The sequence below is a fragment of the Pleurodeles waltl genome, chromosome 3_1, assembly GCF_031143425.1.
Source record: "Pleurodeles waltl isolate 20211129_DDA chromosome 3_1, aPleWal1.hap1.20221129, whole genome shotgun sequence".
Classification (NCBI taxonomy): domain Eukaryota; kingdom Metazoa; phylum Chordata; class Amphibia; order Caudata; family Salamandridae; genus Pleurodeles; species Pleurodeles waltl.
Window position 1 is genome coordinate 1,043,652,672 of NC_090440.1, and position 72,089 is coordinate 1,043,724,760.

Here is a 72,089-nt window from a genome sequence, read left to right on the forward strand (position 1 = left end):
ATTGAAGCAAATCTTGACCACAGGAGCCACCTAATGAAGGAAGTCAGATCTATGAGACAAGAGGTGATCCCTTCCAGGCCTGCATTGAAAATGTGGATTTAAGACTGGCCCAAGTAGAATTCCACTACAGTGTGCTGTCAGTCTGAGGCAGGGACACAGGCTGTGGGGAAGATCACTGACTCAGAGGACAGATGGGGCCACAATCATTTTCATATCTATTGGGTATCAGAAGAAGCGGAGTAGAGCAAAAATTTGGGCTTCCTAAAGCATTTTGTTGCTAGCTGCTAGATCTCCATTTCCAAAAGCCACTATACTTTCAGAGGGTGCACCAAATTTGAGCTCATTCTCCCACCTCTTCAGACTCTTTTCACCTGATCATCACCTACATCCTCTGCCAGTAACATACAAGTCTTATCCTGCAGACAGAGAGACCCCGCTGATCTTCGAGTGCCACCATATTTCCTTCACGGCCAACTATTCTTTGACTACTAGTATCAAGCTCAAGAAATTTCTCACTCTCCTCCCCAGGCTCTGAAAATGTGACCTCAAAAATGGCTTGTTAAACCTTGAACGCATGGCTGTCACCATTAATGGCAAATCTGAACATTTCTTTGTTTCAGATGCCCAAGAAGCCCTTCTGGACTTCATGGATGACTCGCCTATGGGCATGCTGTCCATAACGGAGGTGCCTTATTCCTCCTTGCCCATCATGGAACATACCAATCGGTCTTCGCCACTCCCACAACTGAGACACCACCTGCTGCAACTATCGCATCAGAGGGAATCTGACAGAGCAGGTCTCAATCAGTTGGTGGAGAGTAGTGAATGAGACAAGTCTAGATCACTGCTCAAGTCGGCAACGGAGACCACTCTGACCAAGAAGACTGACCACTGATGGTGCCTTGCTTACTGGATCAGGCATTGTACAGTATTAATTTTGTTCTTTTTTGATTACTTGCCTGCACCTTCTTGAGTGCCCTGGGCTCAATGGCCTCTGGGTGCGATCAGGGCAGGGCCACTGGGGCACGACTGCATTGTGTGTGCCCAGGTCTCCTGAGACTCCACACACCTACTGCAACATCTGATGACCCCGTGGTTCATCTCTCCCCTGCATTCTGCACAGATATGCCCCTGGCTCTTGGCTCTAGCTGCCTCACAGCCGGGTCAGAGCCTGAGACCCCTGCCCTGGCACCTAGCAGTGTCTCTCTCCCTGACTGCTGTGCTTTGCCCCGTTGCCGGTTATTGATAGGGGTAGTCATCTCAGATCCTCATACCTGCATGGATGCCCCCCTCTTCTCCCATTCCCTTGGCTTAGGGGGGCCTGTCAGCACCACTGGGCTCAGGAGGTTGCTCACAGACTCAAAAGTTCTCCTTCTTCCCCTGTTGCCTTAGATAGTGGGGTCAACTTATTTCTCACTTTCCCTCCCACATCTGAGGCCTCTTCTCCCTCCTGCATGGTTATGAGCTATGTCCTCTCCCCTTAACCTGCTGTGGAACCAAGAAGGATACATTCCTGCTTTATTCACTATAAGCTAGCACTTCCAACTGTATGACATCTAGACCCCTTTAATGGCAACAGCCTCTCACACTGCATTAAGCAAAAAACTATTTATGCACAAGACATGCACACATCACAGTCCTCCAGGAAACACATCTGTCCCCAGAAAACCCCCAAAAGCTTGTGTGTGAATGAATTGGCACCATAATTAGCAGTAGTAGGCAAGCAGCCAGAGAGAGCACATATCCCTTTCCTGTAGCTCCTTCAAGTAATTTGGAGCAGCAGTTCTCCTCTGCCATGGCCTTCCCTGTGGGGTGCTTAAAACATGGACAGACCCTGACAGTTAATGGGTTTTTGATAAACTCTGTTTTTTAAAAACAGCACCATAGTGTTGGATTCTGTTTATTCTCCCAACTCTGATAAGATGCACTTTTTAGTCCATTTCTCCTGGATCCTTACTGAAGCCTGCCGCACCCCCTTGTTGGTGGGTGGGATTGGAACCTGGCCCAGGACCCACCCATCAGACAGATAGGCCTGACTCACGTAACAGGCCAGACAGACAGAGCCTGTGGGATGTCACATCACACACAAATGTTCATACTACAAGGGTCATTGCTCAACTCCAAAGCCTACTGTGGAACTCTTGAAGTGGGTGTTACTGTCCACAGCCTGGTCAGCTTGTAATTGGATTTGGGCTTATCTGCACCACCCCTGGGCAGGTTCACAGGAATGTCTATAAACTCCCCAAACGGAAAGAACACCTTCAGCAGCATATCCAAACATTTCTAAATGACAATAAGGTCTCCCCCTGCAGTCCCAATAAGTCTTAACTGTGAGCCTTGGGTGGGGTCAGGGCACCCATGAACATGTGGCTGGGCCCCAGGGGGTGAGGTCTCCGGGGCTAAAATCAGCCTAGGGAGGGGGGTCACGTGGCCCCCTCCTTTACACAGTATTTATTTGGTCCCGAGGAGGTGGTGGTCCCCTGGGGGTCCGCATGGTCCATTCACTTTATTTTATTGTTGTAGCCCAAGGGAGGAGGTGAGCCATGGGAATTAGGGGGGTTGTGCATGGCCCCTGCTTATATGAATATAATGTAGCCCTGTGGAGGTGGTGGTCCCTGGAGCCCTGGGGGGGTCAGAGCACCCCTTGCATTTTTTGTAAATATAACCCCACCGGAATCGGCATGGCCTCCACACTTCATTTGGATATTACAGCAGCCTCTGTGGCCACCACATCCCTGAGGCAATTGATTGTATTTAAGGGGGACGTGCACCCCCACAGCCTCGGGGACTGCCACCTCCCTGGGGCTGAAATAACATGATGAAGGGGGTCTGTTGTGGACCACTGACTCCAGGGACCACCACCTCCCCAGGGCTAAAGAAAAGGTTGGAGTGCGGCTGCATGGCCCCTGTCATGGAGCCAATAATTGCCTGGGGGCCGGTCACTCCCAGGACCAGCTCCTTCTATGTACTGGGTGCCGACCCCTGGGACATATAGGGTTTTGTGTGACTTGGCAGGAGCTTTGACAGCTTCCATCAAGTCAGAGTAAACACTTCGCTTCCAGTGGGCTAGAGCTGCCAAAGTGGTGTCGCCCGTTGAAGCAGAGGGTCCATCTCTTTCCCTGCCCACCGAGATGTGGGCAGGGAAAGAGATGCAATGATTGCTCTTGCACACAGGGAAGTGCATGTTTAGCAGCTCCCTGCGTGCAAAGCAATGCCGGCTCCCATTGTAGACTTGGAGCCAGCTGGGACGGTGGGGGCCTTGAGGCTCCCCCTGAGTCCCATTGCACACTGGGTACCCTGGAGAGCACACAGGACAGATGGCCGGGCCCCAGGACCTAGGGTCCCTGGGGCTGAGATTGGCCCCAGGGAGGGGGCTGCATGGCCCCCCTCGTCCATTTATCTATGGCTGGGCCTCAGGGGATGAGTGTTCACTGGGGCAGAATTTGGCCCAGGGAGGGGTGCCACCTGGCCCTCCACCACTATAACTGTAGGGCAGGCCCTGGGGGATGGGGTCCCTAGGTCCAAAATTATCCCAGGGAGGGGGGTATTATCCCCCATCCCCTAGAGTCCTTGGACCTTCCTTTAAATTACTACAAATATGCAAATGTGCAAATCACCTGAAAGCTCCACACGCTTGGCCCCACACTGTCCACCTTAGTAGTATGCAAAGGTCTTGCTGCCTTTTACCAGGATGATGTACAGCTTACTAAAAGCCCCCCCAATGCATGTCCCACCAATTTCCGTGGTGCATTATTGATGCTGAGGAATATGAGGATTCCTCCACACAAGAAAGAAGCACTTTCTTAATTTAGCCAAGAGGCAGTACCCTGGTTTGGTGTAGTTTTATAGTTTTATGTCTTTGCAGTCTCTTGGCCTCTTTATAGCAGGATTCATGTTATCACAATTCTGGAGAAAGACACATAAGAAACAATCACATTACTAAACACACATAAGGTCACCTGGAGACATTTCCTTGTGGTCCATTATGCAGCTGCAGCGTAGAATATACACTGGACATTTACCCAACAAGGTAGCACTTACTAATGAACCAGTCGAAAGTACTTCAGTTGGATAGACATTTTGTGCAAAACTGTGGATAAACAGGCAGGTGCAGTTTCTTTGTGGCGAGTCAATCACGCAGCGACTGAACACCGACACAGACACTCACAGACCCACTCAGGCTCACGTATCCACTAACAGACCCACTCAGAGACTCTGAACTGAAAAAAACAACGTTTACAGGGACATTATAGTTAGGTTCAGAATTTGCCCAAACAAAACTTTTAACATTTAGCAGTTATAGTTAGAGGTATTTCAAGTAACTATAACTTGTGCCCTAAGGTAGTTATAACTCATGCCCTCCCCAAGCACTTCTAATTACCCTACATATTACAGCACTCGTGACAACTTCTATAACATTATTTAAAATATAAATGAAGCATTACCAGTCAAATTAATGAGGGGGGAAAACTGTGCATGGCGGAGGCACGAGTTATAGTTATTTGAAATAACTCTAACTATAACTGCTGAATGTCTAAGGTTTTGTATGAGTACTTTTTGAACTAATTATAACATCCCTATAACCTTTGTTTTTTTCAGTGAATATATATATATATATATATACATATATGTATGTATATATATATATATGTATATATATATATATATGTATATTTATATATATATATATATATATATATATATATATACAGAGGAAGAGGAAAAGGAAAAGGAACAGACAAGCTAAAAAGAGGGGATGTAGGAGACGATACAAGGTCCTTGGGAGTGGTAACTCGCGTACCCAAGTAGAAACTATGAATGTTGTCATCTCTCCAGTAGAGTGCTGTCTGTTGTTGAGGAGGACCTCTTATCTCTGGGCCTTTCGTTTTGCCCGACGGGACGTTTCAATTATGCTCAAACTAGGATAGATACCTTCAAGTTTATCAGGAAACTAAAATTGAAGAAATGGTATCATACGAAGGTTAAATGTGATGAGAAATCGGTGATGAGGAAAGATGTTAGTAATCTATGTATTTCTGATATTGAGGTGTTGCATACACTAACTGATTTATGTGATGGCTTGGTTGCCCATGAAGATCCAATTTTGAACATGGCAGGATTAGGTATTTCTTTGGATGGTACATGTCCAAGTAATTTTAAACCTAAATCCACTTTCTTACCAGCTATTCAATGTGATGCCCTTGATGTTTTTGAACGGGAAATCACTAACAGTTGAAAAGGATGAGATATGGTATGAGAGAAGTGAAAGATAGGAATCTATCAGGTGAACAATGGAAAGCCCTCCAAGATTTGAAAAGGGATCATACTATTGTCATTAGACAATCTGACAAGGGGGGCAATGTGGTAATTCACGATACTACTAAATATGTGGCGGAAGGAGTAAGACAGCTCAGCAATATTGAATGTTATAAAAAAGTGAGCTGGGAAGATGTGAAATCAATGAATGAGAACTATCATGGTATGTTGATTGATTGGAAAGATCAGGGAATGATAGAATGGGATGAATTCCTAATTCTTAAATGTGATCATCCGAAGATTCCAATATTATATCTTCTACCTAAGATTCACAAAGATACAGTTAGTCCACCATTTAGACCCATAGTTTCGGCTATGGATTCTCTTTTGGAAAATACTTCAAAGTATATTGACTATTTCTTATGTCCCTTTGTGGAGTCAATACCATCGTATGTGAGGGACACCACACACTTTTTGAAAATCATAGAGGGCATTCAATGGGAGGACGACTTTTTATTATTAACCCTAGATGTTACTAGCCTATATACAAGTATAGATCATGACTTGGGGGTTAAAGCTATTAGACACTTCCTCAGATCGAGATCATTATCATTGTTTTGCCATTCAGAAATGTTGTGTACCATGACTGAGTTCTGTCTCAAGAATAATTTGTTTATTTTTGATAATCATTTGCACAAGTAAATGCAAGGGACAGCTATGGGCACTTGTTTTGCCCCCAGCCATGCAAATTAGTTCATGGGTTGAGGGAAGGAACAAGTGTCAGCGAGGATTACTCAGTTTGATACCAATGTGGTTCTATGGTGTCGCTTTTTTGAAGATATCTTTGTAATTTGGAGGGGAGACAAGAGATCAGCTGTGAAATTTGTGTGGGATTTGAATGACAATGAATATAACTTGAGATTCACTGAACATCTGGACCTAAGTCGTATTGAGTTCCTAGATGTAGAAATTTCTGTAATGAACAAAAGATTACTGTCTAAATTGTACAGGAAGGAAACAGCTCGGAATAGTCTGTTATATGCTCGCCGTGCACACCCAATGACTCTGATACACAGTATCCCTTTTGGTGAGCTATTGAGAGCTCGGAGAAACTGCAGTGAGACAGTAGATTTTCATCAAGAGTGTGAAGTGATGTGTGAAAGATTTAAAGATAGGGGCCATGGAGTCAGAGTCATAGACCAAGCCAGACAGAAAGTAGAAACTCTGAACAGAGATGATATTCTGTATGGGATGAACAAAATTCAGAAGAAGGACAATGACTTTATTAGATTTATCACAACCTTCAGTGATCAATCTTATAGAGTACAGTCTATTTTGAATAAGAGCTGGCACATCTTGCAGACTGATCCAGTTCTGAGTAATTGGATCAATGATAGTCCTCAAATAACTTTTAGGAGAAGTAGACCTCTGAAGGATGATTTGTGTCGTAATGACATAACACCGAAAGGGAATATTAAAAACAATACAGAAGGAGGTTTTTCCTGTTGTATGAAATGTAAAGCTTGTAAAACCAGCAAGAGCTGTAAGAAACTGAAAATTCCAGAGAGAACACAAGGTTTTGTGATTAGAGAAAGTTTTGACTGCAATACAACATATTGTGTTTATTGCTTGATATGTCCATGTGACAAGCTGTACGTGGGAAGCATGATACACAGTGCTAAGAAGAGAGTTCTTGAACATAGACGAGCTATCAAGAACTATGACAAAAACTATCCGGTAGCTAGACACTTCTTCCATCAACATTTTGGCAATGAGAACCTGTTGAAGTTTGTAGTCATTGACCAGGCTAAGACAAGTGAAAGGGGGCGGTAATAGAGAGCGATTATTGCGCATTATGGAGTCGAAATATATAATAGACTTTGAGACATTAGAACCTGTGGGGTTGAACTCCAGTGAAGAGCTGAGTATCCATTTGGGATAATTGATATTCACTTGTAGTATGTTGGGTGATGTATGGTGGCTTTTTTAGGGGACTAATATTTTAGATTAATGAGGACATTACTGTATTTAATATATTTATTTATTTATTTTTGTATCTGCTAAGGGTGGTAGTCAACTATACGATGTGGGTCTTTTTATAATTAGTCTTTTGAATAGTATAGGAGCTTCTTTGTATCTGCCCACTTGGGCTTTATCAATCTTATATGCAACTATGGTAGATAGATTTGTAAAAAACGTTTGAAAAAAATAATAATTCCTTTTGAAAAAAATAATAATTCTTTTTGATTCATGGGAGCTTTTTTGAATACACATGCCCACTTGGGCATTATCAAGTCTGATGAAAATAGGTCAGATATATCTGATATACATATACATAACTTAATTATATGAAGAGTACTTGTGTATTTTACACTTTATAAGCTTTTATATCTGATGTTTTGCAAGAATTATGATTAATATCAGAGATGAATTTGACTTTAACTCATTGGCAGAAGATTAGTGTATAAATTATTGTTTATTTATGTTAAAATTGAACATCTTAAGATGGCCGCCGTTTTGAAATCTTAATGGTGTGTGAATTGTAGTTTTGTCCATTTTTTATGTCTATGTTGGATTTGGGTTATTTATTTGCATCACTATAGCAACAATCTATCCGTGACAAAGGCTGTTGCCGAAACGCGTTGGATGTTTTGCTGAAATAAATTGTTTTTTGCACATCGGAGGTGTCCTGGTTCTCCTGATATTTCAAGGGAGTGGTGAAGGATATACATATATATATACATATATATAAATATGTATATATATATATATACAGTATATATATATATATATATATATATATATATATATATATATATACATACACACACACACACACACACACACATATACATACATATTTATAAACACATACATATGTTTGTGTGTGTTCATATAAGTATATATATATACTTAGTGATAAGTATTAGTGGAATACATCTAATTACATAATATTAATGGTGTATAATACAATACTTACAATTTACTACTTTAAACCGTATATATAAAAGATAATTTGTATGTTTTCTGTGCAATAATAGTCTAAAAAATATTTATTTTGGGATAGTTTTGTACTTACCAATATTTTGGTAAATTATATTTTTTATACAATATTTATGTCAAATGATATTGTTTATTGACACTGTTGTGATGATTTTAGTGCTATTTTGCATGTTGGGCAATTTTTGATATTATATATATGTTGTCTATGTGGTGTGCATGCCTTTATTGAGTGTTCACTAAAGGATGATACTAGGTGACTGTGGGTGGCGCCTATAGCACAATATGTATCTTTTGATCTTAATTTGAAGTAAACTCAGACTGGTAGCAAGATGACATTTACTGCACCAGAGTTGTACAATATTTTCTTTTCTGTCTCACTTGTTTCTCTTCTTTTACAGGTTGGATTGTAATTTAGATCTTTAGCCCATATATTACAGGAACTACAAGTTGAGTGATTTCCTCATATTGGGTTACTATAACGATCTGTTGGGCCTTGCATACCAAAGTTAGAACTTTGTGGCTATTACACTGTCCTTTTGTACCTTTACATTGGTGACATGGGGATCACTTTCATACACTCCATTTACTTTTGGTCCTGAAGGAACGCCACGGACCCAGTTAAGTTGGGCCACTAGGCGCGAAACATGTTGACCTTACTTCAAACCCTAATATAGCCCTGACCCTTTTTTGTCTGTGGTTTTAACCCTGCCAAGAGTGCCACAACATTAGAAGCCATAGGTGAGCTCTCTTAGATGGTTTTAACCACTTCTCTTTTTTCAATCATTTACATTCAATACACTTGACCCTGCACTGTTAGGACACCCTTATACCCTCTGCCTTCATCAAACGGCAAAAAGAAAAGGTCTCCACTAAAGCGACCCATCAAGGGGCACATAGGACATTGCAGTGCAGGCCCTACGAGGAGCAGCCCAATGATGAAGCATGACATGCCTATGGCATGTGTATGTGTGAGGGCACCACAAGAATATTTATAGGACTCCCTTGTTTTAGGACTCAGCTTACCTTTCCTACCTGGTTTAGTTATTCTGCTTAGGAACAGTGCCCCTTTTTGTAGTACCTCATGGGATCAGTACAGTCTGAACTGCCAGGCCAGGTCCTCCCTGGACCAGAAACAAGCATCTTTGGATCAGTTACAGGGTACCACCTCTCATCAGCCAGGCTAACATGAATTCAGTGACAGAGTGAGCATGGGACCCACGTCTGGGCATACCCTTGCCACTTAAGGCGAACATAGAAACAGAACAAGATGATGGACAGAATGCTGGCTCGGTCCAAACAGGGGTGACGTGGCGAGAAAAGTAATGATGGATTAAACCCAGATCTGTGACTGAGGGTGAGTGTTTGAAAAGTTTCAACATTCCGTCCATTTCATTTTGTGATGTTGCTATATGAGCCCTTAGTGGCTAGGAGTATGCCCAGACGTGGGTCTCTTGCTTGCTGCGCCACTGGAGTCAAGCTAGTATCTGCAAAATTCGGTGGCTTATTTGGATTTTATAGCATAGCCGAGCACGCTTCAGATTTTAATACATTTTGTACGTTTTCTTGAGTTTCTCTGTGGCTCGCTTTGAACATAGTAGAAAGCCTACCTTTATGTCCAAGACATGTCTAAATAGTACACGGTGACCTTTATTCTTTGCTTCTTTCAAAGTAAAATTACCATAGTGTGAGAAAGTAGCCTCTTTCTAGCCTTGTTACCCCCACTTTTGGCCTGTTTGTGAGTGTATGTCAGGGTGTTTTCACTGTCTCACTGGGATCCTGCTAGCCAGGTCCCAGTGCTCATAGTGAAACCCCTATGTTTTCAGTATGTTTGTTATGTGTCACTGGGACCCTGCTAGCCAGGACCCCAGTGCTCATAAGTTTGTGACCTATATGTATGTGTTCCCTGTGTGATGCCAAACTGTCTCACTGAGGCTCTGCTAACCAGAACCTCAGTGGTTATGCTCTCTCTGTACAAATTGTCACTAACAGGCTAGTGACCAATTTCACCAATTTACATTGGCATCCTGGAACACCCTTATAATTCCCTAGTATATGGTACTGAGGTACCCAGGGTATTGGGGTTCCAGGAGATCCCTATGGGCTGCAGCATTTCTTTTGCCACCCATAGGGAGCTCTGACAATTCTTACACAGGCCTGCCACTGCAGCCTGAGTGAAATAACATCCACGTTATTTCACAGCCATTTACCACTGCACTTAAGTAACTTATAAGTCACCTATATGTCTAACCTTTACCTGGTAAAGGTTGGGTGCTAAGTTACTTAGTGTGTGGGCACCCTGGCACTAGCCAAGGTGCCCCCACATTGTTCAGGGCAAATTCCCCGGACTTTGTGAGTGCGGGGACACCATTACACGCGTGCACTATACATAGGTCACAACCTATGTATAGCTTCACAATGGTAACTCCGAACATGGCCATGTAACATGTCTAAGATCATGGAATTCGCCCCCCAATGCCATCCTGGTATTGGGGAGACAATCCCATGATCCCCCGGGTCTCTAGCACAGACCTGGGTACTGCAAAACTGCCTTTCCTGGGGTTTCACTGCAGCTGCTGCTGCTGCCAACCCCTCAGACAGGTTTCTGCCCCTCTGGGATTCAGCCAGGCTTGGCCCAGGAAGGCAGAACAAAGGACTTCCTCAGAGAGAGGGTGTTACACCCTCTCCCTTTGGAAAAAGGTGTCAGGGCTGGGGAGGAGTAGCCTCCCCCAGCCTCTGGAAATGCTTTCATGGGCACAGATGGTGCCCATTTCTGCATAAGCCAGTCTACACCGGTTCAGGGATCCCCCAGCCCTGCTCTGGCGCGAAACTGGACAAAGGAAAGGGGAGTGACCACTCCCCTGACCTGCACCTCCCCTGGGAGGTGCCCAGAGCTCCTCCAGTGTGCTCCAGACCTCTGCCATCTTGGAAACAGAGGTGCTGCTGGCACACTGGACTGCTCTGAGTGGCCAGGGCCAGCAGGTGACGTCAGAGACTCCTTCTGATAGGCTCCTCCAGGTGTTGCTAGCCTATCCTCTCTCCTAAGTAGCCAAACCTCCTTTTCTGGCTATTTAGGGTCTCTGCTTTGGGGAATTCTTTAGATAACGAATGCAAGAGCTCATCAGAGTTCCTCTGCATCTCTCTCTTCACCTTCTGCCAAGGAATCGACTGCTGACCACGCTGGAAGCCTGCAAAACTGCAATAAAGTAGCAAAGACGACTACTGCGACCTTGTAACGCTGATCCTGCTGCCTTCTCGACTGTTTTCCTGGTGGTGCATGCTGTGGGGGTAGTCTGCCTCTCTCTGCACTAGAAGCTCCGAAGAAATCTCCCGTGGGTCGACAGAATCTTCCCCCTGCAACCGAAGGCACCAAAGAACTGCTTCATCGGTCCTCTGGGTCTCCTCTCAGCACGACGAGCGAGGTCCCTTGAACTCAGCAACTCTGTCCAAGTGACTCCCACAGTCCAGTCACTCTTCAGTCCAAGTTTGGTGGAGGTAAGTCCTTGCCTCCCCACGCTAGACTGCATTGCTGGGAACCGCGTTTTTTGCAGCTGCTCCGGCTCCTGTGCACTCTTCCAGGATTTCCTTTGTGCACAGCCAAGCCTGGGTCCCCGGCACTCTAACCTGCAGTGCACAACCTCCTGAGTTGTCCTCCGGCATCGTGGGACCTTCCTTTGTGACTTCGGGTGAGCTCCGGTTCACTCCACTTTGTAGTGCCTGTTCTGGCACTTCTACGGTGCTGCTTGCTTTTGAGAGGGCTCCTTGTCTTGCTGGACGCCCCTTCTGTCTCCTCAAATAATTGGCGACATCCTGGTCCCTCCTGGGCCACAGCAGCATCCAAAAACCCTAACCGCAGCCCTTGCAGCTAGCAAGGCTTGTTTGCGGTCTTTCTGCACGGAAATACCTCTGCACGACTCTTCACAACGTGGGACATCCATCCTCCAAAGGGGAAGTTTCTAGACCTTGTCGTTCTTGCAGAATCCACAGCTTCTACCATCCGGTGGCAGCTTCTTTGCACCCACAGCTGGCATTTCCTGGGCATCTGCCCACTCCCGACTTGATCGTGACTCTTGGACTTGGTCCCCTTGTTCCACAGGTACCCTCGTCTGGAAATCCATCGTTGTTGCATTGCTGGTGTTGGTCTTCCTTGCAGAATTCCCCTATCACGACATCTGTGCTCTTTGGGGAACTTAGGTGCACTTTGCACCCACTTTTCAGGGTCTTGGGGTGGGCTATTTTTCTAACCCTCACTGTTTTCTTACAGTCCCAGTGACCCTCTACGAGCTCACATAGGTTTGGGGTCCATTTGTGGTTCGCATTCCACTTCTAGAGTATATGGTTTGTGTTGCCCCTATCCCTATGTGCTCCCATTGCATTCTATTGTGACTATACATTGTTTGCACTGTTTTCTATTGCTATTACTGCATATTTTGGTATTGTGTACATATATTGTGTGTATATTTGCTATCCTCATACTGAGGGTACTCACTGAGATACTTTGGCATATTGTCATAAAAATAAAGTACCTTTATTTTTAGTATATCTGTGTATTGTGTTTTCTTATGATATTGTGCATATGACACTAGTGGTACTGTAGGAGCTTCACTCGTCTCCTAGTTCAGCCTAAGCTGCTCTGCTAAGCTACCTTTTCTATCAGCCTAAACTGCTAGACACCCCTCTACACTAATAAGGGATACCTGGGCCTGGTGCAAGGTGTAAGTACCCCTTAGTACTCACTACAAGCCAGTCCAGCCTCCTACACATAGTCTACTCATAAAATATGTGGACTTTGAAGAAACTAATCATTCTTCATGTTCACAGTAGGACATTTCATGCATAAAAGCCAACCGCAACAAAAAAGTGTGCCCATAGGTGGGTGGGGAATTCCTCTTTCTTCTGCACATCCTCTGTCCAAAGGAAACACTAAATAAAATGCAGGTTTGCTGAGCTATTACTAGCTTTAATTCAGATGTGTGGTGTGGGCTCTGAAAATGTGAGCACCTTGTTTGGGCTAAGCTTTCTGTCAAACTCATTCTCAATTAGAGACTAAGGGCCAGATGTAGGACCTTTTGTTTGAAGACTTTCAGTTCGCAGCCCATTTGGGAATTGCACATTGTGAGTCGCAAAACAAAATGTTCAAAAGTGTTAAGTACACAGTTAGCGATTCCCAATGGGGATGCAAATGACCTATCTCATCAATATTCATAAGGTAGGCCACCAATTTTAACCCCACTGGGAATTGCCACACTTACAGGGATGGTTTCCTGCTGGGGACAGCAGTACACCATATATGCTTTTTACATAAAGCAGTTTTTTCTTTAAATGCAGCCCATTTTTCTCAAAAGAGAACAGATGCATTTCAAGCAAAAAAATGAAAAGTTTTCTTTTCATTTTTTCGTTGCAGGCAGTGGTCCGTTGCACCACTACCTGCTCTGAAAAAATATTTTTGCTACCATTCACAAAGGGGCAGGGGTCCCTTGGTGATCCCTTCCCATTTGCGAATGGGTTAACACAGTGCTTTAAAGTGGCAGCACTGTCTGGTACTCAGTACCTCCACTTCTTTAATTTGAAAGCGAGAGTGCCTGCACTTCTCAGCACTTCTGCAATACATTTAATGGGAGAGTACCGGCACTTTCAAGGAGCAAACAGGTTCTTAGTGAGTACCATCACTTCTATATTTCCATTTAAATCACTGGGTTAGCACCAATTTCAAATTGGAGTTAACTGTGGTTGTTTTGCAACCGCATTCACAGTCACAAGACAATCATACATGCAACTGCCACTCTCAGTTAGGAAGAGATGCCCTTGGAACGCCCCTTCCTAGTTGCGACTCGCAAACCCGTTTTGTGATTCAGTAAATAGATTACTGAATCACAAAATTGTGTTTGTACATCGGAAAATACTTTTTTCTTGTTGCAAACGGTCCGATTCTGTAAATCGGGCCGTTTGCAACAAGAAACAATTATTGTACATTTGGCCCTATGATTCTTCCATCAGGGAGGACACAAGTAGGCATTTAACGTTAACCACTTTGTAGACTTTTTTTAACTTTGCAAGTTTATGTTTGAATATTGTTGCATTTGATGTCAGATGTCTGGAGCAGCCGCTAAACCATCCAACTTCCTCCGATTCAGCAACAGGAGTAGCTATCCATAGTGCAGCAGGTGTTGTGGAATCGGAACCTTAAGAGGGAGTGGCCATTTTATCATACCTCTTCCTCCATCCATGTATCCTAATTCATCCATTCATTTATCATCTATACATCCATGTATCTTGATAATTTTATTGATAACACATTTTTCATTACGTGAAACGTCTAAATTTGAATGTCTGCAATACATATAGTACACCACAAGATGTCCCTTTGACCTGATAAATGAAAATATTGTACTCGCGATTAGTGAAAATGTAAGGAAAAGTCGAACTGGTCCTTAAAGAAACAATACGCCCATCAAACGTGAAAAACACTTATTAATGTAGATGGTGAAAAACGGATGATTCATGATAAGCGACATTTTGGTGAGGACCTTAAAAAGCAACGTTTGCCAGTGGCTATTAACACAACGCGTTTTTCTAAAGCAGTATAGGGAACACTGTTGATGCACTTCCAGTAATGAGTCACTTAATGCACACGACAATCGAAGCTTTGAGAAAGGTAAACGAAAAACTAAATTTACGTCGCTTTGCATGGATTTTTGCCAAGTCTGGCAATCACCGAGTGAGGGAAACCGAAACTCACCCTCCATCTCTCTCAGCCCAAACCACTTAAAAAGGGGCATTTGAAATGTCGTACACTGTGTTCAGCTTTTAACAGAGGACTGCTGCAAGGTCTCGAACTGTATGGCGAAGGGATTTCTTCTCTGTCAACTCCAGTTGACTAGTTATAGATGGTTTCCACTGGCGTCAGGGAAACAATGGACAGTATGTGTCCAACTGAATAAAATCAAAGGATGACATATCTGTTAAATTACAAAGAATAGAAGTTGGAACCAATATATGCAACTTGACTCCAATAACCAGACCCATTTCTCCACAGGACTGCATTAGATGTACCAGAGCCACGGGTGCCGGCCACAAAATAAAGCTGGAGCCATTTTAACTGGTCCATCAGTGTATTCCAGTTGTGACTAAGAAGTGGGAGTGGAGGCCCTATGGGTTCAAATGGTTAACAAAAGGATTTTACTTCAAGTACATTGAGATTTCATAATGACAGAGTCATAACTTTGTGTCCTTAATAACGTCCAATAGACCGCGTAAATTACATGTATTCTAAAGAAGATCATTTTCAACAATTTGCGCGAAATATGGTAATTACTCATATTTTATCTTTCAAAGAAAACATATATAATTTATATTGCATAATGAATTAAAATAAAACCTCTAGAATCTCTTTTTCTTACGGAAAATCCAAGTTTTATATGTTTTAACCAACTGGAATTCCCCTTGGCTCCTCGGACAGTTCCTTGTCAGCCACGCTTTTCTCTTCCATAATTTAAGCATACTTTCTTGTAAAAGTCAAACTGTAAATTAATTCCCAAAGTGCCAAAATGTGTCGAAATAATTCCCCCCTACAAATTATAGTCCTCGTAGGTTTCAACCGCCCCTCAAACGCGATTTGCTTTGTCAGTAAATCTTTCAGTCGGTGACAGGGAGGCTGGCGAATTCTCTACAGCTGGGCGTATTTTAAGAGATTTCTATTGCAGAGAATTTTTACTCTGTTTATTTTTCCTAAAAAAAGACTGTTATCTGAAAGGTGAGTGATATATGTGCACTTGGAGGTTTTTTCAGGAATAAATCACATTTAAATGTATGTGTGGGACTGCATTTCAGACGTGGTGAAATGCCTGCACGTAATTAAAAAAAAAACCTTATTCAATTTTATTGTATTCAGACTGGTTAATGAATGTTAAAATCCCAGAGAAGACAGAAATGAAATAACTTCAGAACTCTTAGTTTTCTTAGGTTTAAAGTGTTATTTCAAGGGTTAGATGATTGTAAAAAGCGATTAAATATTGCAAAACTTTTTTTAAAGAGAATATTGCTCTTTGCAGTTGCTACTGTAATCCACTTTAGCAAAGGAGATTAATTGTTCCGGGGAAAGAAACCCTTGTTACTTTGAATTATATCAGAGTATCTCAACTGAATATGGAATTTATCAAACAAGAGAGGAGTGTGGAAATCACACCGGATTTTACATGAAGATCGGTAAACTCGATTAGATCATTTGCAATTGTTTTTGGGGCCCAAGGATCCACTTTAATCGTTGTCATTGCAGGATCTCAGCATTTAGTTTAGATCAGAGGTCCCCAATCTTATCCGTAATAGGAGTTCCTTAGGTTCAATGAAAATCACCCTTAGCTACTAATATTATTAATGGCTTATGAGTAACCACATCAGGCAAGATTACAGTAGTAGCCACCATATGCAAGATGACTAGCTGTACATCAGGCAGTATTAATGTAAAATAAAAAAGGCTTTATCAATTTAGAACGCCTCTTTATGGGTAAAACATAACAGCCGTTACTTAATTGCCCCTGCATCTAGGTAACATTATTAGTATTATGTCCCCAAGTAGCAAATTATTTAGCGCTCAAATATCTGCTTTAAATATATTTTGGAATTTGATTTATTTTTCTCCAGGAAACAGTTTATGAGTTCTAAAAAAAAAAAAAGATTTTTGTTTTAAATACAAACTGCCAATATTGTTATTTAAACATTAATTCAAACAAGCAAAACCTTTTAAATAATTGGACTGGTTTGCTCGCATGAGATATACTTACAGGTAAGTGGAGCGCTGCCTTCAGCTCCCCAGCTTCTTGTTGGGCAAGCCAGGTTTTGGTAGACAGGGCCAGGATGGCCACCTTTTTGTGAACTGACATAATTCATAGACACTAGGGACAGGAGCCAGAAAAATTACACACCCACTACACAGTGATGTCATTTAGGGGTCGCGCGGGGTCACAGCTGTGACCCCTGGCTTTCTCCTTGCAACACCTGCCACTGCCTCTGTGACCTATGGCCTCAGAGGGGGCAAAATCACTGCCAGGGACACAATGACAGCTCTACTTTCCTGCCAATGTTTTTATCACACTGAGTGAATAATATTTTATTACTCACTATCAATGTAAAAAAATGAATTGCAATGTGCTGGAATACGAACCTCCTGGCAGCTGTGGTAAGTAAATAATGATTGTATGTGATGTGGTGCTTGAAGTTGAGTGTATGTGTAAGCATGCGAGTGTGAGTGAAAGTAAAGGTTAAATGGCACGTGATGTCACCTCCACTACCCCTGACATTTTGGTGAATTGACGTTCATGCCCATGCACCATATTTAGATGTGTCAGCCTCACTGTCATAGGCAGCGGAGAGATTTACACCATAGGCGGATATCATTTTTAACTGCCAATTGTAAATATACGTTACTACCTTAATCAAGCACTCTCTTGGTAGGTTACACTATTTATTTATGTGCAAATATAGGGAAAACTTGTCAAAAATATTTTTAAAATCTATAAATCATGGACCAGGTGCAGCAGGGCTGGTACTGTACCTTCCAGGAAGTGGTGCACAGATGATCTAAGAGAATCAGAATCCTCACGGCGCAAGATTGCTAATGGATAAAGTGGACTGATAGATTGTCCCGTGCTATGTACTGCGCTGAGCAGGAAGAACATGTGTATGACTTTTGTGCAGACTAGTGGAAGAAGCGGGCTGACCAAAAGCCATTTTGTGTTTTGTATATATTTTTCGGAAAACTTGAGGCTGACAAGATAGTTAAAGCATGCCTAGGCCAGACCTAAAAATGGCTTCCACTATTTCCGGCCCCGCCTTCAAACAAGTAGACTGCTGGAGTCGAACAGATGCAGCTTTGGTTTTCTGCGTTCCAGACAGATATGTGCGAGTTTGCTATTTCTACCTTTTACAACGTTTTTTCCACGTGGGTTTTCACATTAAAATCGGGATTTTTGAGCTCCACTAAAGTTTTTTAATGAGAAAAAAGACCAGTAACAGCAAATCACTTTCAAATTTACGAAGGAAATAATTTTACATAATAACTCATGAAAAAGGGACGTGTTTTTTTTTGCATTAGCACTCACTTGTGAAATTTTTTTGTCAATATGCAGTGGCTAACTACATCAGAACTGAATGTAGAAAAAACACGAATCCTTACAAACTATGCACAGACCTACAAGCTGGATCCATGCAAGACTTTGCTTGCTCAATAAAAACTGTACACCTGCCTCTTTCTAGATTTGGCACAAAATAGGAGGAAAATATTGCTTCATGTTGCTACTGTGTTGTTTCACGTAAGGTTAGAGAGGGGGCACTTAAATTGGCTGCATGGTGGGAGGATGTATTTGCCATTTTACCAAAAATATTAGTCAAATAAGCATAATCTTAAAATACGAAATGTAAAGGACATAGGCAAGAGTTGTTTTTTAATGTGCAAGTTGTATCACATATTTGTTACATAGAAAAGTCCACTTGTGTACAGTAACACGAACTCAGCCAAGAGTTCTGCTTACTATAAACAAGAGTACTTTTCTATATAACAAGGCATGACAATGAAATATATGTGATATAAATTGCATATTAAATAACCAATCCTTGTTTTGGTTGTATATATTTTGTATTTCAATGTTTTTCCTGTTTGACTGATCTTTTTGTTATTGAGTCAAATGCATCCTCACACTATCCAGTAAACTTATCTCTAGGTGCAAGGGCTTTAACTTAGGTGCATTTCTCAGCCACTAGAAGAAAATTATATTTTAAATAGGGTATTATAGGACATAGGGGTGTAGCTAATAGCCCTTCCCCTTTTGCAATTAGCACTTAGAAATGAGTTCAGGGAGACGATCGATGCACACCTCCCAGTATTAGTGTAATGACTGCCAATTGATGTGATCCCAACAAGGTTTATTCACTTATTTATTTCCATGCTGCCATGGGAACAAAGCTGCTGACCTGATGCTGATCAGACTTGTAATGGCAATACATCAAGGTACAGAGTAAAGAACAGCTTTGAACTAAGGGTGTGCAATATTTGTGTAATTCACTTTTGTGTATTTATGCAAACCTCTACAAAAATTCGACACATTGCATAAAATTCAATGGAATTAAAAACGTTAATTTCGGTCTATATTTTAGCATGGATTATGTCCTTGTTTCCATTTTTAATGCAAAGAAATATGTCTTGTAAAAAAAAAAAAAAAACACAAACAGCACACGTGCCATAAACAACAGCCACCCAGTGGTTGGTCTCCTTGTTCCTGTGCTCCATGCTGAAATATTTCCGCCAACGTGGTGGAATTATGCCATGTGGCATAATGGCATGATTTTAGGAATTTTGTGTAAGAAACCTAATGCAAAATTCACAAAGTTATGTGAGACTTCCCTGGCATACTGGAAATTTCGTTTGAGACACCATTGATCCACACATGCTAGAGGCAGCATTATTCTTCCCTCCTCTGATTTCTCCTTAGATAATTGTCTATGAAATCACTGAGGCATCTTTCTGATGTGCAAGTGATTTAGCAGTGAATGACTAACAGAGTTTCTTCTTTGCCCTTCAAGAAAATGTGTGACTTTGTAATATGTAAAACACTAAATCATTGTCTCAACCACCCAGTGTGCTCTTTGCATATGTGTCTCACTAGGAAAAGAGTAGTGCTTGTGAAATGACATATGGACAGCATCTTAGATGTGCCCTTCGACTGAACCCTGCCCTTAAACCACCCTGTGTCCTTGGTTAGCACTGAGTTGCTGCTTCACCAAAGAGTAAGGGGCATATTTATACTCCGTTTGCGCCGAAATTGCGTCGTTTTTTTTTACGCAATTTCGACGCAAAACTAACTCCATATTTATACTTTGGCGTTAGACGCGTCTAGCGCCAAAGTCCATGGAGTTAGCGTAATTTTTTAGCGTGGACACCTACTTTGCGTGAATTATATGCAAGGTAGGCGTTCCCGTCTAAAAAATCGACTCCGAGGCATGTGCGTGGGATTTATACTCCCGGGCAAAAATAAAAAAGTATAAATATGGAGTTAGTTTTGCGTCGAAATTGCGTCAAAAAAACGACGCAATTTCGGCGCAAACGGAGTATAAATATCCCCCCATATCCCCCTACACCGGCGCTGCCTGGTGTACGTCGTTTTTTTTTAACGCACACCAGATGGCGCCACCGGCTAACGCCGGCTAACGTCATTCAATAAATACGGCGCCCGCATGGCGCTTCAGAATGGCGTTAGCCGGCGCTAATTTTTTTGACGCAAAACTGCGTTGGCGCAGTTTTGCGTCAAAAAGTATAAATATGGGCCTAAATCTCCACCCAGGTAAAATGTAAAAATGCTATATTCACTCTACCACGCGTCACCACCAATCGTATATTAAAAAATAAGGCTTCTGGAATCTTGCTATGATGATGTCTGGGCCAGTAATAACTACTCTGCGTATTCTGCAAGGCCTAACCTGGCATGATCGCAGTTTCACTGGGGACTCAGTATGGTTTCAACTCAAAGAAAGGCTTCAGTTCAAAAGCTATCTTTAGCCAGTGCTTAATTTGTAAAAGAATAAAGTGTAGTTCCCTGATATTTTGCTCATAAGCCCATTGAGGGTCATAGTGCCAAGCAACAAGGCTGCCTAGTCTTGACTCTACCCTAAGCCTTTTTATTCCACCACCAGACTCTCTGCCTCTTTAACTCACTCTTACAGGTTCCTTTTCATCCTTGTTTGACCCTCTATCACTGTTTGTCCACCTTTCGCTTCCTCCTTCTTTATTTTTTCTTTTTCTGTCTCTTACTCTAGATCAGAGTCTGTTGAGAAAAATAAGTGCTGGTTGCCAAAAATGAGTTTCTGTGGGTCCCACCTGCAACCTCTGGCTGAAATTAAGCACTGACTTTGGCCCTAAAACTTTTTTTTTTTTTTTTTTACAATCATAGCAGTGTGCTCTGGACCGTGCTGCAAAACTAAGACAAAGTCACCCCAACCCCAGGTTTGGTAGTAAAAAAGCAGCTATGATTCGGGAGCAATGGGCCCCTTCAGACTCGGGGCCACAGTGGCAATGCACTTGCTGCCCTACTGATAGCAATGTCTTGGATGTTTTTGTACACATTGAAGATGCCCATCCCATTTTTTTTTATCACTCCTTGGATTCACTTGCTATTTGCCTTATATGTCTTCTGGCGGGTTTGCTCCATATTTTAGGTAGACGTCTATTAGGTTTGTGGGGGGATATGTTTTATTTTCTTACATTTTGCTGGAATTGTTTTTACAGCCTTGGCATTTGTTCACGTGCACGCCTTCATTTGGAATTTATTGTACTGCATATATTTGTTTTCTTAAATGTCTTGTAATATGCAAGTTTCCCGGTTTAGGGCAATAAAGAATGTAAGCTATCACCTCGAAGTGAGTAGAAAGGCAGGAAAGCACTGCAACAAGCAAAGCGGTCACATCGTTAAATCATAGTGCACTTATTTCAAGCAGTAGGTCTCCCTCGTTGCCTACTAGTGTTTCAACTTCCTGCTATCTCTTGATTTTCAGATTTTTTTTGGGCCATTAGGGTATTGGTGATGTTTTCGTAAAAAAGATTTTCTTTACTTTGTAGATAACATACAGGTCATATACAGTTTTCAAATGTTTGTCTAGGCTGCCTAGTATTATGTCCATTTGCTTTTTATTGTGAGTAAAGTTGGTGAAGCTTTCATCTAGTTCTTTCCTGGATATGCCAGGAATTTTTATTGTTGAGGGTTGTGTCTTTATTTTTCAGATATTTTCATGTTAGTTTTGTTGTATTTTAGTCCTTTATTACTTTGTGCTTTTGAATTGTCGGTGATTGATGACTGTTTTTCGAGACATTTTGTTAATTGTTTTGATCTTTTTGTAGGGGACATGTTTTTGTTTGAAAGCTCCTCGTTCACTTTCATTTTTAGAGCAGGCCATATTCTGTGTTTGTTTTTTTTCACAATATTTTCTGTGAGGCAAATGTAACCTGTCCTTGTCTACAGAGGTCCGTATGCTCATTTTCGCAATCAGTGAGCACACCCTTTATTAATAATTGTTTGTGAGGCCATCGTGGAGGCTTCGCCTGTCCAGAGAAGGGTGTGTTAGGTCTGGTGTGATTCTGATGTAGTGAAGACTTTACAATGACTGTAGATGGCTTCGCACATTTCTTTTGTTATCAGAAAAGAATGCCAAGATAGGTGGGTACGGCATGGTGGAACGTATGGCCCAGTTATATGGCTGTCAAGCATCGTTGTTTGCCTCTATGTAGTTTGCAGGTGGACGGCAGCAGACCAGCCTCAGGAGTCATCCAGGGGCAGCACGTGGGGCTGAAACACTGGAGAAGCTGCGCAACATGTTTCTGGCATCTCCGTGCCTCATCTCTGTGTCGTCTGCCCCCCCGTAGTCGTCCAGGAAGGGAGAGGAATATGGCGCAGGGTTAGACATGTTCTACTTTTAGGAGGGTAGTTGCCAGTCCTGCGACTCTCCTCTCTGCCTCGTGAACCATGCTCTTATTTCTGTAGGCGATTGGACAGTCAGCAGAAGATGGTGCAGGCGTGTCATAAAGAATTAGGGCGTTCCACAAGCAAGGAAAAAGCTGTTGAATTTGGTAAGAGGATTTTGCTTTTTGTTGGGTATTTTGGCATTATAGCAGCGAGCAATCAACTTTATTGTTCACTACACTGTGGTTCAATCAAGAGAGATATAATATCAATCCAGGACACGAGAGTGCTTAATTTCCAGTTCCCAGTTTTGGTCTATCGTTTACTAAACCGGTGAATTCTGGGACTTGTAGTCTTAGTTTAGTCCGCACGAGCCATTGGACCTCCGTACTGATTTCCAAAGGGGACGTCTAGAACTGTGAAAGTTCATACTATCCCCCCAGACATCAGTAAATTACGGAAATCTGCACAGTGAGTTGCAAAGAATACTGTGCGTGGGGATCATGCGTAAGCCAATGTGTATATTTATAGAGAAGTGCATGCCAGAAGGCTTTCACCATACATTCACTGACGCTGTGTTTCCTTTATTGACGGCGCTTCAGTACTTTCCCAGTTGATATAATTGTGTGAGTAGTTTTTTTCATGTGTGAAAATGCCCGCCCTGCCAGAAGCAGAGGCCTATCATGGCACAAAGGATGCTGAACAAGAAAACGCTTATAAGAAATAAACAGCCATGTGCCCAGCAGAAGGTGTGCACAAGGTATGTTTGGGTTCGGGCACAGTTTCACGCCGTGCAGTGCTTTGAAGAAGTTATTTTGTCATAGTTATGTTACCTTTACATGATTGTTTTACACATTTGGGATTTGGGAATATAACTAATCATGGTCACTTTGATAATTGTATTAATGTTAATACCTCCCAATTGGCCTGTCTAAAGCTTACAATTTGAAAGGAAAGTGTTTAAGTCGCATTTAAGTGTTAACATTCTTCACACAAGCAACGGAGACTGATTACTCTTAACGCCCCAAAATACTGGGCATTCAGGATCCCTATAACAGACACATTGGACTGGTACGGAAACCAGAGCAAACATATATATATGCTCCTTGTGCGAAAGGGAATGTAATAAGCAAATGCCATTGTCCACTTTACTGGCAACTAAAGCATTGTAAAGTGATCGCTCAAACTAAATAAGGCGCTATATTGCTGTTAAATTTTCTTTCGTGTGTCAAAGAGCTTTAAAGAAAGGTATCTGAATTTATGAAGTACTTATTTAAATGAAAACAGAGGATAGTGATTTTGCGCCGGTGTCAGTAATTATGCAATGAAAACGACACTGAATGTTCACAGAATACATACTATTAAATGTGTGGCCCGTGTTTTGCTCTGCAGGCTATAACATTTGGCCTACTTAGATTACACAAGCAGCAAAGATGGTGCAAATGGAATTGCCCTGATTTTTTCTGTACAAAGTACAGGAAGAGGTTATGTTTGTGTCGCTGGGGAGCACATGGAAGTCTACACGGGTGTTCAATGTGAATTTTAGGAAAATTGGATATATATTGCTTTGTTTTCCATTGACAGCATCTTCGTTGAGTTCAGTTTTTACAAGTGTGGTTTGCGTTGCAATGTTGTAACATATAAGGGGGTTCAGGCAAGTACCACAAGATTTGTGGGTTACAATCGATTGGATCTGTGCAACTTGTGCACGTGACTCGTTATCCTAATTCAAAGTTAAAACCCCATATGTTGACCAAATCAGGATTTACAAGACACTTTTGAACGCTTGGAAAGTAGGGGATTTTGATGGCACAACACACAGAAGTTGATTTTCTTACAATGATGACCGAGCTATTGTATCAGTCAGCACAAGCACTGGAGAAAACGGAAAAAAAACTGTAATTTAAAGGGATGGAAATGTTCTATCCAATTCCCCAAACGTTACTTATACAAGTACCAGAAAACTGCATAACTTTGTCAACGATTCCAATCTAGCACATATTGAAATGCAATGTCCATCATTTAATGCATTGTTCTTGGTTATGAAGGGAATCAAGGAACATTCAACTGTTTCAGGAGTTGTTCAAGTACAATGCAGCATCATGTGATGATGCAGAGTAACTGTCTGCTTGTTTGGCCATGAACACACAACCACATCAACGGGAGGATTGCACACCTATTCTTTATTGTTTTGTCATATAACAGAAAATATTGACAAGAAATAGTGGACGAGCCCCTTTGTCACAAATAATGCTAAAGTATTCCAACTGTAAACTCTGTGTTTGTTTAGGAGAACTATACGGGGAGGAGGCTGTAGCAAGTGTGCACATGTCATATGAAGGAATGACATTTACACATGTCCAGAAAAACGTGTTTCTCTTTCTAACTAGTTATTAGTTATGTAACTATCCCAATAATGCCATAATTGCAAAGTGGAGACATTTTCTAATGCTGATGGCTTAACTCTGCCGTATCTCCCTTGTTAATCATTAGTAAAAGATTCTGAGAGATCAACAGCACCATCAATGTAAAAATATTTTCTGTCTTGTGTGACACTGTGGTCTTATTTACAAGAGTTTGACGCATCGCCATTGATGCGTCAGATTTCTTGCACTGCCCTTTGCCCCCCCACACCCCAGTGACACCATGGTAGCGCTGTATTTACGATACAGAGCTCCATGGTGCACAATGTCCACAGATGCATCAGAAATTCTGATGCATCTGTGGTGCCAAAGTGATGCATTGCTTGCTAGCGTTAAAAAAATGACGCTACTCAAGCAATGCATGGAAGGCCTCCATTCTAAAGAACCTTGCATCACTTTAACGCATGCTCTGAGCAGTGAAAGTTTTAATGCTGTGAAGGTGCAGAATGACGCAGTGAAATCTTGTAGATTTCACTGTGCCAGTTATGCGTGGCTTCGAATGAGGGAACGCCTACCTGCATACATTGTATGTGGTGCAAGTATAATGTGGCACAAGGCTTCACAAACTGGAGCAATTCTACCATTACACCAGTTTATAAATGTGGCACACTTTAGTGGACTCTTTTGTGCCACTGTTGCACAATAAAATGACTCAAGGGTGGCACAAGGGGCTTGTAAATAAGCCCTAATATTTTCCTGGGTGAAGTCGACCTCCGCAGATTCCTTGGGCTAGATACCCTTATATTTTTCAGTAAACAATGTTATTGATTTTTCTTTCTGGTTTTACACGATACACAAGTGAATCGACGATACAGACATGGTCGTAAAATAATGAACAGTTAACCGAGAATCCCATTTGCAAAAACAACAAAGAGGGCAGCAGAAATCTTGAACATGTTCTCTTTTGTTTCTTGGTTCCAGGTGCCAAATCAGTAATTTACAGGTAATTGTGGTCTCGCATCTCTTTTTTTAACCTCAATGGGGTAATTTCGTCGCCCTTCGGTTACACGAAATGTTAGCATGGCACCTTCTCACACTGTGACCCGGTTGTAACTCACTCTGTACTTTTTCAGCTGCATTTGTTTACAAAAATATGAGATTTTCGTCTAAGAATTTGTTCATGTTTAAGTATATACATGTTAGCAAGTATGAATTTTAATATTTCAAGCCAAATGATTTAAGAAATATTGCGTTTTGTAACACGTCTTATGACGGTTTATTTACCTTTTATGATTTTAATTAATTAAACAATGCATTTCAAAATAACTGACCCATAAAAATGTCATGCAAAAATATGTGTCATTTACAGCTCACATTCATCCACTGATTTATGTAATGAAAAGTGCTTGAGTTTTATTAGATGGTTATTTATGACCAAATAACTAATAGTCATGAACGTTTTGTAATAAATTCTCCATAAAGGGGATGCATTTCAGTTTCATAGATCTTCCCCTCTATACTCGCAGCGCCAGGTCCAATCCAAAAAAAATCTACATCAAGGTTTCAAAAACTGTTCTTTAATGACATGGTGACATAGGCTTGACTCACAAACGTTCTTGCACCCCAGATGTGCCTAAGGGCGCAAAATAGTAATTTATGGCGGTAATATCCACACCCTAACTCACACAATGAGGATTAATGCAAACGTATGTTCGAAAAGTACACTTACCTATGTACACTAATATGGCACATTTGCTATATTTGGAAGACGGAGCATTCTATGGCAGAAAACCCCTGTAAACTGAAGTGAACTTTCACATCCTCATAAGTTCTGAGACATTCATGAACATGTTGAAAGTGATGTGAAATCCTGGCAGTACACACATATTTACTGTCAAAGGCTAGAGCAAAAAGCAAGAGTCCAATACTAAATGGATTTAAGGAAGAAGATTTTATCCGGAAAGAAATAGTTACTGTATTCAGAAAAACAAACTAATATATTCGGAAATACACATCAACTCATCACTTACAATTGAAACATTTTACAACTGGACATTTCCACACAGGTACATTTTCGGCATTTAAAATCTCGAAGAAGAATATGATTGTGATTTTCTGTGCTGATTCGGAAACTCTTTGTAAACTTCTAAAAGTCTAGCCTTTTTCCCAAGGAACTAAGCACCAGTGGTGAGTTCCACAAATAAAATTCTTCCCTGTTATTATTGGAAACTGTCAATATTAAGATTTTCTTTGGTGTATCTTGTCACCTATATATTTTAGTGGTGTCAACTGGTCTGGTGCTACTGAGCCTCACATGAAATTGGCTCCCTTCACATGATACGCTAGTGTCAAGCCAAAATCACATGGTTGCAATGCGGTTACATGGAAATCCCTTCTTTGAAAGGATTTCCAGCATTTCTTTGGAGCTCTAAGTAGCCAATGTCCACTAAAGTGTCAGAAACACCTTAGGATAGTGACCCTCAACCTGTGGTCCAAGGAGCCCTGAGGGACAGACTAGGCCTTCTCAGGAGGGGTCCGTGACTGCTTACAAAGTTAACTAATATTAACAGATAAATCAAATGTATGTAAATAAAGTGTCCAAATGCACAAATGATTTTTTTTTAATTTCCTTTAAAAGTCACAGAATTTGAAATCAGAGGCTGAAAATTAATTTAGTATCCTTAGATTGATTTGTGATAGCACTGCAGGTGCAGCAACCAGAATATAGTATGAACTATGTGTGGCTTCAAGTGAATTTAGAAAAGCTCCAACCTTCCTGTGACAATTAATATTTGTATTTTTTTTATTTTATTTGTTTGCAAATTCAATAAAATGTGTTATCATTAGTGTATGTGTTTAATTGAATGCTTGTTTCTGTATTTTTAGTATATTTTTTTTGTGGCTAAAATCATAGACAATGTTTAGGCCTCGATCCGCGGCTTCCAGAAATTATTCAATGGGGGACCCCAGATTCCTTGGTTTGGGAACGATGGCCTTAGGACATTAATAGCAACCTCAGCGAGCTTTTGTTTGCTATTTTTCTTTTGGCAGAGTGAGAGGTCAGGGGAAGCAGGGCCTCTCTGGCAGTTCTCAGCATATAGCCTCATCCCTCAAAGGCCATGCCCTCCTCATACTCTGAATTTTTTTTAATTGGGTGTTCTGATACTAAGATATATATGTCAGACATTTTCAATTAAATGTTTTCCAAATGAGGCAAACAGGTAATTCTGAAAGTTGTGTTCTTCATTTGTGGAGCACGGCTTGTGTCAAAGCACATCTATTTGTGCTGCTTGGGGAAGAGCACTGTTCACTCACCTATCTGTACAACGAGAAATTGTTCACTCCACAGTAGGAGCTGCTGTGGTTATTACAGCCCCTTCTGTTGACACCAAAATCAGATTATTTTTGTATGTTTGATTAATAATTGGATAGCTGCAATCCTAGCGTCTTGAAAAATAAAAAATAAAGGTCGGAGCGAAATTTTAATTACGTTACATTATTTCAGGAATTTCGTATTACACTTGGTACATGAAATTCCTGAAATTATTCCATTACCGGACTTCACATGAATATGTGCCTTTTGCTGTAAAAATGCAACTCCCTGTAACAGTAGAACATGAGTGGCTGTTGCTCGGGGTGCTTTTGTGTTTGCACTACCCTTACTTCAAATATTGACGGTAGGGTGCACTTTACGCTTCTAATATAGTGCAGTATGATGAATTGCCTTTAGCATAATTATGCATAATTTTGCGAAATTTCAAGTAATTATGCAAATTCTGCATATTTGACACACACCTAACAAAAAATCTTTCACTGTAAAATCCTGCTACGGGTTCTGGGCATAGCTATTGTATATCACACAGTTACAAAGTTCCACACTGTAGCAGACACCTGAAGACGTATTCATCTTTTCACTCTGAGAAACACACATGTTGTTTAGTGATAGTGATTATTCCCCAATTATTTTCACATCACCAGTTCTCTTTCATTTTTGTTCACAATATTATCAACAATATTTGTGAATGGTTCAATTTAATAATGGAGCCAGTTCACGGTTTTCAATGAGTAAACCTCCTTTTGAAGTACTTTAGTTTGATACTTAGGCCCTGATTTATGCCAATGTGGCGCAGTGCAGTGCTGTGCCAAAAAAAGCAGTACTGCACTGCACCACTTTTGAAACGCAGGGATGCACTGTATTCACATGAATATGACGCACCCCTGCGTTTCCCCCTGCGCCAGGCGCTGAATTAAGCTGTCTGCGCCTATACAGGCATCCTTGCACCATAGTGCAAGGGTGTCTGCGTTGAGGGGGTAGATTGTTTAAGTGCAAGAAGGTGTCCCTTCCTGCACATAAACAATCTATAATGGCAATTTTGAACTTCGAATTATGATGAAAAATGCAGCACACATAGAAGCACCAAAGCATCACTTTGGAATGATTGTCAATGTACAGAAAGGAACACCTTCCGGCACAAAAACAATCATCCATGGCATTTTGTTCTTTCTATGTGTGCTGCAGAATGCAGCAAACATTGAAAAAGCAAAAAACGAGGAAGAATAAAAGCATTCCTCATCATATTGCCATGCTAACGCTACCCCTGGAGTTTTGTTAGTTTTTAGCACTGCCACAGATCTATGATTTCTCGTAAATCTGGGACAGCGTCAAAAGCAATGGGTGTTGCGATGGAATGCCCTCTGCAACACCCATTGCACACCCATCTGATCCAGAAAACTGCATTGGAGGGGCCTATGACAATGAGGCATAACCCCACAAAAAGTGGCATTACATCTCCTTGTAAATATGGAGCAGTGGTTAGCGCCACCGGAGTGTCACTAAAAGTGACTCTCCTTGGCACGAGGAGCTCTTAAATCTGCCCCTTACTTTCTAAGTCAGCTTCAGCACTCAGCGTAAACCAAAATATGTCTATTTTGAAGAATTTTGGAAAGTGTTATTAGTCCACACACTTATCTTTACAATGTGCAGATGTTTACTTCACAGCTGAAGCTGCTGTAGTAAACTCAGATGCGGATACTAAAATCAAATTGCTTTTGTGTTTAATCACCCAAGGGTTTGGGTTGTTTGAGGGCTAGTTGTGCAATTGCACAGAAATCCTAACTTCTTGCAAAACAAATACAAACTAACTCATTGTTCAGAGTTCCTATTACATTAACATAGTTACCGCTTTTAGCACTACAGAAAATTCAAAAGACTTTAACAGCCTTACTGCTTATTTGCATTATAAAACAGATACATCGTTTTAACAGTATTTATGAATGGTTTAACTTGAAAATGGAGTCATGGTCTTTGCTTTTGCTTTGTTTTGCCTACCAGGCCACTTCAGATTGGACCCAGACATATGCAAATCAATCTTGATCCTGTTCCTCATGGGAACAGTCTTACCAGAACTGCCAGGCCAACTCCTTCTTTCACCAGAACACAAGCAATCCAGGAGCAGTTTCAACCTTGTTATGGGTTCTTCAGCCAAGTCTAGCTTGGCTCCAGTAGCGCAGTGAGTCTGGGACCTACATCTGGGCACACCCGGTGCACGTAGGGTGTCAAATGCAGAAACGGTGATGGAATGCTTCAATTAATCTCAGCCACTGGCAATCGTTCGTGTCGCATCCCAATCCATCATTTTTTATACCACCATCCCCATCGGTTTGGATCAACCCGTATGCAAATCAGTCTTGACTTTGTCCTCACGGGAACAGTTCATCCCAAACTGTCAGGCCGGGTCCTCCCTGAACCAGAACACAAGCAAGCATGACCGGTTTCACCCTTGTTATGGGCTCTTCAGCTGGGGACCCAGCTTTGCAGTTCAGACTGGACTTTTCAATTGGTGCAGGGTTAAGAATAATTTGAATATAGGTGGGTCCAAATTGAGGTGGCCTGGTGTGCAAAATAACAATCTTTTGGAATACGGCCCTGAGTGATTACCAGTGGTGAGATTAATTTAAGCATTTTATCCATAATTTTTTTATGTGCTTTAGTATGATGCCCTAAGTGGGACGGGCATGCCCAGACAAGGGTCTTCTGCACATTGTGTCAGTGTAACAAAGCTGTATCTGGCTGATGAGCTACTAACTAATGGAAACTATCCCCTTTTCAGCTTCATACACACACCTAGAACAGCAGTGGACATTTGGGCCTTCCTTTTGGTCTGGGGGGAACTGCAGTAGGTCTGTAGGAGTCGCTACCTTAGTCAGAGGGAGGTGCTTCACAGTAGACTCGGTCACCGAACTGGAAGGCGGCAGGGCTCTTGTCGTTGACGGTTCGTGGGCAGGAGAACCAGCTAGACTGATTAATGTGTATGCGCCTTCTGATGTAAGTGAGAGAGGGGAGCTGTTCCAGCGCCTCAGACCACAGCTGGTCACCTCAAGAACAATCATGATGGGTGGGGATTTCAACTGTATCCTAGAAAGTGGTGGTCGATGTGGAACCAGGGCTGGGAAAGGATGGAGGGATGATGCCGCAAAACTCCTGGTGGAGATGGTGGGTGAGGCCTCCCTGATAGATGTCATTGGATCCATGGGACCAGATGCCAGGCTTTACCTAGAGCCTCTCTGATGGATCCTTACGCTGCAGGATAGACTTCATTTTCACCTCTAAACCAGTGAGGATCAGGCAACACTCCATGGTAACAGTGCATTTCTCTGATCACAGGGCTATCAGGTTGCAGGGGGAAATGACAGGCAAGCTCCTGGCAGGTCCAGGCATCTGGAAGCTGAATAGTTCTCTGCTGGGAAGAGAAGATGTACAGGAGGAGCTGAGGAGGACTTACAGTGAGAGGCAAGACATGAAAGACACCTTTCAGTCCATAGGGGAATGGTGGGAGTGGGTGAAAGGCAGGATGCAGGACTTCTTTAAGAATGTGGGCAGGAAAGCAGCAAGGGGGAGAAGGAGGGAGTTCAGTAAACTGCAGCATCAGCTGCAGGAACTGAACGACCTCCAACTCCGGGGATGGGACGTCATGAACCCTCTGGAGGCAGTCAAGAAAGAGCTGAGCGAGCACTTCCATGACGAGTCCAGGAGGATCATCTTCCATTCTAAGGTGGAGAACCTGGAAAAGGGGGAGAAATGCAACTCCTTCTTCTTTAGGAAAATCCACTCCGCGCACACCCCTCTGGTTCAACTGCGCAACAGGGAGGGAACTTTGTGTGACACCAGGGAAGACATTAGGAAGGTTGTGACAAACTTCTATGGGGACCTCTACTCAGAGAAGAGGTCAGATGGGGATCAGGCAGAAAAGTTTTTGTCAGGTATCCTGAGAAGGTTTCCACACCAACAAGGGAAGTCCTGAACGCACCCCTCACTTTGGAGGAGCTGCACCTTGCAATTAAATCCTTCAAGTCAGGAAAGACACCAGGTAGTGACGGTCTACCAATCGAATTCTACACTTCACTGTGGGACCTAGTGGGACCAGACCTTCTGTAGCTGTATGAGGAGATGGAGCAGGAGGGAGTCATGCACCCCACACTAAGGGAAGGAATGATCGTGCTCCTGTATAAACTTAAGGGGGAGAGATGTGACCTCAAGAACTGCATCCTATCTCACTCCTGAATGTGGACTACAAGATCCTGGCAAAGACAATGGTGAATAGACTCAAGGGCGCTATGGGAGAGATAGTTTACCCAGACCAGACCTGTGGAGTGCCAGACGCAGGGTCGCGGACAGCCTAGCACTGATCAGAGACACAATCAAGTACATCACGGACCAGAATATCTGCACTGCTCTGGTCTGTCTCAATTAGAAAAAGGCATTTGACCGTGTCTCCCATGAGTTCATGGAGAGGGTACTGCAGGGCTTTGGGCTGGGAGAGCGGTTCTGCAATTATGTTAAAATAATGTATACAGACATCTTCAGTTCAGTCATGGTAAATGGTTGTAAAACAGACCCCTTTCCTATCAGGTCTGGGGTAAGACAAGGCTGGCCGCTCTCGCTCTCTCTGTTTGTTTTGGTTATATAGCTACTCACGGAGTACATCAGAAAGAACCCAAACATCAGAGGAATCCCGACACCAGGAGATGCAAAGAAAGAATTCAAGTGCACGCTGTACATGGACAACGTCACCCTCTTCTGCACGGATGGGAAATCAGTCCAGGCCCTGCTGGAGACATGCAAGGACTTTGGCAAAGCATCAGGAGCAAAAATCAACATGGACAAATCACAGGCAAAGCTCTTCGGCTGCTGGGACCTATGTAACAAGCCTCTCCCTTTCCTCATTGAGGCAGGACTGGTAAAGATCCTCGGTATCTGGTTTGGGGGACCAGGAGCAGCGGCAAAAAGCTGGAACAAACGCTTGGCCAAAGTCCAGCAGAAACTGGGATTATGGAGCTCGAGTCACCTGAGCATTGAAGGAAAGGATCTGGTGGTCAGGAGCGATGCACTGCCCGTGCTGCAGTATGTGACACAGGCCTGGCCACTCCTGGCCAATGTAGCACAGGCTGTGAACAGCATGGTTTTCCACTTTGTTTGGCACTCAGAGATGGACAGGGTGAAAAGGTCAGTCATGCACAAGGAGCATCCCAAGGGAGGGAAGGCAGTCCCTGACATCCCGACAATCCTCAGAGCCTTCTTTGTGTGTTGCTGCATCCGAATAACCCTGCTAAACGAGAACAAAGACCACTCAGCCTACAGGGTCTTCTACTTCTTCCTGCTCCCAGTATGACGAAGACTGGGGTGGGATAAGTGGGAGAATGCAACAATGTTCAACTGGGACATCCCCTGGTACTACAATAAGATTGAGAAGTTTGTGGTGGAATTTGGGCTGAACTGTGTTACACCAAGCCTGTGGAAGCCCAAGACAATCCACAGACTAATCAGGTCCAGGGACACCACAGAACCAGTGAGCGACCTGCCGCCCGCTACACAACACAGGTGTGGGAAAATGTATTCTCCCCATCCCTGACCAACAGACACAAAGACATTGAATGGATGGCCGTGAAAGGGGTACTGCCAGTTCCGTCATCATGCACAGCAGGGGCCTGTGCCCACACAGAGAATGTCCAAGGGGATGCCCTCAGAGGAAACTGCATATAATCTGTTCTAGGCCTGCCCCTTTGCCCAGAGACTGCAGGCAGCCTTAAGACAAGAAATGGAAGCCCACATCCCATACCCAAACATCACTCACCACTCTGTGCTGTATGGACTGTTTCCAAAGACACATTCAGTGGAGACAATCCAAGGATGCTGGAGAATCCTCTGCTGCATTAAGGACATCGTCCTGTATGCCAGAACCCGATTGGTGACCAACGGGGAGGTGGTGAGCAGGGAAGCGTGCCACAGAATGGTACACAACCTGCTGAGAGATTACACAGACAAGGACAACAAGGAGAGTGAGAAGGAGGAACTGTAAACCCTAACCCCTCTTTCCCACTGAACTCCTCACACTGCCTCAAGAAACAACTCCCCCTTTACTACTACTTTCACATGTAAAACATCTGTATTGTTAAAGTATGTTTGAAACAAAGTTGAAGTGGACTGCCCTTCCTAAGGGAAGAGATACCACTCTTTAAAAACCTATGTACCGCCTACTTTAAGCACTTAATAAAGGTTTTTGAAACTAAAAAAAAAAAAAACTAGGCCCTGTGTTGCTGGTGTTTCAGTTCAGGGAGTACTTGGCTTGGTAGTTCGGTCTGGATTGTTTTGATTGGAGCACGGTCAAGACTGATTTGACATGGTTTTCAAAATAACAATGGATTGGAATGTGGCTCTGAGTACTTACCAGTGGCTGAGATGAATTAAAGAATTGCATCCATCACTTTTTGTATACCTAATTGTGCCACCCTAAGTGGGGCAGGTATGCAAAGGCATGAGTCCCGTGCATGCTGTGTCACTAGAACTAAGCTGTACACAGCGGTTGAGCCCATATCTTAGGCAGAAATGGTCCTGGGTTGCTTGTGTTCCAGTTCAGGGAGGACCAGACTTGGGAGTTAGGGCTGAACTGTTCCAATTAGAGAAGGGTCAATACAGATTTGTATATAGCTGTGTCCAAACTGAAGTGACATAGGCCCTCATTCTGACCTTGGCGGGCGGCGGAGGCCGCCCGCCAAAGTCCCGCCGTCAGGTTACCGTTCCGCGGTCGAAAGACCGCGGCGGTAATTCTGACTTTCCCGCTGGGCTGGCGGGCGGTCTCGTTCAGACCGCCAGCCAGCCCAGCGGGAAAGAGGCTTCCACGATGAAGCCGGCTCGGAATCGAGCCGGCGGAGTGGAAGCTGTGCGACGGGTGCAGTTGCACCCGTCGCGTATTTCACTGTCTGCGCAGCAGACAGTGAAATACATGTAGGGGCCCTCTTACGGGGGCCCCTGCAATGCCCATGCCAGTGGCATGGGCACTGCAGGGGCCCCCAGGGGCCCCGCGACCCCCCCTACCGCCATCCGGATCTCGGCGGTCCGACCGCCGGGATCTGGATGGCGGTAGGGGGGGTCAGAATCCCCGCGGCGGTGCAGCAAGCTGCGCCGCCGCGGAGGATTCAATGGGGCCGCGGTACACTGGCGGGACCCCGCCAGTGGTGCCGGTCCGACCGCGGCTTTACCGCCGCGGTCGGAATCCCCATTGAAGCACCGCCGGCTTGTCGGCGGTGCTCCCGCGGTCCTCCGCCCTGGCGGTCAAAGACCACCAGGGTCAGAATGAGGGCCATAGTGTGCGAAATACTGGTGGATTAGGATGCAGCCCTGAGTAATTACCAGTGGCTCAGATTAATTCAAGCATTTCATCTATCATTTATACTTTAGTTTGTTGCTCCAAGGGCTATAGGTGTTTCCAGATGGGGCACCCATGCACACTGTGTCACTGGAACCAAGCTGTTCCCAGCTGATGAGCCCAAAACTAGAGCGAAACCAGTCATGCATTGCTTGTGTTCTGGTTCAGGGAGGACCTGATTTGGGAATATGAGCTGGACTGTTCCGAGTGGAGCAGGGGAAAGATCTAGAACAGCCTGCTGCACACAGACAGCAGCGATAAGGCTGCTGCTGCTACTCTTCCTCTAGAAGGAGAATACTCAAGTAGCCTTCCGCTCCGTGGTGACAGCCTTAGCTGTGCGCGCACAGCATGGAGCCTATGGGTCCCATTACGAGTCTAGTGGTCAGTAGACCGATAGACTTGTGGATGACGGTCAGATGGCCACCAATGCAGCAGTCCGAGCGCCATATTTTAACATTGGCGGTCGTGCACGGTGTGACCGCCAGCACTGATCAGAGATCGAGCAGTCTGGTGGTTGCACTGGGCCTAATCTGCCAGGGCAGCAATGCAAGCAGCAATGCCCTGGGGATTACGACCTTGTTCTCTGCCAGCCATTTCATGGTGATAGTACCGCCTAGAAAAGGCTGGTGGAGAATGGGTGCAGGTGGCCTGGGTGGGGGGGCTGCACTGCCCAGGCACTTGGCATGGGCAGTGCAGGTGGCCCCCTCACCAGTACCCCCGCAAAGTTCACTGTCTGCTTTGGTGCTGATGCTCTCTGCATCCTAATGCATTGCTGTTTGCTCGATTTTAAGCCAGAAACAATTCTGTAGGCTGTTTCCCACTAGGCCAGCGGGTGGAAACTCTAATGGGACCACAGGGAGGAAGCCAGTATGGCAGCAACCTCACAATTGGAAGTTCAGTGGATGGTCTTAACCTGTTGCGTAGGTTCTCATTATCCTAATGAGACTATTGGATTTGGGTGACAGAATCACCTGAATTGTAGTGTACTGAGTACAATCCCACACCATATGACGCCTGTTGGCTTAATCTGGGTTTTCCGGCCAACTAGCAGTACCTCATCGTTACCCGAGAGCGGGGATGATTGTGGCAACCTGGCGCATGACAGAGAGAACTCCTCAAGGGAATCATGGTCGATTAGATCTCATCCCTTTCTCTCAGTTACATTAGTCTCACACAGGCAAAGACAAACAGAAGCAGAGCATAGTTCAATAAGGTTTATTGAAGTAACTTCATCTTACATAAAATGGCATGTATTGTAATAACTAGGATGATAAAACACACTAGGAGTAAAATTGTGACAAGGAGAGTAAAACATAAAAACAGTTCCACCATACTGTCACTAAAAATATTATATATATATATATATATATATATATATATATATATATATATATATATATATATGTATTTCCTACCTAAGCTATTTTAGAGCACAGCGTGATAAGCACTAATCCGCCCTTCAAGTTTCCCCCCTGGGAAGACATAATCCCCCATACCTGAGCAAGGAAGCCCATTGTCTAGAAAGACCCCGTCCCCATATAGGCCAGGGATTCGGCAGTCTAAGCCAGCAGCTCTAGCGAAGGCATTCAGCAATCAGCATGCAGTCATGGTCATCTGGTTGGAATTTCCACCTAACGTGTATGGGGCAGAGAAGTGTTTTATAATAAAACAACTGATGTTCTAAGAAAATGTTCCCACGAAAGGATATATGTGTTTCAGTGAATGTCAGAGACACAGCATACCACTTTTGCTGGCAACCCTATCTGACTTCAGCCTTGAGGAAAGCACAAAGTGAAATGAATGCTATGCTAAGATTGTAATTCTTTCCTAGGAGAAAGAACAACCAGATAGAGAACATAAAAGAACACCGCAATTGTGGCTAATGCTAGAAAAAGAAAGCAATGCTGAACTGGGTTAAAGTGCATAATGGCAGGCCTAGTTTGCTAAAATAACATGTCTAAAACATGGCTAGAATAGCTACACAACAAACCTTCCGCCGAACTCGTAATGAGGCCGTTTCTCAGACAGCATCCTGCGCCTGGGGGATGTCCACCAGGTGTGCTCCAGTATGAGGCAAGGTGGATCCTAAAAGGAGAAGGTGACCTTGGACACATCCATTCTGCTGGACATGGTGTCTGTTCTGTGGAGGTGCTCTTCAGGCTCAGGAGGTTGAAGGGGGTGGTGCCTTCCAAACCAGACACTGAATGGGTGACAAACAAGGCACCCAATGTGCTAATGGTTACTGCAATGTGTCTATATTAATTGCCTTGTTATATTTTTAATTTGGTGAATGTTTAGAAATATTTTTATCATATATTGTTTATGGTATATATAATTTGCATAAACTCCAATACTTTACAGTATAGTATAGTATTAAACATGATGTAGTGGGTATCTAAAAGAGGTTCTTATTTGTCACACTGCACTTCCTCTTTTTACTGTGAGAAATATATTTGAATAATGTTTTGTTCAACAGGTTTACATCCACAAATTACATACACAATTTATCAACCTGCTACAACCCTTAAAATCCTGCATGAAAAACTGACCTTTCATCACTTATGTTTTTAAAATCTACCTCTGCTTCTTTCTACCTTCTGTTTCCCTCACATGTATACAAGTGTCCCTAAAAATGTCATGCCTATTTGCCCTAACACCCTTTGTACACCATAACAACATTAATTCCAGCAAGTAATTGTGCCTAACATAGCACTCTCTAATAATCACTTCTATGCCAACAATTACCATAAAGAAATTGGGTTGAATGAATGTAATGAGCATTCAAAACGAACCCAATAACCAATTGCTACTCACCATGAAGCTCTTTGACACACCATCAGGGGTAGTAAGGGCTATACAAATACAATTTTAACACTTATTATAACATTATATTCACACATTTGCAAGGTCCTCAGCCTAACATTTTTAGAAAATGAGCTGTGCTATATTTGCTTTATATTACTGTGTTTTAACAAGTTAGGGTCACCAAAGGAATGTTTATGCCAAGAGGTGCTGTCATTGTGATATCAATTATCTGTGTGTTTTATTATCTTCTATCATATCTGATTTTAATCATTTTTATACTATAATGTTTTATGGATGAAATAACTCTGAAATAAACATATTGAATTGGTAAGTAACATAACACCATTTAACATAACCTAATGAAGCATTACTAAATCAGTGTAGAAAACCCAAAACTACAAGCTAGTAAAACCAACTGCTTTAAATAATCTAAATAAGCAGCAAAGCAACAAGCAAGACTACAACTAACTTCTAGAACTCCCCCTAAACAACTCTACCCTCAAAACCCTTGAATATCCTTATAATGACTTACCTGTCCTGATGATCAGCAGCACCTTACTGCAACCTGCTTCTGGGAAAACAGGTTAAAATAACAAAAATAGATTATAAAATAGAAGGTAGCAGTGAAGAAAAATGCCAGGTAAATGAAACTAAAAAAGACAATCTCCCCATGTAAATGAATTGGAAACAATGTTTCACCCAATGTGGAAAATTGTCACACATGTAAAACATGCCAACTGATGTTGTGAACAATGTTAAGGAATTGTAAAGTATACATTAAATAATAATATAAAATATATACAATTATTTAATATATACTAAAAACCTACTAAAAATTATGTTAAAATGATGCAGAAAATATGCATATAAACTAATTTCAGAAATGTTAGAAAAGTGTTAAAAATGTAAATGAAATGTAAAATATGCAACATCCAATATTATTTAAATATAATTTTCATTTTTTTGTACTAATGAAAAATTATAATAAATTATTTATTTATTTGATGATATAAATATTTATTTAAAGGTGAAATGTACTTGTTTAGAAATCTACATTAAATTGTTTTAAAACATAACCAATTTGAGAAAAAGGTATTACATGACTTTGGGCCTGATTTCGATCTTGGCGGAGGGGAATACTGTGTCACAAACATGACAGATTTCCCATCTGCCATTTTACAAACCCATTATATACTATCAGGATCGTGACATGGCAGACAGGGTATTGATAATTTTTGTGATGGAGTATTCCCTCCGTCAGGATCTAAATCAGGCCATTTATTCATTAAAAAAATGTTAATAATGATATTATTGCATATAAAATGCAGATAACTATTTATTATTATATTTCTAAACACCAGCAATACTAATGAAATAACGCAAACTATTTCTACTACATGGAAATAAAATTAAAGCAAAGGATTTTAGACTAAAATAATAAAATGAAATGGCCACACTGCACCATGAACCATTTTTAAGAAAGTGTTGGACAGTAAAGGGATGATATTTACTATTAATACTCCAATCTAATCAATTTTGGGGCCATGTTGGACACCAAAGGGGTGGCATTTACTATTCCTACTTCAATCTAAACTAATTTGTGGAAAGTGTTGCACACTATTAGGGTATAATCTACTATTCCCACTCCAATCTGTACCAATTTGGGGGTTGTGTTGAACAGTAAGGGGCAGATTTAAGAGTCACTAGCGCCTACTTGCGCCACATCAGTGTAATTTTTTTACTATTCCAAATCTAACCTATACCAATTTGGAGAAGGCTTGAGTTTATGAGTTTGAGTATATGTGTTTGTAAAGCGCATAGCTACCCTGAGGCATCACAGCGCTGAAGTACGTGAGGGTCCAAGAGAAAAAAGAGAAAAGAAAAGATTAGGTCAAAGAGTTGACAGCAAAAAGAATCGTTTTTAATTTCTTCCTAAAGAGGAGCTCGGAAGCCTCGCGTCGAAGCTCTGAAGGAAGGGAGTTCCATAGCTGAGCGGCTTTCACAGTAAAGGAGTTCCTTCCCCAGGATTTCTTGGATCGTGCTATAAGTACTTGATGGGAGGTAGATGAGCGGAAAAGTCTAGGAGGGGTGTAGATGGAAAAAGAATGTCTGAGAAAAAAAGGGGCCCCTATCATGTAGGGCTTTATGGACCAGACATAGTGATTTAAATTGGATACGTTGTTTTATAGGGAGCCAATGGAGTTTTACAAGAGCCGGCTTGGCAGATAGCTTCCTAGATAAGTTGGTGAGCAGTCTCGCTGCGGCATTCTGCACCACTTGGAGTTTCCTTATTATGTAGTCTGGTGAACTGAGAAACAGAGCATTGCCGTAGTCGAGGAGGGAGAGAATCAGGGCCTGAACAAGGATCCTTTTAGCCCTGGGTGGAAGAAGATTCAAAATCTTACTAAGGGATCTCAGAAGGCCAAAGCATGTAGATGAGAACTTTTTGGACTGGATTTCCATAGTAAGTCGGGGCTCAAGCCAAAAGCCAAGGCTCTTGATATGGGTCTTTGGAGATGGAAGGTTATTAAAAGCCTCTGAATAAGAAGTTAAAGGAAAAGCAGGAGGGCCATAACCTATAATCATAACTTCGGATTTCCCATCATTAAATTTCAGTTTAGATAAGTTCATCCAGTTAGCAATGTCTGCAAGACAGCCACAGAGACTGGAAGAGGAGGACTGCCTAATGCTGGAGAGGAATACTAGTAACTGAGTATCGTTGGCATAGGTAACCACAGAAAGATTATGTGGGGAGACGACCTTTGCCAGAGAGGATAGGTACACATTAAATAGAGTTGGACTCAGAGGAGAACCCTGAGGGACTCCACATGTTAAAGGATAAATGTCGGACAAAAAAGAACCATTTAAGTCTTGAAAAGATCTTCCTGTGAGAAAAGAGAGGAGCCACGACAAAGCAGTGCCTCTTATCCCCATCTTAGAGAGTCTGTGAGAAAGAAGGTTGTGGTCCACAGTATCAAATGCTGCGCTAAGATCAAGTAATATAATAGCAGCTTGGCCGCCTTGATCCAGAAGTTGCCTGGCAGATTCAGTGACTGCTAAAAGAGCAGACTCAGTGCTATGCTGAGCTCTGAAACCCATCTGAGAAGAATCCAAAAGATTCTGGGTCTCCAGATGACTTGTCAACTGAAGATTAACATGTTTTTCCAGCACTTTTATTAGAATGGGGAGGAGAGCAATTGGCCTATAGTTATCTAACAAAACGGAATCCAAATTAGGTTTTTTGAGGAGGGGTTTAATGATGGCATGTTTAAAAGACAGAGGCAAAAAGCCTGAGGATAAAGAATGGTTTAAAATGTTTGTCAGAGGGGGAAAAATAATATCTGAGGCTAATAGCAAAATAGAAGAAGCGGCCAGATCAAGAGGGGAGCCAGACTTGATGCTGCGAAGAAAGTTAATAACCAGAGTGTCTGTGAGGGGTTGAAAAACATTTAGCGTAGTGCATGGGGCAGCCACGTCAGTTAACTGGAGGTCCATGGATTCTAAGGAAGAGTGCGAATAGAATGAAGAATATATTTTAGTAATTTTATCCCGAAAGTGAGTGGGAAATAAATTACTCTGTTTAGTAGATGCCTCTATGGGGGAGTCAATTTGAGGGGCAAGCATCATTTCCTTGAAAATCTGGAAAATAGCTTTATGAAAGTTAGAGGATTCTTCAATTTTCATACTGTAGTATGTCGCCTGGGCTGCTTTAATGTTCTGATGATAAAATCTAATGGCTTGCCTAAAGGCTTCTTTAGAAGAAAGACTATAGTTCTTTCTCCAGATTCTTTCAAGCTTTTTACAGTTTCTTTTAAGTTGTAACAGAAAAGGTGAGAACCATGGGTTGGATTTATGGGTGGGCTTTTTTACCCTAGTCTCAATAGGTAAGACCGAATCTAAAGAAGTAAAAATCCAATTGTTAAATGATTCTGCAGTACTCGGAGATGAATGAGAAAAGGTATCGAGCGATTCTGCCACTCTGTGGGGACTAACTTAGACCAAATACGTCCCACTGTTTTAGTCTTAGTATAAGGATCCAAAATGTAGTTATGGGAGAGAGAGAAGGACATGAGAAAATGATCTGTCCATGTAAGGGGCAAAGGGGTAAACATCCTGAAAACAGGCACATTACTAAAAATGAGATCAATAGTATGACCTTTAAAATGACTGGGGGCTGTGGAATATTGTACCAAATTCAAGGCTTCAAGGGAGGCTAACAAAGATTTGGCAGCCGGACAGTCTACATTCTCGGAGTGGATATTGAAATCTCTGAGAATGGTCAGATTGGGGGATTTGCAAATAAGACTGGCTGCGACATCAGGTAGGGATTCTAAAAAGTTGGCACAAGAACCTGGGGAATACCTGAAAAAGCAAAAGTAGGCGATAGATATAGAGAAAAAGTCATGCTCTCACAACCTGAGATATCCAACGGTGAGGCAGCGCATTTAATTGCCCTCTTATAGATAATAGCAATACCACCGCCCCTTATAAGGGGTCTATCCACATGTCTTATGGAATAAGAAGATGGTAAAGTACGACAAATATCAACAGATGAATGATCTGTGAGCCACGTTTCAGTAAGGAAAAGCACATCTGGTTGGAGATCTGTTAATAATGAGTAGATATGTAAAGAGTGTGCTGGTAGGGAACGACAATTAAGCAAGAGCATTTTGCCCCCCAGTTGCTAAGAGGGATCCATGGGAGGAGGGGAGTTAATAGGCTGAGAGGGGTTTATGGGAGGAGGGGAGTTAATGAGCTGAGAGGGATTTATAAGAGGGGGGAATTAATAGACTCCCCATGTGTTGGACATTAAAAGGGTAACAGTAACTATTCCCACTCCAATTTGTATGCATTTGAAGGAGAGGTGGGAGACTTAGTGGGTGAAAATTATATTCTCATTTCAATCTAAACCAATTTGAGGACAGTGTTGGACACTAAAGGCGTGACATTTACTATTCCCACTCCAATCTAATCATATTGGGGAAAGGTGTTGGATACTAAAGGAGTGACATTTACTACTCTCACATCAATCTAACCATATTGTGGGAAGGTGCTGGACACTAAAGGAATGGCATTAACTATTCCTGCTCCAATCTAGCCATACTGGGGGAAAGGTGTTGGACACTAAAGAGGTGACATTGGCTATTCCAACTCCAATCCAACCATATAGGGGAAGGTGTTGGGTACTGAAGGGAAGACATTTACTACTCCCACCGCAATCTGACCATATTGTTGGAAGGTGTTGGACACTATAGAAATGACATTTACTATTCCCACCTTAATCTAACAATATTTCAAGAAGGTGTAGGACACTAATGGGGTGACATTTACTATTCTCACTCCAATCCTATCCTATTTGAAGAAATTGTTGGATGCTAAAGAGGTGAAATATACTATTTCCACTGCGATCTTAAACATTTTATACAAGGTAATACAAATGAAACATTTAATATACACAACCAACACTCCATACTCTCACACATTTTTTAATTATAAAATAAAGTAAAATTTTATCTAACAACACACTAACCAAAACGACAATCCTATATAGTCATACGTAAGCATCAATATTTAAAAAAAGGGTTATATTACTATAATTAACTGTTAGAAATGGGGTCTCTGGTTGGCAGGCGGTTTGCAACCTGTCCAAGCAGTGACCCTTACTCTAGTCAGGGCAATGGAGATACACACTTAAGATAACCCCTGCTCACCCCCTTGGTAGCTTGGCACAAGCAGTCAGGCTTATCTCAAAGGCAAAGTGTAAAGTATTTGTACTAACACACACAGTAATACAGTGAAAACACTACAAAATGCACACCACACTAGTTTAGAAAAATGGGCAATAGTTATTTAAATCAAACAAGACCAAGATGACAAAAATACAACATACACAAGTAAAGTTATGAATTTTTAAAATAATAGAATCTTACTCCCTGGAAAACTATAGAAACGTTGTTGTTACACAAAGTGCCTGGTTTGCGTCAAAAATAAAGCTTCAAGGCAAGCTTGTGACTTAAAAGTCGGCAACGTGTTGATTCCTTACTTGAAAGGGAGGCCATGTGTTGTTTCTTCTCTGGTCGGAAGGCATTTTTCTCTCTGCAAGAGAGCGCTGCATCTGTTTCCAGATGGGGCAGCTCTGATCTGTGCAAGTTCTTGCTGATTTTGATGCCCAGCGATGATGCATGTGAAATCTGATGGAAAACCGTGCTATGTGGGATTTGCGTCATTTTCACCAGCTGCAAGTGGGTGTTGCATCGTTTCTCCAGCAGCGATGCAGGGGGTGCAGTGATTTACCATCTGTGATACAGGTGTTGCATCAATTTCAGCTGCGAGGTGGGTGGCACGTCATTTTTACAGCCACGTTGCAGGTGTTGCATCAAAATATTCCTCGCATGGCTCCTGTGCTTGGATTTACACCTTGGTTCTACCAGTTTCACCCAGGGACTGTATAGGGTACCACATGGCAGGACAGGAGTCTCAGCAGAGAGTCGAAATGCTGGCAGAGGAAGTCTTTGATGGCCCTGAGACTTCAAAACAGGAGGCAAGCGCAATCCAAGCCCTTGGAGACACTTCCCAAGGGCTTGGATTGCGCTTGTCACCACAACATCCAGTCTTTGTCCTCTTTCAGGCTGGAGCAGCAACTGCAGGCAAAACTCAGCAAAGCACATTCACAGGCAAAGGGGAAGTACTCCTTCTCCAGCTCTTCAGCTGTTCTCCTTTGTAGAGGTTCCTCTTGATTCCAGAAGTAATCTAAAAATCTGGGGTTTTAGGTCCACTGCTTATACCCCTTTCTGCCTTTGAAGTAGGCAAACTTCAAAGGAAATTCTCTGCTGTTCACAAGATCCTGCCTTGCACAGGCCTGACTCCAGATTCACACCAGAGGGTTGGAGGCTGCATTGTGTGAAGGTAGTCACAACCCTTTCAGGTGTAAGTAACCACTCCTCCCTCCACTCTAGCCCAGATGGTCCATCAGGATATACAGGCTACACCCCAGCTCCCTTTGTGTCACTGTCTAACGGAGAGTCAAAATCAGCCCAACCGTCAGTCTGACCCAGACAGGGAATACACAAGTAGGCAGAGGCACAGAATGGTTAAGCAAGAAAATGCCCACTTCCTAAAAGTGGCATTTTCAAACTGACAATCCAAAAACCAACTTTACTAAAAGATGTATTTTTAAATTGTGAGTTCAGAGACCACAAACTCCATATCTTTATCTGCTCTCAAAGGGAACTACAATTAAAATATATTTAAAGACAGCCCCCCTGTTAACCTATGAGAGAAATAGGCCTTGCAAAAGTGAAAACTAAATTTGGCTGTATTTGACTGCCAGGACACGTAAAACACCTCAGTACATGTCTCACCTTTAACATACACTGCACCCTGCCCACAGGGCTGCCTAGGGCCTACCTTAGGAGTGCCTTACATGTATAAAAAGAAAAGGTTTGAGCCTGCAAGTGAGTACACTTACTAGGTCGAATTGGCAGTTTAACTGCACACATAGACACTGCAGTGGCAGGTCTGAACCATGTTTACAGGGCTACTCATTTGGGTGGCACGATCACTGATGCAGGTCCACTAGTAGCATTTGACTTACAAGCCCTAGTCACCTCTAGTGCACTCTACTAGGGACTTACTAGTAAATCAAAAATGCCATGGAAAAGCCAGTTGTACACACATTTTACACAGAGAGCATATCAGTTTTGCACTGGTCAGCAGTTATAAAGTGCACAGAGTCCTAAAGCCAACAAAAACTGGCCAGAAAAAGTAGGAGGAAGGAGGCAAAAAGTTTGGGGATGACCCTGCAAAAAGGGCCAGGTCCAACAATAACTGTTATATTTCTCAAATATTTACTACCATTCCTTAACTTTACACCATAAAATAAGACAAAAATATGTTTCAAATTAATACATATAAAACAAAAAATGTAAAATCAATTTTTGAATGAAAAATGTAAAACATATTTTAATATACAATTATAATTTTCAAACTATAAAGTATTTGTGTCACTGAAAACTAGCTTAAAAAAATTATAAAGTGTTACACTTTTATATAAAAAAGTCTAATTATTTAATCTTACTAAAACATGTTGTGTATATTTTAAAATTTGTAAAGAGTTTCATAAAGAAGAATGCAACATGTAGAGAAACCATAATTTACTACTATTTTGAAAATTGCCAAAACCAGATATTAGCAAATATTAAAGTGACATTAGCAAGAATCATGAGAGCAACACTAAAGGATGACAGACCCAGATCTATGACTGTGGCTGAATGTTTGAAAAGTTTCTGCATTCTGTCCATCATCCTTTTGTGCTGCAAAAAGTGCCCTAAGTGGAAAGGGTATGCCCAGATGTGGGTCCCATGCTTACTGTGCCACTGGATTCAAGTTAGCTTGGCTGATGCAGGATGGTACTCTAAAACTGGTCCCAGGATGCTTGTTTCCAGTCTAGAGAGGGCCTGGCCTGGCAGTTCGGGCTGGACTGTTCCCATGGAGGATAGGGTCAAGACTGATTTGCGTATAGCTGGGTCCAAACAAGGTTGTCATGATGAGAAAAAGAACGATGGATTAAACCCAGAAAGGGTATGCCCTGACTTGGGTCCCGTGCTTACTGTGCTGCTGTGTTCAAGTTGGCCAGGCTGATGAAGGGTGATACCCTGAAACTGGTCTCTGGATGTTTGATCCAGGGAGGACTTGGCCTGGTAGTTTGGAAAGGACTGTTACTATGGGGAACAGGGTCAATACTGATATGCATATGGCTCTGTTCAAACTGGGGTAGCATGGTCAGCAAAAGAATGATGGATTAAACTCTAATCTGTCACTGGGGTTGAGGGTTTGAAACGTTTCAGCACTCCGTCCATTATCCTTTTGTGTTGCTAAAGTTTCCCTAAGTGGGAAGAGTATGCCCAGACATGGGTCTCATGTTCACTCTGCCACTGGATTCAAGCTAGCCCAGCTCTGGAAGGAAGATACCCTGAAACTGAACCCTGCATGCTTTTTTACGGTCCATAGGAGACCTGGTGGCCTGGCAGTTCAGGCTGAATTGTTTCCATGGAGAACAGGGTCAAAACTGATTTGCATATGGCTGGGTTCAAACTGGGGTGGCATGGTAAGCAAAAGAATGATAGACTAAACTTAGATCTTTGACTGGGGCTGAGTGTTTTAAAAGTTTTGGTGCTGCATCCATCATATTTATGTGTTGTTAAAGTTGTTCTAAGTGGCAAGGGTATGCCCAGACGTGAGCCCCTTTCCCCTGTGTTCAAGCTAGACTGGCCAATGAAAGGTGATACCCTGAACTGGTACAGGGATGCTTGTTGCTGGTACAGGGAGTACCTGGCCTGGCAGGTTGTGCTGGACTTTTCCCATGGGGAACAGGGTCAAGACTGATTTGCATATGGCTGGATACAAACTGGGGTGGCACAGTGAGTAAAAAAGCAATGGATTAAACCCAGACCTGTGACTAGGTGTGAGTGTTTGAAATGTATATCCTAATTGGAAAGTGCATGCCCAGACCTTGGTCCTGTGCTCACTGTATCACTGGATTCGAGCTAGCTTGACTGTAGAGGGATTATACCCTGAAACCGGTTGCATCATGCTTGTTTTTAGTAAAGGGAGGACCTCTTCTTGCAGTTCAGGCTGAGCTATTTCTATGGAGAATAGCGTCAATGCTGATTTGCATATGGCTGGTTTCAAATTGGGCTGGCATGGTAGTAAAGAAACAATAGATTAAACCTACATATTTGACTGAAGGTGAGTGTTTGAAAAGTTTCAGCGCTGCATCCATTATCCTTTTGTGTTGGTAAAGTTGTCCCAAGTGAGAAGAGTATGCCCAGGCATGCATCCTGTGCTCACTGTGCCACCAGATTCAAGCTAGTTTGTTAGTTGAAGGAAATACCCTAAACCAGTCCCACTATGTTTGTTTCCGGTCCAAGGAGTACCTAGGCTGGCAGTTCGGGCTGGACTGTTCTCATTGGAAAGAAGGTCAAGCCTTCTTTTGCATATTGTTGGGTCCAAACTAGGGTGCCATGGTGAGCAAAAAAAGGCTGGATTAAACCCAGATCTGTGCTTGGGTGTGAGTGTTTGAAATGATTCAACACTCTGTCCATCAACCTTTTGTGATGCTAAAGTTGTCCTAAGTGGGAAGGGTGTGCCCAGACGTAGGTCCCATGCTCACTGTGCCACAGGATTCAAGTTAGCATGGCTGATGAAGTGTGATGCCCTGAAAACGGTCCCAGGGTACTTGTTTTTGGTGCAGGAAAGATCTAGCCTGGCAGTTTGGGCTGGACTGTTCCCAGGGGGAACAGGCTATAGACTGGTTTGCATATGCCTGGGTCCAAAATGGGGTGGCATAGTGAACATTTACATGTTGGATTAAACTCAGATCTGTGACTGGGGGTGACTGTTTGAAAAGTTTCAGCATTCTGCCTATCATCCTTTTGCGTTGCTAAAGTTGCTTTAAGTGGGAAGGGTATACCCAGACGTGGGTCCTGTGCTTACTGTGCTACTGAGTTCATGTTAGCCTGGCTGAAGGAGAGCGATACACTGAAACTTGTCTCAGGATGCTTGTTTCAGGGCCAGGGAAGACCTGACAGCTTGGGCTCGGGAACAGGGTCAAGACTGACTTGCATATGGCTGGATCCAAACTGGGGTGGTCTGGTGAACAAACAAACAATGGATTAAATCCAGATCTGTGAATGGTGGTGTGTTTGAGAAGTTTGAGCACTCTGTCCATCATTCTTTTTGGTTGTTAAAATTGCCCTAATTGGGAACGCTGTGCTTAGACATGGGTCCCATGCTCAATGTGGCACTAGATTCAAGCTAGCCTGTCTGATGAGTGGTGGTCCACTAAAACCATTCCCATAATGTGTGTTTCTAGTTCAAGAAGAACCTGGCAATTCAGGCTGAATTATTCCCATGGGGAACAGGGTCAAGAGTGATTTGTATATGGCTGTGTCCAAACTGGGGTGGCATGGTGAGCAAATAATTAATGGATTAAACCCAGATCTATGACTGGAAGTGAGTATTTGCAAAGTTTCAGCACTCCGTCCAGCATCCATTTGTGTTGTTAAAGAATTATGACTGACAGGCTATTTGTTACCTGTGATTAAACAGGACTCTACGATCTACCAAAATCGATCAATTGTAAGTTACAATGAACATCAAAGGCAAAAGATTAAAGAGTATGACATAGTATTTAAAGGTAAATATAAATATTGTTGTCAACTATGTCATGTTGGCTAACATGAAATGACTCCTCAGTAACGAACTGCCTTGATGAAAACATGAAAGTAAAAAACTAAAGACTCCCAAGAGTGCAAGATCAAGGAACACAAGTACTGTATGATTGCATGTAGGAATTAGGTAACTATGGAGCAGATTTAATAAAAGTGACATTGCATCCACTTTTCTTGCGCCCCTTAGCACCCCCCAACGCCACAATGTGTGTGCGATATTTAAGATACGGTGCGCCATGCCCGTAGTTAGGGCACTAGCTTCAACATTTTTTATGCTAGTTTTGCACTTTGCAGGATTAGCATCAAAAATGTTGACGCTAATCCTGAAAAGCACATTGAGGCCCATTATGAAGAAAGGTGTGCCTCCTTTTAACACCTGCTCTGTGCAGGCATAAAAAATGCAGCAAAAAATGCAGCAAAGAAATCTTTTCGATTTCCTTGGCCCATTTTGTCAGCCCTCCTAATGGCGGAACGCACCCTTGCATACATTGTGCCTGGCGCAGGCATAATGTAGCAGAAGGGATTACAAAGTGGTGCAATGCATGCATTGCACTACTTTGTAAATCTGGCACAGTGATTTTGACCTTGTTGTTGGGCCATTTTGGCCTGATAAAGATGACACTAACGTGGCACATGAAGACATTAGGCCCTCTTAAATCTGGGCCAAACTATTATAGATTTGAACTCTTCAGGAGAAGATCAGGTACTTGTAGTTTAACTTTTGTGTCAAATTATGGGGCAAACTTAAGAGCCCCTTAGCGCCACCGGAGCGTTACCTTTAGTGATGCTCCAGTGGTGAGGTGCACTGCGCCGTATTTAGAATGTGGCGTTAAGCCACTTTTTGTGGCTTAACTCCACATTGTAAATACGTCCCCTTCACACACAGCACTTTGCGTGGAAGGGTTGTGCAATGGGTGTTGCTGTGCATTTCCAAGCTGCCCTAGATTTACAAGTTTTCATAAACCTGAGGCAGTGTCAAACTCTAACGCCACCGCAGGGGTGGCGTTCACAGGGCACAATGAGGAGAAATGTTTTCATTTCTTCTCGTTTTTTACTCTTTCTACATAGAAAGAGCAAATGGCCACTTAAGATTGTTTTTGTGCAGGAAGGGGCTCCTTCCTGCACAAAACAATCTCCCCCTCAATGCAGCCATTCTTTCACAATGGTGCAAGGGTTGCTGCGTTGGCACACAGGAGCAAATACAGCGCCGGCTCAGGAGGAAACACAGAGGTGCACCATATTTTTTTCAAATACAGCGCATCCCTGCATTTTGAAAATGACGGTGTGTGCCAAATTTAGCGCAGCACCACGCACCGCAATTTTTTGTTAAATCTGGCCATATGTACTATAAGGTACGACAGACCCTAAAACTAACGCAGCATAATCCAAAACACGTTCTCAGTATCCTGACTGCATCTTTTGTTGTGGTGTTATAAATAACAAGGACAGAAGGTCGACGTGTGAAGTTGGGTTCATATCATCGCACAAGGACAACACAGACTTATCTAAGATGAGTGTCCGGGTCGTTCTGTATTCAAGAATGCCCAAGGGCCATATTGTAATGTAATTTCTCATGGATCGGTGCTACAACACAAAGCCTTACGACAGTTCTGATTTGATACCCTCGGTAGCCACAAATGCTGCAACTCCACTTCCCAGCTCCCCTCAAAAGCCCTGCAGCCACACTTAAAGCTGGTGGTTTCTGCATCACAGACACTGCACGGTGGACATCAAGGAGCCGCTTGGGCTCTTCTGAGGTGGCAGACAGCGATGGAATTGTGGTTGAGCAGCATGTGTACAACACTAGTGGGTCCTCGAGGTGGAGGAAGGCTTACATAGGTGGCACTAGTGTGTTTTAAGAAGTGCCATATGCGGGAAGCTGGGCCACTGTTTTACTTGCAGCCTGTGGTGTGATAAAACTACAAACTACAGTGACCAAACTATAACGTAAAACGCAGCTTTACATGATCACCTGACTGGCACTGTTCAGTCTAATGCCTATTACTTAAATGGTGCCATCAAGCTCATTCGCTGACCATCGTTTTTGTAATCCCACCCACTTACTGATCCTCTTCCCTGGTTTTGATGTAATAATAAAGTAAATAAATATGGCTTTGGATTGAGACAAGTCCTAAAGAGCCATATCGGAGGGTTGCAGCAAAACACTGAGCAAAAATAAAATAAATATATGAACACTATGTCATAATCATATGCATACTACAATGACTCATTTTACCTATGCATGTGAACCAATGCACACATGAGCACGCATACATGCATGTACACTCTTCTCGAACTTATATCAATTTCCATCATGTCCATACACAATGACTCAAACTCGAGTGGCTATATATCTGCACTCCAGACTTGCAACAACACTCTTACACCTCTCACACACTAGCAGAAATACCACTACAAGTACTCTCACAACTGTATCTTACTCAAGTGACCCCTCCTCATGGCCAGACTACATCAAGCATTCTTGTTTGATTTAATGGACCTCTAGTAACGACCTAACATACTGCCGTTGTTACAGTGTTTGCACTGGAATAAGGCGGGCAATAGCCACTGTATATTGTGACTGTTCTTAAAATTGCGAAACCTAGGGCCTCATTTAAGAAAAGTGGCCCACTTTTATTGCGCCCCTAAGTGCCCCCCGAACGCTACCATGTGTGCGCCGTATCCAAGATACGGTGCACCATGGTGGTAATTAGGGAACTAGTGTCAACATTTTTACGCTAGTTCCAAACTCAGCAGGATTAGCGCCAAAAATGTTGACGCTAATCCTGCAAAGCCCAAAGAGACCCATTGAAAACAACGGTGTGCCTCCTTTTAACGCCTACTCTGTGCAGACATTAAGGCCCTGATTTATTGTTTTTGACGCAAAACTGCGCTAACTCAGTTTTGCGTCAAAAAGGTTGGCACTGACTAGCTCCTTAATGGAGGAAAAATGACCCTAATCTGATTTATGACATAGAAACACGTCGCAAAACGGAAATGCTCCATTTTTGCTCACAAACAGACACAAACAGAGCAAACAGTGCAAAGGAGCCCCAAAATGGATCCCAGAAGCCAGGATAGACCCCAGGGAGACCCCAGCCTACCAGGAACCAGCCAGCAGGACACAGACAAGTCCCTGGGGAGTGAGAACAAAAAGAGGAAGTGTTGTTTCAGCGCAGAGGAGCACGAAATACTGGTGAGAGAGATGACGGAGAATCAAAATCAACTCTTCATCACCTCAAAATTGCCAATTGGAAGGAGCGAGGCAATCTGGCAGCAGACTGTGGATAAGGTCAACAGTGTGGCAGATGTTAGGATAACAGTGACTGAGTGTAAGAAACACTGGCATGACTGCAAGAGAAGGACCAAGGAAAAAGTGGCATGGAACGGGAAGGCAGCACTGCAAAAAGAGAGGTGGGAGTCTAGTACCGCAAGAGGACTGTGACGAGATGGAGGAGATGGTTGCAGCGGTCATCCCGGAAGAAATCATCACAGGGATACAAGGACACGACAGTGCAGAATACCGGGAAACACCACAGATGCAGGGTAAGTTGCATGGAGGAAATATATGCATAAATGTCAATGCTAGAAGGGGGAGGCACATAGGACACACACAATGTATGTCAAAGGAGCGCAAGGGACACATTGCACACAAAGCAACTTGCACCATGCCAATGTAAGCTTACCCATGTACCTGCGCCTAGGGAGTGCCATGCACCATTGAAACATACACAACCTGGGCATATTAACAACACCAGGCCTAAATTCCCACATGTACAAATGCAGCACTTGGGATGGATGGCATGTATAATCACTGTGCCACTGGTTATGATATCACTAAATCCCTTGCATGTAGTCACATCAACACCACTAACACACCCAAAACCTCAGAGCCCAGGTAGTCAGTCAACACCATTCTTGTGGAAACTACATAGTGGTGTCCCTTGCTGTAACATATTGTAACAGCCTTGCCTCATTGCCCAAATGCATGTGTGCTGGATCTCATAGCACACTAGACATTACAACTGTCCCAACACTCCCCACGCATGTACTGGTAGCACCACCACACTGAGACAACACATCCACATTAGGCAGCCATCTCTACATCACACAGTCAGGGTGTCCCCTGGGTGCATGGAACAATTAACCCAATAGGTGCTGGCGGAATAGCAGACTGGACTGGAATTATTGGTAACATGCCACCACCCAGACCAACAAAACCTAAGTTGCGTTCAACCACACATATTGATGCTGAACTGAAATGTGCCAATACACAAAATATGTACCACGGATTGCTAACAGGAGGTCACAACAGTCACAGGCTGAGCCCACAAATATTTGGACACAACCATGTCAGATACATAGGAATTGGGAAATAAACACACTAATACAACACATGGGGTATGGCTTCCACGTAATGGCGGTTAATTCCATGTCAACTGGCGGGGGTGATGTATGGGCAAGCCAGGTGTTGGTAAGACTGCCAGTGCAGTTTACCCACTGCACTTGGCAGTATGAGTCACATTTTGGGATGGCCGCTGGAAATATATTTGTACATGGTAGCTCTGTGGGGCACACACTAGACAATGTAGATGGATCAAATGGAGCCAGTTCCAGTTTTGGCCTCATTGGGTGTAACAGGATACTCTGCACCCAGCCCTGCCAATCAAGTAGTGGAAAGGGCAAAGGGAAAAGGTATGGGACACCCTGCACTGCCCATGCCAAGTACATGGGATGTTCAGGGCCACCCAGGGGCACACCACACCACTTCACCAACAACCACTTCATGGGGGTTTCACCGCAATGCAAAGGTTGGAGGAAATTTGGAAATATACCTGGAGGGTAGTGTTGAACATATCACAGGTCTGGTGTCACAGGACTAATGCCATAGCCAGTCCCTCGGCTGCTAGTAACCTGCCATGTCCAGGCCATTGGCCCATGGGACATTACACATTGACTACAGCTGCCACCACCACCTGTGCTGTAGGGAGTGAACAATTACACAGTGTCAGTGAGGTGCCCCTGGGACTGTTGCACATTAAATATGAACCTACCTCAGACCCTGACCTACAACTCCTCAGATTTGGCAATGTCCAAGGACACAATTAGAATGATGTACACAGCAGAAATTTCATACCCATATTGGCCATCCCTGGGTTCAAACCTGAGCTTTTGTCACATGAGCTGTACTGTCACCCTGCTGCACTCATGTATCATAGTGCAAGGAGGGCTGCATTGAGGGGGAGGACATAAGTGTTCAATGTGGTAAACAACCTTCTACAACAGGAGTAGAAACAGTACTCTGCCAGGTCCATGAGTGCCATGCAAAGTAGCACACAAACACATGAGGAGACATCAATGGCAACAAGAGCACAATGTGGCAACTATGCCATCCCTGGGCTGGTGAAAGGTCTCAGCACAGCATGAGTGTATGTGAAACATGTGAGACTGGTACAGGTGAAAATTGCCATGTGTGGTGCTGTGCCATGAGCACAGCAACACACATGGCAAGGCAACACCAAGCAAATGGATGCAAAGGGAGGGTAGAAAAAAATAAGAGGCTGTCAAGTCGCAATAAGGATAGACAGCACACTTAGAAGATATGACGTAGACAATTGTGGTAACTGGGCTTTCATTCATGTGACATGCAGGTTGGGCGTAGGGCTGTAGAGTGTAGCTATGGTGTACTGGAACAAACCATTGGAATGAATGGGCACATCATAGGCCCCTAACGCCACTGGAGAGTTACTTTCAGTGACGATCCAGTGGCGCTAAGCACTATGCTGTATTGACAAGGTAGCGTTAAGACACTTTTTATGACATTATGTCGCCTTGTAAATACGTAGCCACTTGATCATGACAGAGCGTGGAGGGTGGTGCAATGGGTGTTGCTGTGGGTGTGCCACAGCAACACACAATATATTTCAATGTTGTCTCAGATAAATGGAATATTGTACATTTGAGGTAGGGCCAAAACTATTATGTCATCCACAGGGGTGTCATTAGCAGGGTGCAACAAGGAGGGATACATTTGTACCTCCTTCATTTCTGAATTCCTATGGGCCTGATTACAACTTTGGAGGAGGTGTTAATCCGTCCCAAAAGTGACAGTAAAGTGACGGGTATACCACCAGCCGTATTACAAGTTCCATAGGATATAATGGACTCGTAATACGGCTGGTGGTATATCCGTCACTTTACCGTCACTTTTGGGATGGATTAACACCTCCTCCAAAGTTGTAATCAGGCCCTATGTCTGCTGCAATCTGCAGTATGCACAGGAAGAGTAAAATTACAGAAATGATGGTTTAAGACCGTGAAGGTGTAACTCCATGCACATTAACAATCCTATGAAAATGACGATTTGGCTCTTCCAAGTGTGCTGCATTCTACAGCTCACACAGAAGTGCCAGAGTGCCATTGGTGATTGTTGATGTGCATGAAGGGACACTTTCACACACATTAACAGTCACACCCCTCAACGCATGCATCCTTGCACAGTGGTGCAAGGATGCCTACAATTACGCTGGCAGCTGAATCTTGCACCAGTATAGGAGACAACACAGGGGTGCCCCATAATCACTTTCATACAATGCAATCTTGTGTCACCAAAGTGAAGCAGTGTGGCGCTGATTATTATTGCACAGCACCGTGCTGTACCACTTCAACATCAACATTGGCCTATAATGACAATGAGTCTCAATTATCAAGTCAGTGAAGTGACTTGTCAACTGCCATAACACAGAAAGACTGATTATACACCATGTCATTGCAGAGGGTGATGGCTCTCCTGCGGATCTGCCTGCACTGGAGTACCCTGATGACCTGGATGACCAGCTGGCAACTATCATCCAAGAGACCGTTAAAGAAGTCTTTGTGAACACACAGACCTCACCTCCAGTACCAAGGAGCAGAATTGAATTAGCAGACATCCCACAGGCCCCACTTAGCACCCCAAGAGTACGACCTGCCAGCACCGACACAGCCGAGGACTCAGAGGAAACAGGCACCAGCTTTGAGAGGACAGTGGTGGGAGTCCAGCTGGAGCTGGCCAAGGAGGTACAGGTGGGGATGCAAACAATTGCAGCCAGCCTTGAGGGGATGCAGACATGCATGGTTGCGGCAACAGAACAGACTGCAGCCAACTGACGAACACACTTCCCAATGCATGGAGTCCTGGGGTTTCTGAGGGATATAGCTGCTGCCATGACGGAGAGGCCACAACAACTGCCCTCCCAAACTGGTAGCAGTGTGCCTGAGGACATTAAGGCCCATGTTTATACTTTTTTAGCAATACAATTGTATTTTGTAAGTTTGCGCCGAGTTTGCGTCAAAAAACGACACAAATGCGGCGCTAAAAAAGTATAAATATGGGCCTAAGGACTCCATGCACCAGGAATTGGTCTTCCTCAAGGCAGACATGGTTGCCTATCACAGGGATGTTTCAGCTATACTTAAAATCCAGCAGCTCCTCCTTGCTGCAGTGATTCCAAATGTAGTGCCACAGATGGCAGCTGCTGGGAATTTGGAGTTCACATCTGCAACCACTGAGGTATGTGTGGCCCACTCTACTTCCCCACTACCACCATCAAGGGTAGAGGAGGCACCACACACATCGGAGGATGAAGATGTGGAACAGATCATCTTCACCCGTAGGAGTTTCCGGTAGCAGCAGCCACATGCCACATGGGCAGTGTTTTCCTTAGTCCTGTGCTTGACATCATGCCAGTGTTGGCACTCTGACAAATATGCACTCCACCTCAACATACTGGTGACCTCTCTGCTATGGACTGCTATTGTCCCTAACTTTCCATTTGGCATTTTAATGTACTCCTGCACTGAAAGACACTTTACCCAAACATGTCCTGTGACATGTCCCTCAACCCTGGACTTGTGTTGTGTCCCAACTGGATGGATTCCACAAATGGGGTCACAGACCTGGTCATTGTATATACTTTGCACTGATACACTTGTAAATAAACACCAACTAAACAACCAGCATGTTTATGTGTGTTGTGACACTCCTACTATGCCTAGTGTTTGTGATGTGTGTAACATGTCTCAAGTCACAGAGGCCCTCATTACAACCCTGGCTGTGAAAGACCGCCAGGGCTGTTTTGGAGGTTGCACCGGCAACAGGTTGGCGGTGCAAACTTGCATTTTACGACCGTGGCGGAAGCACCGCGGTCGCACCGCCGGGACCGGCGGTTTTCCGCCACCTTGGTCCCGGCAGGGGATTACGAGTCCCCTTCCCGCCAGCCTTTTCATGGCGGTAGGAACCGCCATGGAAAGGCTGGCGGAAAGGGGAGTCGTGGGGCCCCTGGGGGCCCCTGCACTGCCCATGCCTTTGGCCCCCTGCCACAGCCCCATTAAGCTTTTCACTGTCTCCTCAGTGGGGATGTCATAATGTCCACCGTGGGAGTGCGGCCGCATTGGCGGCCGAACGGCGGTTACAACTTGGTGGGCGGTGGTTGCCACCCGCCAAAGTTGTAATGAGTGCCAGAGTGTCAGTACAAGAGTGCATGTATATGTGGGCACATATCTATATACATGGTACCTACATGTTGTACATTGTTGTTGGCCTCATCCCCTACAATCAAATCACTGAATATGTGATATATTCTGAAAACATGTATCTTACACCCACTGCATACTGCAAGAATGGGTGTGAAAAAGTAATCCAGCTATTTCGTTAGCTGGGAGTACCACTAGAACACATTGGTGTGAAACAGAGGGACTCAAACTCATCCATTATTGCCACTGGTCAGTTTAGCAGGATAGGAATGATATGTAGGCAGTAGAAACATGTCCCACAGTGACCACCATCCCAAACCAAAACACATACAATGTTAGCTGAATTCCCATAGTCAGCTTGAGTGGTGAGAACACTGGATGGAAGGTGCACAGGTAAGTAGATGTGTTGTAGCTGCCAATGTGACAGCTCAGTCATAAGGAGGTGTTGAAAATGTCAAGAGAGGGATTTGGATGCAGGACAGAGTCCCCAAGTCAAGACACAATTTGCACTGTACACCCAAGGGAAGCCCCTGAGACCCAAGCATATGACACACGAAGTAAGGGAGTACCCAATCACACTTATTATGATAAATAAATAAATGAAACAATAATAATTAACACCTATCCTAATCTGACCTATCCTAACTATACCTAACTCACAACAGAACCTTAACTTCTCTATGCTACACTTACATTACACATTTAACTACACACTATAAACATTTACCCCACCCCCTTATATCACAGGACACATGCAGGACAACATACACTAAACTACACATTTACTAGCTATAACTAAACAAATATATATTTTTTTGTTTTTACACACATATAAAAGCCCCAACATCACCCCACCACCCACTCACATAGTAAAATAAAAAAGTAGTAAACCCACCTCTCACACCTACCATAATCATCCACAACAAGATTAGGTATCAAACAAATTCACATGTGCTTAGACTTTGCACCATGTGTGACAATGCTAAGGCAGTGTCAAATTCACATTGATCAGGGCCACTATTCCTCTTCTAAAGTGTCAAATTTTCAAACATACACAAATAGAAACTTGATGCTGTTATTGTGAGTATGGGATGATGTTTACCATAAGGGTTCAGTGTTGATAGGTACACATGCAAGCCAGATCAAAATAACTGTCACCTACACAGTGAGCATCACATCTACCTACACATTAGTTGATCCCACCCCCTGTGACCCAGGGGGTATGGCCATGAAGATCAACATCTCAACTACCCAGCTCACCCAGCAATGCATGCCCACTCATATATGGAGTCAGGAGGTGGACCATAATTTCGGTGATGATAAAATATGAAGCTGGTATTCATAGGTTTCTCACTTCTACATTCATGTGTCCAGGTGTAGACACCCATCAGTACCTGATCAGCCAATACCATTCCTCACACACCCATAAACATGCCAGCACACAATTGTACATGACCTGAATGCTAGTAGACAAATGCCCACACATTCCTACATGTACATCACAATACAGGGATGGCCCAATTTGTCAAGAAAATGATGCATCACTGTGTTGTGTGAATGACGGTGTGCTCCAGTGCCATTACATATACAACGGTGCACATCTGAGTCACATAAGGAGCTACATGTGGCTTGTCATCACCTTGTTTACATAATGCTGTCCATTGAGCACCAGAAGACTCACATGATATCGACTCTCTACTCGTGCATAGGGAACCACTTAAATGTGACACATAGTCACCATCCATCCTAATCTGCTTTCTGATCATTTTACAGCTCATCACACCTAGCATTGGGTGCTGAACTCATGACTCACTCACACTAAACACTTCAACATTACACAAATCACACTTACTGGATACATCTGGGTCCTAAAATCTTGCCACTTCACCTATGGTGTAGGGGGGAGGCCCACCTGAAATATATGGATGGAAAACCATGGTTAGTATCACATAACTGTCACTACTAGTGGGCAACATATGGCTGTATGTACTATTTAAAAGAGTGAGGTATTCATTCAGGTTGTGGACAGTGCAACAGACGCACCACTGTATACTCACAATGAGACTGTCACTCTGGTGTATGAGAGACATACATCTGCACTCTTACACTGGGCCTGAGACTCATGTACTGTAGTGCTACACCCTGCAACAACCATGTGTGGCCAATCTGTAGAAGATGGAACTCCATGGTATGTGGGGGAGTTGGGTGACAGATAAATGACACAACCCTTGTGCTCTGCAAGATAACTAATTCAGGTATTCTGGCTTGTCCCGCAAGGCACACAGAGGCACTTTGTAGCGGACAAGTGGCTAAATAGTTAGTCTGCAATTCACATGCATTGTGTAAACCATGACTCATTTGTCACAATTGGCTGATGGCATCAAATAGACAATTGCCAGTGCCCCCAAAGACGGTATTCCACCTTTGTAAACATAATGGTAGGGCTGATGTATGTGAAACTCTGACATTATTGCACCATATATGGATTGTTGTACTTAGTTATCACAATCCACTCACAAATGATATGCTGGCAGTGTTTAACCTTATAATACATGACACAATGCTGGGGCACTGATGTTGCCATGGCCCATGAAATGTGTGACTTAGTGATGGATGTGCATGACTATTGAAACTTCTGACTTGCATTGGTTAAATGTTAGGATATGTGAAGCCGATGTCTATACTGGCACAGTGACACTCCATTATGGTTGCATGCAACCTGTCCACATGGATTGCATGCAGCACACCAACACATCTGCTACTGGCATTCAAGTGCGCATGAACAGTAATTAGTTAGCCAATGGGCCACTCACAAACAGGCCCACCAATCGCCACACCAAGATGGTCGAGAAGATCCTGCTCCCTGCCCACAAGGTCAGCCCAGCGATGCTTCAGTTGATGGTCATTGCGACTGGTGTGGCACACCTAGTTCAGGTGGTGGAGCACCTTTCCCCACCACAGCCGCCTTGCCTCCATACGGTAGCCCTGGATCACACAGCCACCCATCTCTAGCATCAACGAGAGGTAGTGGGCTACCAACCAAATAAATCCTTCCAGCTCCTCCTCCCCCATCCCGGTCAGCATCACCCTGCCATACATTGCACTGGGGTACAGGTAGGAATAACTGTTAGACAGTACAATGAAAAAAAAAGAGTAATAAAAGGAAACTTAACACCAAAGAATTCTATACCCCAACTAAACCACCTATAGAACTAACCCAGACAGACACCCGACAGCACAAGTACAAGATAAAATACACTGAACACAACAAATTCACAGACACTTGGACAAATGACAATAAACTACAACAGTAAACACCACAGGAGGGACAGCACAAGATAGACTAAATCGCAAAAGGACACCACCAACTCCAAAACACAACCACACAGTCAATAGAGGCACAGACTGTAAAGAGAAAGTGAAAGTACACCCACTGTACCATGCCTGTAAACAGGATATCCTATTACATCACTTCCTGTGCCCCTGCGTCACGTTTTTCGTTATGTGTGTATTTTTTTGACGCATCTGATATTTGCGTATTTCTGATGCATTACTTACGTGCGTCTATTTATATTGACAATAACCTTATGCGTCGATTTAACAGTAAATCAGCATTGCAAGGAGTGCGAAGGTGGAAAATACACTAAGGGCCCATGGGTCATGTACTCTAATCGTGATTGCGTGATTTTGAGATTTGTTGATGTATGCTCCCTGTATCAACATAATAATTGTATGTGCTGGGCTGCAGTATGGCATTTTGTGTATGGCCACAATTGGTAGTCCATTTCACAATGTGATTTGTGTGTGATTGTTGTGTTACACCAATGTGTGTATTACAGAATCAGCAGCATGCAAATGTATACACATCATGTATATCTCTGTATGAGTATCCACATATGTATGGCAGTCAGTACTATGTAAACATCATGGTTTGTAATTGTGATTTGTGTTCACTTATGTGCTGTGTGTAGTTGTCTTACAGAGCGTCACATTTCATGCAACATTCACAGCTCAGGGATTGTTGATGATGGCTGGTGCTTGCAAACTGACAACTGCTATGCAATAAATGTCTCCATACGTTGATCTTGAGTGTATGGATGATTTGTGTGTGGACTACACATATGTCTGACATGCATACATCTTCGCTACATACTGTGATTGACACACTATGCCTACCGTCCTACCATGTCATGTATTGAACACAATAGCCAGTTGAAAATCTGAACATTTTGCTTTGTATTACAATTACTTTGTGGTGGACATGCAGCCCTTGCTACATATGTTCTCATTGATTCTGATGTGCATTCCATAGACATGTTCGTGCAAAGTGTGAGGTCCCTTGTACCCTGTGAAGGGATTGGGCACCATGGCAGTGGCAGGTGTGATTTCCATAGGTTTACTGCGCATGCTCCATTTCTCCCATTGCTTGTCTAACCTGGGCTACTCATGTTGAGCATTGTCACCAATGATGTCCCCACATCGTCACGCATGCTCTATGTAACCATTACAAATCTCACACTGAGTTGTGTTAGTAGTCTGTTCAAACATTACTGCCCACCATATTTTGACATCCACTGCCTCATGAGTGGACCCCTTATTTAGTTCATTTTTAGACTGTTGTTGTTGTTGTGTGTGATGTGCAATTGTTATACAAGTTGGCAACGTGGATGTAAATTATATGTAGGGGTCCATAAACTGTGTTCTTCAGTTCTCACATTCAAGTGATGGGGCTAATTGTGATGTGTGTGATGGTAGCAGTTCATTCTTACACTTCACATGTGATGTTACAACAGTACTCTTCAAATTTGTAGTTGTGACATGCTCCCTGAGGTTAGACTGATAATCCTAAAATATATGTTGGAGAGATTGAAGACACCAAAGCCAGATTGTGTGGATGAGTGAGATGTTTATTGGCAAAATTTACAAGGTGAGTTACGTGATTATTATGTGAAGAAGTTCTGTACAATTTGCAGTCTGCGGTGTACACCAGCAGCTGTGTTGTAGTCTTCCCCCTCATTTACTTCTCCACCATCGTTCTCCTCCTCCTCAGGCATCAACCTGCTCATATAATGTTACGTTCATCCGTACACATTTGTTGTGCAGGATGGCACAGGTCAATATGATCTTGCAGACCATTTCTGGGGCATATAGGAGGCTGCCTCCTGTGGGGTCCAGGCACCTGAATCTGGACTTCAGGATGCCAAATGTCCTCTCCACAATGGTCCGTGTCCTCCGATGTCCCTCATTATGTGCACGTTCTGCTGCTGCGCTTGGGTTGAGAAATGGGGTCATTATCTATGGCTGAATGCCATAACCCATATCTGCTGCAATAAATTACAGTAGTAAATCATTGTGAGGGTTTCCAAGATGTAAGTAATGTAGCATGGCAGTTGATATTAGGATCTGGTTGTGGCTCATATGTATCTGTGTTTTGGTGTGAGTTCCTAACCTTGTGTGATATTTCCTCAGCACTAGGTTGTTGGGTATGACATTCTTGTGTATGGGTCAAGGACCTAGAACACTTGATTTGGATTCCACACTGATAGTCATTCTGTATGTACCATGCATTTTGTAGTGCACTTTTGTATCAGTGTGCTATCAGTAGAGGGGACATGACACATCCTGACAACACAATGGGGTCAGATGTGGCGGCAACCTGATGGCACTACACTGCCTATACACCCCATCCCTTTTGACATGTGTCACTGCAGATGAGATGTGACACTTAGGGCCTGATTTATGAAAAGTTAGCGCTACGTTTACGTCATTTTGACCTAAACACATCGCTAACGTTTCATAAATCAGGCCCTTAGGGCCTATGAAATTGGTTAGTGTGACTGCACAACATGTCTCCTAAATTGGCTGCTGTGTCCTGCAACATTTCAACAATGCAAGGATGCCCAATGTGTGACATGTTACTTGGCAACCCTTTGCTGTCCCCTGTGCAGGTTGCACATGTGTAGCCGTGCACCAACGCTATCTACCCTACACCAGGGTGCTTGGCTATCTTTCATGTGGAGGTGGATGTATCTGCACGCTACACCGCCCGGGACAATTGTAATTTTTGATGGCCAATTGGCTCTTTCTGTGTGTGCAGCCATGTGCAGCATGCATTTGTGCCACATTCATCTGAGTTCATAATGCAGTCTACGTCCTATTTGCAAACTGCTTACTGCACCCCTGGGGTGGTATTTTTGTTGTTGGCACTGCCTCAGGTAATAAGGGACATCAACATGTGAGTCTGCACCTTCATGCTATGTATCTTTTAGTGACAGACCTGCAGCGAGAAACATTGCACACACCTTCCACGCTACATGCAGCATAGGAGGGTGGCCAATTTAGAATGTGGCTTAAAGTAATGTAGAGATGGTCCTCTGCCAAGATGTACATACACTGCAGGCCATGGCTATGAAACTGTGGGCTATAACATTGTTCCAGAGTGGCAGCTAATGTTTGTGTCAGCCATGAGGTGCCCAAGGGTGTGTATCCAATTGTCACTGGATGATCAACATAACTAGCAGTGTCTCTCCTATCTTCCAAAACAATACTGTGCCTTTCTACTGGTGGTACATGCACAGTGCAGGCTGTGGGATGTAGCTCAGCTACTTAGCAAATGTGCCCCTTGGCACAGTGCATGTGATGTCAGTGATGTACTGTTGTCTCCTACTTGGTCCCACTGTGACATCCATGATCTGCACTGTCTGACTGTGTCTCTGCCCCCTGTTAGGCCTTTTCTTATATCTGGTACAGACATGATGGTGTTGTGAGTCAGTGAGTGTTGCGTGTGAGGTTGCACTACATTGACTGTGGTTCCACTTCTAACACATCTGGCACATGGTATGTGTTGGTGATTGATCTTGTAGTCCTATGTGTGTGAGGCACTGTGTCAGGCAGTTGTCTCTGCACACTACAGGTAGGTTAGGTATGTGTTGATGAGATGCAGTAGGTATTGGCGCAAGTTGTGTGTTTTTTAATATTTGTTCTGGCAGTGATTAGCACGACATAACTAGAGACATCTGTGCCTATTTGGAAGTTACATGACATGGGTTTAGTGTATGCCCTTGACATGTCTGTGCTATTGTTTGTTTGGTGTAGTGTGTGTGATGTGTACATAGTGAGTAACCTGAAGCCACTTGTAGTGGTCAGCGTAGTTCTGCTGTTTTCAATAGGATACATGTCTGCACCTGTCCCTTCTGTGGTGTGCCTGTCAAGTTGTGGGTGTGTTACATACATGTGGGCGTGTGTATTGGTGTTGTGCACTGATTGTGCTGTATTGTAGCATGTTGCATATGTGTTATCACCTGCACATGTGTGTTACCTGGCTGTATGTTACTGTAGTGGTGTATGTCTTGTATGTCCAATAGGGTTGGGGTGTTGTGTGTACATTACTAGATTTGTAGACTTACCCACAAGTATGCAATCTCCAAATTGTCCATCCTGGAACTGTTCATTGATCGAACTGTGCAGGAATATGTAGGTGTCAGGGATACTCCCAGGATACTTGTCCAAAATGTTTATGAATAGTCTGCGATGGTCCACTATGCCCTGCACATTACTGGAATGAGTGTGCTTGCAATGCTGGTATAAGTGCTCTGTTGCTGCTGGTGGTACGAGCCAGACATTGGTGCAGTCCATTGCACCGAGCACATGCGGGAAGCCATGGATTTGATAGAACCCCTGTTTGTTCTCCTGCTGCTTTTGCTGGGTGTTGGGGAACGTGATGTGCTGGGGTGTCAGGGAGATGATGATGTCTAAGACCATTGGCAGGAATGCAGAGAATGACGGCTGTGATACACCATCAACCAGTGCACCCATTGTTTGGAATGAGCCACTTGCCAGCATGTGCAGTTGTGTAGGGTCTGCAGGCTGGCTGCAATTTGTGGCTGAATGTGGTGCAGCAGGTGTATTATGGCTTGCCGGTTGAGTCTATAAGTCCTAATGATGTCCAGGTACTGAGGCCAAAGAGTGATGTCCTGGTTCTGATGACCCTCTCCTTCCTTCTGCGTTGCCTTTGTGGACTGCGATGTGGTGGTGGTGATTTCTGAAGTTGTTGCTGTCCTCTGTGCCATCTACCAAGCTGTAAAAGTATCACCTTCATCTTCGCCTGTAGGGTGTGATGTTGCTTATGTGTGTTTTCCTTAAGTAGTGGTGTGTTTGCCCCATTTTAACTCCTGCCCTGACACAGGTCTAAACTTTTGATGCAAATCGGTGTTTGAGTCTTTTGGGTCCGCCTCCCACCCATTGCGTCTTTTTTGCCTGGGTGGATAAATATGGTGCTAGGGTGTTTGAGTCATTTTTTGGACAGGAACGCCTGCCCTGCATCTCATTGACACAAGGAGGTTTCACGCATCCAAAAAATGATGTTAACACCATTATTTTGATGCTAGATGGGTCTAGCGGCAAAATATAAATATGGAGTTAAGTTTGCACCGGATTTGCGTCAATAAAAATTACACAAGTCCAGCGCAAACAGAGTATAAATATGCCCCCAAAAGTACTGAGAAAAAATGACACAAAGAAATCTTTTTGATTTATTTACGCCATTTTTAGCCCCCCTAATGGGGGAACGACCCATTTTCATACATTGTGCCTGGCACAGACATAATGTAGCGCAAAGTGTTACAAAGTGGTGGAATGCATGCATTGTGCCACTTTGTAAATTTGGGCCCATATTTATACTTTTTGATGCTGAACTGGGCTAACACAGTTCAGCGTCAAAAAGTTTACAGCTGGCTTGCGCCATACCAAGACGCCGGCCGGGCGTCATATTTATGGTATGACCCTAGCCAGTGGTCAGGCCCGGCTAGCATCTTGGAAAAGGACTTTAGCCGGATGGGGGAGGCGTAGGAAGAACAGGGGGCTTAACGTCAGAGGATGACGCTAGTACAGACAGAGGCAAAAAAAAATGCCTCTACCCATACTTACATCATTATTTTGACAATAAAACCCCATTGACATGACTCCTGTCTCAGTTAAGACAGGAGTCCTGCAACCCAGCCCCATGGCGATGCCCAGGGGACCTGTGACCCCTGGACATAGTCATTGGGCACAGTACCATGTAGGGGGGCCCAAGTTAGGCCCCCCATGGCACTTTGAAAAAAATAAAACACTCACCTCTACCTACTTGGGATGGGGTCCCCCATTCTTAGGTGTCTTCCTGGTGTGGGTGGGGGTGGGTGAGGGTGTCCTTTGGGCCAGGGAAGGGCACCTGTGGGCTCTTTCCATGGTCTCTGACCATGGAAAAAAGCCTACAGGTCCCCAATGCCTGCCCTGACCCAGGCGTTAAATAATGGCGCTAAGCAAGCTCAGCGCCATTATTTAAGGCTCCCATCCCCTGTGCTAGATTTTAGCACGGGGGATAAATATGGTGCAAGGGCCATAAAGTCATTTTCTGGACGGGAACACCTACCTTGCATCTCATTGATGCAAGGTAGGTTTTCACGTCCAGGAAATGACATTAACTCCATAACTTTGGTGCTAGACGTGTCTAGCGCCAAAGTATAAATATGAAGTAAGGTTTGTGCTGAATTAGTGTAAAAATAATTACGCTAATTCGGTGCAAACCGAGAATGAATATGGGCCTTGGTGCAGTGATTCTGACCTTCTTACACCACATTAGCATGATGATGTGGCGCAAGGAGGCGCTAGGGACTCTTAAATCTGCCCCTTATTGTCTGAGCCAGTGCTTGTTAAATTTGGCAGGGGCAGGTCTAAGGCCCAAATTTAAGAAAAATTATGCCCATTTGTAGTGCAGTTGTACGTCAAAAAATTTAACGCTGCATAACGACATTCATTATGCATCCGTGTGCAATATTCATAAAATGGAAAAAGAACAGATGATGGACAGAATGCTGAAAAATGCAAATATGCACCCCCAGTCATACAGATCTGGGTTTAATCCACAATTTTTTTGCTTACCACCCCACAGCAGTTTCACCCAACCATATGCATATCAGTCTTGACCATGTTCCTCATGGGAACAGTTCAGCCCAAACTGCCAAGTCAGGTCCTCCCTAGACCAGAAACATGGATCCTAGGACCGGTGTCCGGGAATGACCCTTCATCAGCTAGACTAACTTGAATCCAGTGGCGCAGTGAGCATGGGACCCACGTCTTGGCATACCCTTCCCACTTGGGGCAACAAATGCAAAAAGAACAGATGATGGACAGAATGCTGAGCAATGCAAACATTCACCCCAGTCACAAAAATCTGGGTTTAATCCATTGTTTTTCTGCTCACCACACCACCCCAGTTTGGACGCAACCAAATGCAAATCAGTCTTGACCCTGTTCGTCATGCGAACAGTCCAGCCCGAACTACCAAGCCAGGTCCTCCCTAGACCGTAAACAAGCATTCTAGGACCGGTTTCAGATTATCACCCTTCATCAGCTAGGCTAACTTGAATCCAGTGAGCACGGGACCCACATCTTGGCATACCGTTCCCACTTGGGGCAACAAATGCAAAAAGAACAGATGATGGATGGAATGCTGAACAATGCAAACATTCACCCCTGTCACAAAGATCTGGGTTTAATCCATTGTTTTTTTGCTCACCACGCCATCCCAGATTGGACCCAGCCATATGCAAATCCGTCTTGACCCTGTTCCTCATGGAAACAGTCCAGCCCAAACCACCAAGCCAGGTCCTCCCTAGACTGGAAACAAGCATCCTATGAATGTTTTCATGGTATCACCCTTCATCAACTAGGCTAGCTTGAATCCAGTGGTGCAATGAGCACGGGAACCACATCTGGGCATGCCCTTCCCACTTGGGGTGACAAATGCAAAAAGAACAGATGATGGACAGAATGCTGAACAATGCAAGCATTCACCCCCATTCACAAAGATATGGGTTTAATCCATTGTTTTTTTCCTCACCACACCACCCCAGATGGGACGCAGCCATTTGCAAATCAGTCTTGACCCTGATCATCATGAGAACAGTCCAGTCTGATCTTCCAAGCTGGTTTTCCCTATCTCAGAAACAACCATCCTAGGAACAGTTTCAGGGTATCACACTTCATCAGCTAGGCTAGCTTGAATCCAGTGGCGCAGTGAGCACGGGACCCACGTCTAGGCATACCCTTCCCACTTGAGTCTACAAATGCAAAAGGAACAGATGATGGATTGAATGCTGAACAATGCAAACATTCACCCCCAGTCACAAATATCTGGGTTTAATACATCATTTTTTGCTCACCATGCCACCCCAGTTTGGACCAGCCATATACAAATCAGTCTTGTTCCTGTCCCTCATGGGAACAGTCCAGCCTGAACTGTCAAGCCAGGTCCTCCCTGGACCAGAAACAATCATCCTAGGAATGGTTTCCAGGTATCACCCTTCATCAGCTAGGCTAGCTTGAATCCAGTGGTGCAGTGACCACAGGACCCATCTCTGGGCACACCCTTCCCACTTGGGGCGACAAATGGAAAAAAGAAGAGGATGGACGGAATGCTGAAAATGCAAACATTCACCATAGTCACAAAGATCTGGGTTTAATCCATAATTTTTTTGCTCACCACATCACCCCACTTTGGACCCTGCCATATACAAATCAGCCTTGTTCCCGTTCCTGATGGAAACAGTCCAGCCCGAACTGCCAAGCCAGATCCTCCCTAGACCGGAAACAAGCATCATAGGAGCGCTTTCAGGGTATCACCCTTCATCAGCTAAGCTAGCTTGAATCCACTGGTGCAGTGAGCAAAGGACCCACGTCAGGGCATACCCTTCCCTCTTGGGACAACAAATGCAAAAAGAACAGATGATGGACTGAATGCTGAACAATGCAAACATTCACCCCCAGTCACAAAGGTCAGGGCTTAATCCATAGTTTTTTTGCTCACCATGCCACCCCAGTTTGGACCCAGGCACATGCAAATCAGTCTTGACTCTGCTCCTCATGGGAACAGTCCAGCCCAAACTGCCAAGCCAGATCCTCCCTGGCCCGGAAACAAGCGTCATAGGACCGGTTTCAGGGTATTATCCTTCAGCAGCTAGGCTAGCTTGAATCCAGGGGCACAGTGAGCACAGGACCCACATCTGGACATACCCTTCCCTCTTGGGGCAACAAATGCAAGAAGAACAGATGATAGACAGAATGCTGAACAATGAAAACATTCACCCCCACTCACAAATATCTGGATTTAATCCATCACTTTTTTATTCATCACACCACCCCACTTTGGATCGAGCCATATGCAAACCAATCTGGACCTTGTTCCTCATGTGAACAGTCCAGCCTGAACTGTCAAGCCAGTTCCTCCATGGACTGGAAAGGAGCATCCTAGGACAGGTTTCAGGATATCATCCTTCATCAGCTAGGCTAGCTTGAATCCAGCAGCGCAGTGAGCACGGGACCCACATCTGGACATACACTTCCCACTTGGGGCGACAAATGCAGAAAGAACAGATGATAGACAGATTGCTGAACAATTGAACATTCACCCCCAGTCACAAAGATCTGGTTTTAATCCATCGTTTTTTTGCTCACCTCGCCACCCCAGTTTGGACCCAGCCATATGCAAATCAGTCTTGAACCTATTCCTCATGGGAACAGTCCAGCCTGAACTTTCAACCCAGGTCCTCCCTGAACCAGAAACAAGCCTCCGAGGACCGGTTTCAGGGTATCACCCTTCACCCATAAAATGGAGCACCATGGCACTAAGGAAAGGTTAGTGTACAAAAATGATGCTAACCATTGCACCCCAGAGAGACCACAGTCAGCCCACTACAGGCTATAATAGACAGGCAGGCTCACAGGAGAAGGGGAAAAGGAAGAGGAAGTGTTGTATCAGTGAGGAGGAGAATACCATCTTGGTCAGAGAGGTGACAGAGCACCAACACCAGCTCTTTGTCACCTCTAAATTGCCAATAGGTAGGAAGGAGGCAATATGGCAGTCAATAGTCAATACAGTCAACAGTGTAGCAGAGTTGAAGAGGAAGTCACAGATTGTAAGAATCACTGGCACGATTGCAAGCGCAGAAGTAAAGAGAAACTGTCCAGGAACTGAAATGCAGCACTGCAGACTAGAGGTCAAAGTCCAGCACCCCAGGAGCAGCAGGATGAGCTGCAGGAGATGGTGGCAGTGTTTATCCCGGAGGGGGTGGTCACTGAAGTCTCAGGATAGGACAGTGCAGACTTTCAAGAACTACCACCAAGGCTGTGCAAGTTGCAGTGGGAGCAATCTTGAACTAATAAATCGCAGAAGGGGGTGGCACATAGGACACACTTAGGGGCATATTTATACTCTGTTTGCGCCGGAATTGCGTCGTTTTTTTTACGCAAATCCGACGCAAAGCTAACTCCATATTTATACTTTGGCGTTAGACCCGTCTAGCGCCAAAGATCTTGGAGTTTGCATCATTTTTTAGCGTGGACACCTACCTTGCGTTAATGATATGCAAGGTAGGCGTTCCCGTGTAAAAAATGACTCCAAGGCATGTGCGCCTTATTTAAACTCCCGTGCAAAAATTATGGACGGGAGTGGGCGGGTCAAAAAATGTGCCCTCCCATGCCCCCAGGGACACCCCCTGCCACCCTTGCTCACCCCAGGAGGACGCCCAAGGATGGAGGGACCCATCCCAGGGAACTTAAGGTAAGTTCAGGTAAGTATTTTTATTTTTATCTTTTTGTGGCATAGGGGGGCCTGATTTGTGCCCCCCTACATGCCACTATGCCCAATGACCATGCCCAGGGGACATAAGTACCCTGGACATGGCCATTGGGCAAGGGGGCATGACTCCTGTCTGTGCTAAGACAGGAGTCATTTCAATG